Source organism: Microtus oregoni, unplaced genomic scaffold (assembly GCF_018167655.1).
Source record: "Microtus oregoni isolate MIOR12 unplaced genomic scaffold, Mior012 000008F_ref0000371, whole genome shotgun sequence".
NCBI classification, from domain to species: Eukaryota; Metazoa; Chordata; class Mammalia; order Rodentia; family Cricetidae; genus Microtus; species Microtus oregoni.
In genome coordinates, this window is record NW_024543067.1 from 41,818,054 (window position 1) to 41,890,142 (window position 72,089).

Here is a 72,089-nt window from a genome sequence, read left to right on the forward strand (position 1 = left end):
GAGTCCATCAAATTGATCAGATTCACTAGGCCCCTCCCTTAACATATATAAGCTATAAGGCAGTGTTTCTCAACCTGTGGGTGGTGATCACATTGGGGGTTGAATGACCCTTTATGGAGGTCATCTAAGACCATCAGAAAACACAGATACTTACATTACAATTCATAACAGTAACAAAATTGCAGTTAAAAAGAAGCTACAAAAATAATTTTATCTTTGGGGGTCACCACAACATAAGGAACTGTGTTAAAGGATCTCAGCATCAGGAAGGTTGAGAACCATTGCTCTAAAGGCGCTGAGAGACACTCTCAGACAACTGGAGTTGCCTGGAAAAAAAAACAGAAAACAGGGCTGCCTAGGAAAAGCAGAGATCAGCCAAGCTTTCTGGAAGAGGCTCAGACCAACTAAGTCATGTGACAAGAACACTCCCCAACCTATCAAGCTGCCTGCAGGCTGTGCAGTGTGCTCCAGGTCTCCAGTTTCATGAGCTGTCACCCATGATGGCTTCCTGGTGACACAGCTGTCTTTGAGTCATTTCTAATCCTGTCAGTAATCACTCACCCATATCCCGGTAAAAAAAAAACCTCAGTACAACTTACGAGTTCACCAAATTGGTCCCTAGTGGTTTCTGGTCTTCAGTCTGTCATTAGTTTCCTACCTGGGGTGAGTAGACAAGGTCATGTCTCCCCAGGAATAGTGTCACACAACAGCTGGCAGAAGGATAGCCAACAATGCTGAAGCCTTGAAGCTCAAGATACTTACGTCATGGGTCAGGTCAAGCGCATCTGGTTGTACATCAGAGCAATCTACCTCAAACTGGCTTCAGCCAAGCAGTCATCTGAAACCAATCTCTGAGCCAGCCAGAACGTGGGTCTCTTATGGGTTTATCACATCTTCTCTTGCTTGTTTTGTCATCTTATTCTTTCTACAGACAGGCTTGTACTGCTTTTTATTGTGTGGGGCCCCAAATGGCTGCTTCATGTCCCAGGATCGTTATATACCTGTTCCAGGAGCCACTTAATATGAGACCAATACCTTACTTACAATCCCAGGTCTAAGGAAGGAGAATTTGATTATCTTCATATAGACTATTTGGCTGAGGAGATCATTGTCATACGATAGAAAGGCAGCTTCTAGTGGAATATTGAAGGCTGAAGCTCTGCCCTTGCAGTAAACCACATCAAATCGAATATGTCCCTGCAAACTGCTCTGCCCGTTACAGTAACCCCCTTTGTTGTGGCATCACTGTGGCTATGATGATGGGGATGACTCAGACATCAAGATATGGTTATGTTTTCCTAGCAACAGTATGAGGCATTCAGCCTAAACCACCATTTGAAATGCTGACATATATGCCAAATATCTTAGCTCAGGAGACAGAGTTAGAAACCAGATACATTTCAGGAGCATGATGGGACATACAAAAAAAACAAAAAAAAAAAAAAAAAGAAAGAAAAGACAGTCCAAAAAATTAAACTTAGTTGAAGGCGGGTTATATTTGTTTTCATCTTGCAAAAATATTAATGAAGAAAGGAAATTCACAATCTGTTACACCTTTCCAACATGCTCTTTGCTTCTTTCCCAGTAAGAAGATACCTAGGATTCTTCTCTCAGGACTCTTTACAATGCCTGCTGGGCCTCCCTGCTCCATTTCCTGTCCTATCTCCTTAGGTCCTACAGCCTTTCGCTATGCAGAGTAACTTCCCCACTGGGTATACATTGCCCTGTTTGCTCCCCCCAGCCAGATCCTGTTTCTCAAGCTTTGTTTTTGGTGTATCACAAACATCTTGCATCTTCTCCAGTCTTGTGGCTTGAGTCTGAAATTTCCCCGACGTGTTCCTGTGTTTGAACACCTGGTCCTAGCTGGTAGCACTCTTTTGGGAGGCTATGGATCCTTTGGGGCTTGGAGCCCAGGTAGCAGATGTAGGCCAGTAGGGATGGGCTTTTGAGGGTTACAGTCCAGTTCCATTTCAAATCTCGCTCTCTTTTTTTCTGATCCAACTAGGGAAGCCACACTTCAGGCTTCCACCACCATTAACCAAGCCGCTCCATGCTTTCCCCACTATGATGGACTGAAACAGAGCCAGAACGAGCCCTCCTCCCTTACATCGCCAAAGGCTAACATTTGCCACAGTTAGGAGAAGAATAAAAAACACACCTAGTTAAGATTAAACTTTGGGGTGCGGGGGTTGGGAAGAATGAAATTGTGAGCAAGTGGCAGTAAAATCATCTTTAGCTGGTCAGGGATAGAAGAGAGCAGAAAACAAAACAATCGGCCCCCTCACACAGAGGTGAGCAAGACCAACTCCTGCACCCACGTCCTCCCTGTTTGTAAAGAAGCCACGTGGCAGCAGAGATGGAAGGCCAGGTCTGCTTCGCAGCACTGCGAGGGGCATCAGGGAAAGTCACACAACTGTGTGAGCCGCATCAAGAGGAGTAAGGAAATCGGGGCAGTTTTCTTCAGGGCAGGGAGACAGAAGGCAGGAAAAGAAACCAGTCTAGTCTTCACAGACTGGACTGTGCATTCCCAAACACCGAAGGACCAACACTCTCCCTAGGGAAAAACTGCCTGTGTGGGGAAGGCAGCTGTGGTAGTGACTCTTGTAGGGTGGGGGAAGGTATTGTTTGCATCCTTGAGGGATTAAGTCCATTCTGCAGGCTTCCCAGGACTCAGCTACAGGATGCCCAGCTGCATGTGGATGCTAGCACTTATTACCCCGCCAGAGGATGTTAACTGTACTCACCTCCACATTCCTTCATCCCTCCTCTCTGCGATGGCCAGCTGACCAGCAAGATCATTTCTGGAATCCTGTCTTGTGACTGAAAGGTCCATGAAGTCAGTACAAGATACCCCAAGGCCAAGTTCCCGGGGCCTACAAGAACCCTTCAGTGACCAAAGCTTTTTGAGCAGCAGATGCCCATCACATGACTAAAGCACACACTGTTGTTTTTGATTTGCAGCTGAGAAAAAAAGTAGCTGAAAGATTAAACAAGTTTCTTATCAGTGTTTCCCAACTGGCAAGCGCAGTAAACAGCACCAGATCATCCCCCGACTGACCATATGAACCATGCTGTGAATCACTGTATTCTACTATGGCCCTTTGCTGAGCCTTCCATCAAATTAGACACTGCTTGGTTACTCCCACAAGACTTGTGCCGCCAATGCCCTAGCATTGGTATCATGCAGGCAGGACACCAAGGCAGATGTAAGGGTTTGCAGCTGGGCTGCCTGGTATGGAACGCTCCTGAGATGCTTCCATCTGTGGTCACTGGGAGTTCTGGATAGAATATATTTCTAGGTACTAGGAGCTGACACTTGGGAATGGAGGTGGGCTAGAAGTGGGTGCTGAGCTGGTTCTCAGAAGGGGGGAAAGCAGGCACTAGAGGCACTCTAGGTGAGGCACTAGAACCTGCTTAGTCTCCTGGAAATGGGGATAGAGCTGGGGGAGAGGCCACAGCGGGTGGCTGTGGAGCTGGGGCTGAGACTGGGACACTGGATTTGAAGGAGAAAGAGAGTACAGATCTGAAGATCGCCTACCTGTCTCCCTGGCCTCCTTGCTTCTCTGGCTTGCAGGTTCCAGGGAAGGCTTGCTGGACTTGGAGGTTGGGATGATGGGATGAGTGTGGGGGAATGTTGGAGAAGGTCTGCCTGATTCACTGGAGGTGGGGGCAGCGAGGCTGTGGAGGCTGCAGTGGGTGTTCTGCGCAGATCTAGGGTTGAGACTGGGGTTGGGTTTGGAAGAGAGAAAGGCGAGGGATCTTCATTTAGCCAACCTGCTTCTTTAACAGAAATGGCCTGCAGGTTCTTACGGAAGGCCAGCAGGAGCTGGGGTCTGAGATGAAGGAATGGATAGGGAGGAACTTGGTCCCCTTCTCAAAATTTTATCACCCATATCCAAACCTATGTCTTCTGGACCTCTCAGTGGTGTGTTGAAAATTTAATGCACTCCGCACCCTATCCCATTGTTATTTTCCATCTCAGAAACACAGAGGAGGCAAGAGAGCCAAGAGGTCCCTGTTTGTTTCCCAAGAAACTAAGGTAGAATTTGGAAGACCTTGAAGTAACTTGCCAAGGAAGCCCAACCCTATCCTCTTTGAAGGGTTCCTGCACTGTTGCTCAGGAGATCAACCCAGATTGTAGACCTGCTGCCCCTCCTGCTGTCTGTAGAGAGCCCTTTCCTGAGGTGAGCTGTGGAACATTCTGGAAGAATAAGTGGGGTCGGATGAGTGAAGAAAGAGGGATAGAGCAACCTGCGTGCTAAGTCAGACTGTCAAAAAGCTGTTCTTCATCCATATGTTTACTTATGAAGTCTTTGGATTCTCAGATTTTCATTTCAGTCACTTGGCAGCTTATACTTCAGGGTTGGAATAGAGGCTTGTTTAGCCTCCCGGCCTATAAATAAAGTCAAAGCTCCATTCCCTGCTGATGCATTGACTGGGACATCATCCAGGTACCAGGGTGGAAATGTTATTAGATACTCCATAAATATTTGCTGAGTCTTGAATAAATTCATTTCCTGCAACCTACTCAGAGATGGTGAATTAACAGAGGGAAATGAAAAAAAAAAAAGCTTTCCCAGGAATTTGAATTGCTTATGTTATAGACATAGACATACCAATCAGCATGAGCTCAGAACTGAATGAAAAACCCATCCATTAACCTAAATAAAATTTAACAAGTTGCATAACTCTTATTGCTGTCCTTGTGCTAGATATTTAGAGATGTAAAAATAATTTATCAAATTATAAGTTAGACCTCTTAAGTGACAGGCAGAAGACACAAAATTCATCCTTGATGAGCGTACCTGAAGCTCACCGAGTGGATCTCGGGGAGACAGCTCAGAGGGCAAAGCGCCTGCTGCACAAAACACGGGGCTGTGAGTTCAAATCCTTGGCATCCACCTGAAACAGGCACGGTGGCTTGTTCCTGCCAGCCCAGTGCTGGGGGGATGGAGACAGAAGTGTTCCTGAGTGCTCTGGTGAGCTCATCTTGACAAATAGGTGAGCTCCAGGTTCAGTAGGAGACCCAACCTTAAAAGTGAGATGGGAAATAACAGTGAGACAAAGCCGACATTGAACTCTGGCTCCACGTGCGTCTGTGCACATGTATGCACACGAGCTCAGAGAGCAAGGTTGGATATGGGAACTGAAAATGGCTTATGAAAGTCAGAGAAAGTCACATGGAAATTCAGAGAGAAAAAACTTTATTTGATTCATTCATTCATTTTGTTAAAGAAATATTTCTGGGTGAGGCTGGGGAGGTAGTTTAGTGGGTAGCCGTACTTGCCCTGGGACTCAACACCAGCACCACATGAAGCTGGCTATGGTGGTGCATGCCTGTAACCTTAACATTGCGGAGATAGATGTAGGAAGATCAATAAATTAAAGTCCATCCTCTGCAGCATAGCAAGTTTGAGATCAGCCTATGATATCTATATCATCTATATCTATACATTCATATCTATCTATATCTATATATTTATAGATATATATTTTTTGAGAAGTTCCCCAGCTAAGCATAGTATATATACTTGTATGCACAGGATATTGGGTCTTTTCTCCAGGGATCTCATCATTGGTGAGAGCACTATGGTACTGGTTGATACTGCAATGTATAAAGTGCAGTGAGCAATGGCAAGTTCAGGGAGCACAACTCAGTCAGATAGACCCGGGGGAGTCCCCTCCAACAGTGGCTCTGAAAAGACATCTTGGAGAATGAAGTGGACCAAGACAATGAAAGCCAGTTACAAGTGCGAGGAATGACACAGCAGGGCACACACTTCAGGAAAATAAAAGTTCATTTGTTGGGCATATTTCCAGTGAGGAAGAATTCAGACTTGGGGACAGGAGGTCAGGAGGCAGGTGGGGTCCTTTGCCTTAGAGCAGAGTCTGTTTGCTACAACTACCTTGAGGAATAGCCAGGTAAAGAGAAACTGAAGTGTGGAGATATGGTGAGAGCATGGTATTATTCCTCTCAACACTGAGCCTCCTTGGTTGCTGTCATGGTACTATGAATTTAGCAACTGTAGCAACATTTTGCTTGTCACAATTCTGGAAACTAGACAGTCCAAGATGAAGGCATGATTGGTTCTAACACACTGGTTTCCAGGTGTCCTGTGTGCTGTGGATAGTGCTCTTGTACACTGTAAAGGTTTGTTACTTGTATTAGTTTAATAAACCGCTGATTGACTAGTAGCCAGACAGGAAGTTTAGGTGAGACGACCAGACTAGAATTCTGGAAAGAAGGAAGGCAGAGAGTCAATCGCCAGCAAGATGCAGAGGAAGCAAGATGAGAATGCTGCACAGATAAAAGGTACCAAGCCATGTGGCTAAACATAGACAAGAATTATGGGTTAATTTAAGTTGTAAGTGCTAGTTAATAATAAGCCTGAGATAAAAGGCTAAACAGTTTATAATTATTATAAGCCTCTGTGTGTTATCACACGGGCTGAATCACTGTGGGACCAGGTGGACAGAAACTTCTGTCAACACTGGTAGCTATACCCATGGGTGTGTTTTTGTGTAGATTCCTTGGGCTAGAACTTCTGAATGGACAATATTATGGTGACAGGCCGCTGGCCTTTCAGGATTGTTGGTAGAAAGGACTGTTCAGGGCTCAGATCTCCCCTGTTTTCCACAGTTTTCCAGGCCTAGGTGACCCACATCCTCTGGAACCCAGAGGTTCTGGCAGGTGGCACAGAAGTAGGGCTCTTCTTTCTTAGAGTCAACTCGGTCCTGTTGTTGCTTCAGAGTGTCTGTGTGAAGACCATAGATAGACTCTTGCTGAGACTGCACGGCTAGCCTTGACTTCCCTTCCTCCCACAATCTTGAGATTGCCCCCCATCTCCCACAATAAATCACATGCACCAAATCCCTGCCCAAGGCTTCCTAGAGCCTCTTGGGACTTGTGACATACTAATATTATGATGAGCTCTTGATTCAGGTGTCTTCTCTAGCACTGTTGTCCCACTGGGGGCTCCCTGCCTTGCCTCTAGATCCCTGGCATGGGAATGGGACTGAAATTCTTGCTGGAACAGTTCATTTATGTAGTACTATAGCCCTCACCTGACCTCCTAGGCTGGTGTTTTTACCTTACCTACAGCCTGCCCTAGGTTCCCAAGTGGTAGGTTCTGTAATCTCTGGAGCTCAGGATGAGCTCTACATGCAGAAACATTTCAGAAACTAAATTTTCTTGAGAGAAGAAACAATTTTATCCAGAATCATTAAATGAAGCAGACAGCTAGTGGCCAAATGGCTTTTCTGGGAGCCACCAAACAGCAAGGGGTAGTTAGAAGGCCTCAGAGGGAATCAGATGACAGTTACCAGATGCCTCTCTGTGCCAATACCATACACCCTACAAACTCTTCGTGGATTCTTAAAACTTTCCTTAGGTGAATTGTTAACTTCATTTTAGTGTGAAGATGTCATTTAAAATCAGAAAACTTCAGTTACATAATCAGTATAAAGTAAAAGAAAAGAGCCAAATTTTGATCCCCTCTCTTAGCAATTCTAAAGACTGTTCTCTTTTCAACATCAACTGGCTTTAAAGACTCCCTCTGGAACCAGATATAAAGAATTGGACTAGCAGTGATCTTAGCAGCTGGGTGGAGGAGGATGAGGATGGCTGCTGGGTGGATGAGGATGGCTGCTGGATGGAGGTGGATGAGGATGGATGCTGGGTGGAGGAGGAGGAGGATGGAGGTGGATGAGGATGGCTGCTGGGTGAAGGTGGATGAGGATGGATGCTAGGTGGAGGAGGATGAGGATGGCTGCTGGATGGAGGAGGATGAGGATGGCTGCTGGATGGAGGAGGATGAGGATGGCTGCTGGATGGAGGAGGATGAGGATGGATGCTGGGTGGAGGAGGATGAGGATGGATGCTGGGTGGAGGTGGATGAAGATGGCTGCTGGATGGAAGAGGATGAGGATGGCTGCTGGGTGGAGGTGGATGAAGAGCTTGAAGGAACTGAGCTGCCGAGGTGGGGCAGCTGTAGTGATTATCTCACCATGGAGATATCAATCTAGAGGCTTTATTTATCAATTGATTTTGCTTCTAGACAAGCAAGAGCCCTAGTCCTGAGCTGTGTGACTACAGTGTGGCTCCATCTCTCATCAGCCAAAGAGCAGAGTGGTTCCACTGAGGACTCCTCCACGTCTGAAAGTCCCTTATTCTCAAACAGCAAAAGGGCTGGCATTTCCCATCCCCTTCCTTCCTTCTCTGTGTAAATCCTGGACTGGTGACCAGTGATCCAAGTTCCTTAGCCCAGCCACGGTGACAAAAAACCTGACTTTCTCAGCTCTGAAAAGAGCTGACAGGCTGTTCCCTGGGCTCCCCTCGGCAGGAGCCTTGACAAGAGCTGGGAGAGGGAGACCTTGGCTCGAAAGCTTCTCAAGTTGCTGCACAAAGGCCCTCTTTTCTTTCCCAGGCACGGTGACAAATGCTGCTGCTCCCTCTGGCTGGAAGGGCCAAGGGGAGGGGGCAAGATTCCCATGCCTGAACTCTGAAAAGAATGGCAAGCAAAGACAATAATGTGCACGGCTTTTGGCTACGCTTCTTGACTTGCAGCCAGGTAGCCAAGAGGTCCGAAATTACATCATTATCGTCCATCTGAGTAATTTCTCCGCTTGGTCTTCTTGGAAGAATAGTTACCTCAGCAACAGATTGTTATCAGTTCTTCAACAATTTGTGCCAACGAGCAATTTCCTTTATGCTGAAAACCAGTGGCTTAAGAGCTGGGTCTGGCTGCCCTCACCCTCCCAGGTCTGTGAGTGGATTGCACCATATTTAGGGATGGAATTGGATTTGGCAGCCAGCTTTAATAAGAATGAAGGGTCAGGGCAGTGGTGCTGGGATTCCCAATGCCACCTATTCCCACAGTGGACCAGTCTGAGCTTCTGGAATGACTGTCTTTGCTACTGAAAGCTGCCCAGACTCAGTCAGAAGGAGAAGCTGGTGGGAGACATGTCCTGCTGAAGCAGCCAGGGCTTGTTCCTACTGTACTCTCATTCCTTCTCTTGTTTCCACTTCTGGATGACAGTCCTTGTCTCCTGGGCTTCAGATAAACTTGACAAAGATAGAAGGTCCAAGAGGCATGTAGAAATCCAAGGTGATTTACATCAAAATACAGATTCCTCTGGACTCATGATGGGGTCACCAGATGACAAGCTGGGAGCTGCCTCTCAGCACAGCACCAAGAGTATATAACTACAGATTGCTAACTGGGGAAAATGAAAATTCAAAACCTGAAGTTCAGGCTGGGGAGATGGCTCAGTGGGTAAAGTACTTGCTGTGTGAGCAAGAGACACTGAATTGGGCTCCGTGGCACACATATAAAAATGGGGCATGGTTGTGTGTGTCTGAAATGATGGGCAAGGCAGTGGGAGAGGGAAGGACAGAGAGGAGCAGATCCTAGGGCTTTGCTGGCCAGCCAGTTTAACCCAATCAAAGAGCTCCAGCTTCAGTGAGAGACCCTGTCTCAAAAAATAAGGTGAAGTCATTGAGGAAGACATCTTCATGTTAACTTCTGGCCCTATACATACCCTCAAGGGTGACTAAACTCTCTGTCTCTGTCTCTGTCTCTCCCTCTTTCTCTCGTGTACATGTACACACACACACACACACACACACACACACACACACACACACACACCCCGGAAGCACAGTGTCCAGCTGCTCCTTGTTTTGACACTACTACCAAGTGGAGAAAGTATTCAGTGTGGCCATCATAAGTTGGAGGCATCTGTGGTCAGCAGGAAGAGTCCCCTAGTTCTAATGTGGAGCGGCAGAGAGTGGAAGGAGAGATAATCTGAAAACCTGAAGGTTCACTAAGATTTAGGTGTCTTGCCCAAAGCCACTCAGCCAGTAAGCATGAGGCTGGGATTTGAGCCCCTGTGTGTGTGTTACCACCCTCAGGTAGGGGTTGGGAGTGACCTGAGGGAGATCTAGTTTGAATTTAGCATGTGCCCAAGACCTAAGGGCAAATCTGTACCTACAGCAACCATTTCTGTGCCTCTGATCACACAGAGACTGCAAATGGTTCTGAAGGAATGAGGGTGGTGTTTGGAAGTCTCAGGCCCTGGCACTGAACTACACAGCTGCTTTGTTTTCTGAGCCTGGACTTCAGAAAATGCTGGGCCACTACCTTTCCTGATGAGGCCTAGATGCTTCTTGCAAATAACAGGCAGGCCTCTTAGAGTGGCTTCCTTGTTATCTATCAAGTTACATGCAGCACTTGTGGTCCAGGAAGAGAGAGAAGGGCCAGGATTATTGGAGGCGAAAGCTGTGACAAACACTCAAGGGAACAATTTAAAAGGATGAACAATTTTTAGGGATTTTTATTTTGTTATTAGTATATTTGAAAATGTCATACATGAGTCCTTATTGATACGATCTCCACCCTCATTTCCCCAATCTCTTCCAATGCCTATGTCCCCCCAACTCCTTTTTAAATTTTTTGAGCATTTCTTTTTAAATTGTTATTTAGTTACAATCTGTCTGTCTGTCTGTCTGTCTATCTGCCCTGCTGAGTCTATTTAGCATTGTTCTCATGTATATTTGTTTAGGTATGACCATTTGAGATTGGATAACTGTGCTGATCAGTTTTATGTCAACTTGACATAAGTTAGAGTCATCAGAGAGAAGGGAGCCTTAGTGGAGAAGACACCTCCATAAGATAAGGCTGCAGGCAAGCCTGTAGGGCATTTTTTTAGTAATTATTTTTGTGTCGAGGGAATAATTTGCTTACTAGGTGGGCTGGTTAGTTTCATTGTCAACCAGACACAAGCCAGAGTCATTTGGGGAGAGGGTACCTTAGCTGAAAGTATGTCTCCATCAGATTGAGCGGGGCAAGTCTGTGGGGCACTTCAGTTTTGGCCTTTATGGCTGACATAGGAAGCTCAGTCCTGTGAGTGGCGCCTCTCCTGGACAGGTAGTCCAGGTAGTTAGAAGAAAGTAGCTGAATGTAAGCCTGAGGACCATGCCTGTAAGTAGCACTCCTCTGGGGCTCTTCAGTTTCTGCCTCCTGGCTCCTGCTCTGGCTTCCCTCAATAGGGAGCTGTGACATCAATGTGTAAGCCAAATAAACCTTTTCCTCCTCTGTTTGCTTTTGGTCAGTAATAGAAAGAAAATGAAGGCACCGAGATACGTTTGTGACCTCCTCCCACCACTTTGGTTAAAAGTAAGGGCAGAAGGCAGGATATCACCCAGGGCAATGCAGAAGAGGTCCAGTAGCCGCCCATAGGGCCAGGATAGGTGGACAGAGGGTCAGGGGGAGGACAGGGCAGCCATATTTGGAAAGAGCCTAGAAAAAAGGACTTAAAGTAATCTGCCCCCAGAAAACTCTTAAGTTACAGGAGCCTCATACCTTCTACAACTGCTCAGAAATTTTGTAGACAGTCATCTTGTTGAGCTGGGCCTGACTGCAGAACATACAGAAAGAGATGATCCCTTGTCTGTTTCCGTGGATTGAGAAGCACGTTCAGCGTGGATGAAATCAGGATCCTGAAGCCCAATGGGGCCTTGAAGATGGGAGTCACAGAAGAGCCTGGACACAGTAACCATCCCACAGGATCATGTGATAGGTTGTAACCGTCTACACTGGACAGAGAGGAACTCTGTAGATGAGAGCTATGTGGTGCTGGTGTTGGCTTCAATGGTCGAATCCACCTTCACTGGAGTTGTCTCGACAAAGTCAAAGCTGCTATGGTGGGAATGATCTGTGCCATTGTCAAGGGCTATAGTTGGGGCCTTTTTGATTATTTTTTGATAGGTTATAATTGAACATTGAATAACATATCTCTGTCTATAAGAAGCCAAGTTACTCTTGAAATATCAGTGTATATCCCCTTAAGCAAGCAGTTTATATTTTGCTGAAGTTCACATGTTCTGTTAAAAAATTTACTATTAGTGTGTGTCAGGATGTGCAGGTATGTAGACGTCAGAGGACAACTCTATGTAATCACTAATTTATTTCCTTCTCTATATGGCTCCATCTAACAATTAAACTCAGATGTTCATGGCAAGGGCCAGCCTAGGCTACAGGTTTTAAAAGGAAGATTTGTGAACTGTTTATATTTTGGCAAATCTTTTTTTTTATTTTAAGAAGAGGAGGAGAAAAATATCTCAGATGATTGCCTGTTGTGGCTGGAGATGAGGGACCAAGAGATGGGTATCTCCAAAATGACCTTGGACAAGTGGTGCCCTGATACAGATGTGGTGGGTGTTTCTTGGTATTGATCATCTTCATGGCCTCATCAGAGACATGACAAAGTGAGTGGGAAGTCGAGGTCTGTGAGGAAGCACAATGTCACTGAGGTGGACAGAGTACGAAGGACTCTACAGAGCTAAACTGTCCACCTCTCAATTCTTTGCTGCCTCAGAGAGTCAAACTTTCAAAGCTCTTTTGTTTAAGTGATGGAGGTGTCACTTGGAGACTGATCTATTCCTCCACTGCTTAATGCTTTCTTTGGAAATAATTGCATATCTGCAGGGATGCGGCAAAAATAGCAGAAAGAGCTTAATACAGTTTCCACCCAGCTTCCCAGTGGTAGCCACTTGGACAGCACCACTACAGTTAAAAAAAACCAGCAAATTAACATGAAACAAAATGTATCTTAATCTTGACTGTTTTCCTCCTAGTCATATTGTTCATTTAAAATGCCTTAATTGCGATTGATTGTGGCGTGTTCTCTATCGAGTATAACTGTCCTTAATCTTTATCTTGCAGGTCTTGATGCTTATAAAAAGCATTGCTAAATTATTCTACAGAGTTTCTCTTAATTGAAGTCTGCCTGAAGTCTTCTAATGCTTAGACGGCTACTTGTTTCTGTCTAAAACATTCCTCAGGCGCAGCGAATCATGGCTATGGGCTACCACTTTATCTTGGCTCTGAGGGGTCATTTTTTTTGTTGTTGTTTATTTTTTTTTAGTTGTTGAAAAAAAAATTTCTGCCTCCTCCCCGTTTCCCATTTCCCTCCCCCTCCTCCCACCCATTGTCCCCTCCCCCCACTCGCCTCCCTCTCTCCCCCTCCCCCCCATTCCATTTCCCCTCCCTCTCTAGAATGAAAAGCAGTCCAGATTCCCTGCCCTGCGGGAAGTCCAAGGTCCTCCCACTTCTATCCAGGACCAGGAAGGTGAGCATCCAAACAGGCTAGGCTCCCACAAAGCCAGTTCATGTATTAGGATCGAAACCTAGTGCCATTGTCTTTGGTTTCTCATCAACCTTCATTGTCCGCCATGTTCAGAAAGTCCGGTTTCATCCCATGCTTATTCAGTCCCAGTCCCGCTGGCCTTGGTGAGCTCCCAATAGATCAGTTCCACTGTCACAGTGGGTGGGTGCACCCCTCGTGGTCCTGACTTCCTTGCTCATGTTCTCTCTTCTTCTGCTCCTCATTTGGATCTTAAGAGCTCAGTCCGGTGCTCCAATTTGGGTCTCTGTCTCTATCTCGATCCATCTCCTGATGAAGGTTCTAAGGTGATATGCAAGATATTCATCAGTATGGCTATAGGATAGGGTCATTTCAGGTTCCCTCTCCTCAGTTGCTCAAGGTACTAGCTGGGGACATCTCCCTAGACACCTGCGAGCCCCTCTAGAGTCAAGTCTCTTGCCAACCCTAAGATGGCTCCCTTAATTAGGATATATATTTCTCTGCTCCCGTATCCACCCTTCCTTTATCTCAACCATCCCATTCCCCCAAACTCCCCCCATCCTCCCCTTCTCATGTTTCTCACCCCATTTCCCCTTAGCTCCATGCCACTTCACCCCCAAGTTCCCAGTTTTTGCCCTGCAATCTTGTCTACTTCCCATATCCAGGCGGATAACTATATGTTTTTTCTTTGGGTTCACCTTCTTATTTAGCTTCTCTAGGATCAGAAATTATATGCTCAATGTCCTTTATTTATGGCTAGAAACCAATTTTGAGTGAGTACATCCCATGTTCATCTTTTCGGGTCTGGGATACCTCACTCAGGGTAGTGTTTTCTATTCCCATCCATTTGCATGCAAAATTCGAGAAGTCATTGTTTTTTACCGCTGAGTAGTACTCTAATATGTATACATTCCACACTTTCTTCATCCTTTCTTCCATTGAAGGGCATCTAGGTTGTTTCCATGTTCTGGCTATTACAAATAATGCTGCTATGAACATAGTTGAAAAATGCTTTTGTCATATGATAGGACATCTCTTGGGTATATTCCCAAGAGTGGTATTACTGGGTCTTGGGGTAGGTTGATCCCAAATTTCCTGAGAAATCGCCACATTGATTTCCAAAGTGGTTGCACAAGTTTGCAATCTGAGGGGTCATTTTATACTTGGTATTTTCCCCATTATAACTGACAAAGATCTTGGTGCAGTGAGTAACTGCAAGGTCACTGCAACTACTAACTTACTGGTTTGGGGTTCATAAGTGGATGTTCCCATGTTTACTGTTACTATGGTGTTTGCTTCATAGAGATTTACGCTTCCCTCGTTCTTTATCAACTATAATGCTAGTTCTTTACTTCTTTCATTTACTTCTACCTCATGGGAGTGAATCAGGAAAAAGGTGAACAAGAGGAAGAGGAGATCGGCTATAATGATTCTTTCAAGAAGTAATGTTGTCAACAGGTGCCAAACACTTGGGGTGTAGTTAGATGGAGACTCAAGAGTCAGGAAGCTTGTCTGAGCACCAGAAACACTAGTTCACCTCATGTGCTTACTAATTGCCCCATGGGAAGGGATGCATGCGAAGGAAAGTCTTGAGAAAGTGAGAGGCTATAGGCTACAGAATGCACAGAGAACACAGACAGCAAGAGGAAGCCAGGAGGAAGTGTGGATTTGGATGCAGGAAGATGGGATTGTTTGAAGATAGCAAAAGGAAGGCCCTGGTTGATGACTTCCTTCTCTTTTGTGAGACAGAAGATGAAGTTGTCAACTGAGGTGAGGAGAAGCAGGACTTGACAAGCCTCAGGAGATGGCAGGGGAGTTGGTGCTAGGAAACAGGGATGAAGTGAGAAGCTAGGGTGAGTTTAGCATCACCCAGCCTGTTAGAAGAGCAGGCTGTTGAGAGATCCTGTGTGGAGAAATACCAGAGTCAGTGCAAACAGAGGGGAGGGGCAGGAAGGTCAGTTACAGGAGGACCTCGCAATACAGGTGGGGCTAACCCACATGAGGAAGAAGGGGATCACTGCTGGAGAAGAGCATTTTTCAGCCAGTGGAGCAGCAGCTGCAAGGGGGTGATGGAGAAAGGGGCATGTGGAGAAAGGTTGGCTCTGCTAGCTGGATGGAGGACAGATGGGGCGAAGCTCTCCACAGAGGGAGCAGAATCACTCTGCAGAGATCAGGGAGGCAGGAGATGGAAAAAAGTGCCCAGTATTCAGTGAAATGATTGATATTTGGATGTCTCTAAAAAGAGCTCCTTCTGTGATTGAGCGTCCTTTGGGTTTATACCCAACAGCGGTATTGCTGGATCTTGAGGAAGGTTGTTTCCTAATTTTCTGAGAAATCGCCACACTAACATCCAAAGGGGCTGTACCAGTTTGCACTCCCACTAGCAATGCAGGAGTGTTCCCTTTACCCCAGAACCTCTCCAGCATAAGTTGTCATCAGTGTTTTTGATCTTGGCCATTCTTACAGGTGTGAGATGGAATCTCAAAGATGTTTTGATTTGCATTTCTCTGATGACTAAGGATGTTGAACATTTCCTTAAGTGTCGTTCATCCATTCTAAATTCCTCTGTTGAGAGTTCTCTGTTTAAGTCTGTACACCATTTTTTTTATTGGATTATTTGTTCTTTTGATGACCAATTTCTTAAGTTCTTTGTATATTTTGGAGATCAGTCCTCTGTCCAATGTGGGGTTGGTGAAGATCTTTTCCCATTCTGTAGGCTGTCATTTTGTCTTATTGACTGTGTCCTTTGCTTTACAGAAGCTTCTCAGTGTCAGGAGATCCCATTTTTTAATTGTTTCTCTCAGTGTCTGTACTACTGGGGTTATATTTGGGAAGTGGCCTTCTGTGCCCATGCATTCAAGTATACTTCCAACTTTCTCTTCTATGAGGTTCAGTGTGTTTGGTTTTCTGTTGAGGTCTTTGATCCATTTGGACTTGAGTTTTGTGCATGGCAATAGATAATGATTTATTTTCATTCTTCTACATGTTGATATCCAGTTATGCCAGCACCATTTGTTAAATATGTTTTCTTTTTTTACATCTCATAGTTTTTGCTTCTTTGCCAAAAATCAGGTGTTTGTAGGTCTGTGGGTTAATATTCGGTTCCATTGGTCTTGTCTCTTTTTATGCCAATACCCAGCTGTTTTTAGTACTGTAGCTCTGTAGTAGAGTTTGAAATCAGGGATTGGGATGTCTCCAGTAGTTCCTCTATTGTAAAGACTGTTTGGCCTATCCTGGGCTTTTTCTTTTTCATATGAAGCTGAGAAGCCTGGGGATCATGGGAGAGGGTAGAAGATGAGGGGGAGGAAGGAACGGAAACAGAAAAATACATAGCTCAATAAAAACAATAAGAAAGAGCTCCTTCTAGACTCCCCCCACACAGAGTCAGTGGGGTCCAGGGCAGACTGTAGCTGAACCACTGTGTATTAACCAAGTACCCAGGAAAGGCTTGAGAGTCTAAGCTGTGAGGGAACACTAGGAACACTGAGAAGGGCTTTGCCATGGTGACTATAACGTTATCATCCATGTGAACCTTGGCATCCAAAGGCCCATCTGCTCTGACTCTGAGCTCTTTCTTGAAGTCACTTTAAAGTCAGTTTCCAGTTCACCCAGAGCCATACAGAATACACTGTTTTGGTTTAATCAGGGCTGGAACTGTTTAATTTAGAGAAGCACACATGCCAAGTTTCTTCAGAATAAAAGACCCCATTAAGTTTTCACTGACGGTACCCTCCCCAAACACCAAGTCATGGTTAATCCCATTTTTAATTTTCATGTAACCACAGATAGTCCCAGTTACTGAGGACATACAGAGAAAATATGGAGTCCACTTTGGCTACTTTATTGGGTTTGGCTTTGGAAAGTTGTGTTCCTATATTAATTTTGTATGCTGATGATTATATTAAATTTTCAGCTTGAAACAGAAAATAACATCTATTACCCCCTTGGGCTAACTCAATTTAACTTCTTCATGAGTGGAAGAAACAGCTCAATATCTTGCCACAGTTCTTTGAAGGGACTTGTGCCCTTACACTCCCTACACTCAATTTTATTACATTTATTTTTTTTCTGTTCCAAAAGATAGTATGTGAAAAATGTCCAGCCAATGTTTGGCACATAGAGTGTCCTTCAGGACCAATAAATGCTCCAAAAGTCCAAGAAATTTTGAAACATAAATAGCTCGTTGTATAATTAAGTTAGCTAATAGTCCCCCACTATTCAGAGAACAAATTAATAAAGTATGACTATTTTATAAGACTACAGATTTGTTGATCTGTATAAAAGTTACATGTTGCACAACAGGAATTCTTTCTACAAACTTCTGAAAACTGTGCCCAAGTCCTTTCCTTGAGATCTTCTGTCATATTATTCTCACACTCTCACATCGTCAGTTCCCTTGCCTCTGCTGGAAGAACACAGAGCCACTCTGTAAGCCAGTGGGGAGTCCAGAGAAACATGGGAGGAGGAGGGACTAAGTGCAGGGTGTGGGTGTGGGGCTGGGGAGCATGGTGCTTGGTGGGCAGATGAGGAGTTGTCTGCTAGAATTAACAGCCAGGAGAGACCATTGGCTGAGGATGAAGATACACAGCTGACGGAGGAAGGTCATTGGCTAATTAATAAAGAAACTGCTTGGCCTGATAGGTTAGAACATAGGTGGGTGGAGTAAACAGAACAGAATGCTGGGAGGAAGAGGAAGTGAGCTCAGACACCACACCACTACTCTCCAGGGCAGATGCAATGAAGCTCCGACTCAAGATGGACGTAGGCTAGAATCTCCCTGGTAAGTCACTACCTCGTGGTGCTACACACATTAATAGAAATGGGCCAAGCAGTGTTTATATGAATACAGTTTGTGTGTTGTTATTTGGGGGCATAAACTAGCCAGGCGGCTGGGAGCTGGGTGGCAGGAACGCAGCCCGCAGCTCCTTTCTACACACAGCAAAGGTTAGAGAGATGAGAACAAGTTTAGTGGAGGGAGTCAGAGTCACACACATTTTCGGAATCTAGAAGATATTCCTCAGAAATAACATGATGTTTCAAATATTGGGATGGTAAAACAAAACCTCCAAGGTTATTGCCGTGGCACTGAGACAGTACTCAGACACTCCCCCTTTGCTAATTTGACTTTTACTTACATATGTTTGCATTTTGAGGTAATATTTGTCAATATAACTATCTCTGAGATTTTTTTCTTGAGTATTTCCCTTTATCATGTCTCATGCCAAAATCTCTGCGTGGACTTTATAGCGTGACTGAGGTTTCACAGTCCACACAAGTGACGATGCCTGAACACAGGTGCCTGTGCACATCATCTCACTCCCTCTTGGATCATTCCCCAGGACTTGGTCCCTAGGAGGAACGCCTCTGTGCGACACATCTTCCTGTTGAGTTTCCAATGGAATTATGAAGGCACATGCCAATGCCTGAGCCCTAGAGCCTGGGGTAGAGGCAGAGGTTCTAGGGCAGGAGGCAGGAGTCACTATCTTCAAGACATGACTATACTGAGCCTGTAGCTCCAGACATAGTAGAAATCCCTGGAAGAGTTCCACAGGGCAGGAAGAGAAGCAAGATGGCAGGCATAAGACGCCAGCAGGCAAGCTGCTATTGTTTAAATGCCAGTACTGTCTTCCTGAAGCTGGACCTAGAAAACACTAGCATTGTCTGGGGAGAGCTCATGCTCCTAAGATAGAAGCAAGATCCTGTCTATCTCCTGCTATTAAGGGATCCTGAACACAGAAAGCAAACACAATGTAGGTACTCCAGCCTGAAACAGGAAGGACAGTTGGTGTCTTTGAGTCCATCAGTGGATTTAACAGAGATATGCAGAAAAATTGCACAAGCACTGAACATAAACAGACTTTGTTTTATGTTATTATTCTCTTAACCATTTTGAATAGTATTTATATAGGGTTTATCATTGTATTTGGTATTAAATGTACTCTAGAGGTGATTCAAGATACACACAAAGATATACATAGGTTATAGGAGAATACTATACTCTTACATAAAGAATGTGAGCATTCATTGACAGACCTGGGTATTGTTGACTTTTTGCTTCCAATCCCCTGCATATTATTTGGAATACAAAAGACTCTGTATCCAGGTACAGGGAAGAATTCTCAAAGGTGACTGTGATGTGGATGCTGGAGCTGAAGAGGGTGGGAGAGTTCAGATCTGGGTAAAAAAGGCCTGCAGAAAGTGCTTCCAGTTCAGGACAAGGAAGGGCCAGAGCAACTTGTCAGCTCAGCAGAGCCAAGAAGTGAGACTGTTGGCATGGGACCTTTGGGGCTGAGCACATGGTCTCTAGGGTTTTGACAGTGAAGTTTTTCCATTTTCCTGTTCTGCTTTTCTCTCTTCTTAAGACACTTCAAAGCTCTAGTAGTGCCGGGCGGTGGTGGCACACGCCTTTAGTCCCAGCACTCGGGAGGCAGAGGCAGGCGGATCTCTGTGAGTTTGAGACCAGCCTGGTCTACAAGAGCTAGTGCCAGGACAGGCTCCAAAGCTACAGAGAAACCCTGTCTCGAAAACCTAAAAAAAAAAAAAAAAAAAAAAAAAAAAAAAGCTCTAGTAGTATGATGGCACCCAACTGTCTTGTGCTAGTCGTGTTTAAATAAATAAAGGAAGGGTCCTGGGCCTATAGTTTGAGGAAAAACTGACCTGGAGGAGCAAGCCTGGCCCAGAAAAGCCTGAAACATTAGCTTATAAGGTCAGAGAGGCAGATATGCTCAGAGCAGACAGGGAGAGGGCTGTTGGCAGATCCAACCCCAGATATTACCCTTCTCTCTGCTAAAGCACCTTTAAGAATGAACTAAGGCATGAGACAAGCACCTGTAACCCGGCGCTTGGAAGGCTGGGGAAGAAGAATGGAGAGTTAGAGGTGAGATGAGGCTAATGTAAGACTGTTTCAAAAACCAAAAACAACAGCCAAACCTCCACAAAAACAAAGAATTGAGTGAAGACACTAGACACCGGCCCTATAGACAACTTGGGCAACACGCCCTCCATCCTCCTCTCAATCCATCTACTGAATGTGCTCTTGCAGTTCCCTCCTGGCTGCAAAAACTCAAGAGTCTATGCTGATTTTGCAAGAATAAATAGCAGTGGCGTAAATAAGCCTGTTGCTCAGATTTTCAGATCTGGAGATTTTGCCACATAACTGTTCCACTGCCAAGAATCCGTACCCCAGAGCCCTTCCTCTCATCACTGAAGATTTTCAAGAAGATAATTTATAGCCTAGTGCTGGCTGCCAGATTGACAGCCTTACAAACAAGAGGTGAAATCCAATCTAGATGGAACCATGCCCACTGTCTATTTTTAGGGGAAAGATTATTCGTGCATATGGGCATCTTGGAATAGATCATTGCTAGGGGTGGGGTGGTTGGGTAGAGATTTCAAACAGCCTTGACCTTACGTTTCCTATTCTCAGTGAGGGCTGGAAGGGGAGTAGGAATATCCGGGGTTTGGGATGCAATACAGGGTATCCCTCAAACCACTAGATATTTTTCAGAGTAATAAAAAGAGTTTTTCTTCTAAAAATAGCCCTCTTAGATGCCCGAACTTAATTATAGTCATAGGGCATGAACCAAGGTACCAAGCCCAGAATTGGGTCTCAGCAAATATTACCCTGTACAACCCTGCTCCAGCTCCACACGGCAGAATTGGCCGCCTGTGCTTGACAGATGAGCACACTGAGGAGCTGAGAATAAATTCAAATTGTCTATCTCCCACTTCACTTCAGCTGCTTCTAGCCCCAGGTACCCATGTCTGGGAGCTGCAAGGCCCAGCTGCATTTGTTCACCCACGCTACATAGTCACAGTACTGGGCAGGGGTGGAAATTATGTTCAAGTTCCTAAGATGAATCAAGCCCACAGCTGGCTTTGGGAAGTGTCACAGACACAGAGAAGGGGTGGTGGCTGCTTTAGGCAAGGCACAAGGAATGTCAAAACCATATTCTTTCAGTCTTGACCCTTAACACCGTCCTGGACATCTCAGAATTTCTCAGTTAATTTCCTTGTGTCCCCAGAGTTTTGCTCTCTGCTTTGAAGGTCTCTCTCTCTCTCTTTCTACCCTTCCTTCACAGCTCAGCTTAGATTCCACCTCATATCAAGTTGCCTACTGTGGCGGTTTGGGTGAAAATGGCTCCCATAGGCCCCAAGGGAGTGGTACTATAAGGAGGTGTGGTCTTGTTGGAGTAGGTGTGGCTTTTTTGGAGGAAGTAGGTCACTTAGGGTGGGCTTTGAGGTCTCAGATGCTCAAGTCAGGCCCAGTGTCTCATGGTCTTCCTGCTGCCTGCTGGCATGGATATAGAACTCTCAGTTACCTCTCCTGCATCATGTCTGCCTGTGTGCTTCCCTGTTTCCTGTCATGACGATAATAGTAATGGACTAAACCTCTTCACTGTAAGTCAGCCCCAATTAAATGTTTCCTTATGAGAGTTGCCATGGTCATGGTGTCTCTTCATAGCAATAGAAATCCTAAGACCCTTACTCAGGCTGAGCAGCCTCTGAGCTTCTCTTAGAGTTCACCATGGCCATGATTGTACATTAGCTATGTGTTTACAGCTCATGTTGGTTTCCCCATTATACAATAAGTGCTGTAAAGACAGTGACCACATCTCTTTCACTCAAAATTGAGCTCGCTGAGTTTCATCCAAGCATATGGCAGTGCGTTATGTATTTGAATGAGAGCAGGAACAAGCAAATGCTCTCGTGACGTTCATAGCTGTTAGTTTCTCGTGCCTTTACACGGTTCTGTCATCTAACCGTGCTTTCCTCGTTGACAGGTTAATCTTATCTCTTAAAAACATTTACAGTTCCTTTTGTGTCTCATTGGATTTGGAGATGCCCCCATCCCTGGACCCCTCCCTGGCATAGCAGGACAGAGCGCATGTGGTTTTCTGGTCTGTGTTTGACTGCGTGTGTACTCATTGTGCATGCAGTTCAGCATGTGCTCTGAGCGTTGCGCAACCTGCATTTTGTCAGCTGGAGTCTGGGAATGTCATGGCTCTCATGTCCAGTCCCCTTGGCAAAACTATAGGTGATGGCATGTTCTTTCTCTGGGAGGCACATACTGTCTGCTTTTCCCTTCCTTCCCTTTTCCTTCTCTTCTGTCTCTCTCTTTCCTCTCTGCTGCTTCCTTTCCTTCTCACTTCCCTGACACTTTCCACTTCTCTCTCCTCTTTCTTCCCCTCTTGTGTCGTTGACCACTATTGATGTGATGAGCCCTTTAATTCAATAATTTGATTCTACAAAGATGGTTGCAGTTTAATTCTGTAATTTCTATTGCATGTTTTATTAACTTATGTAACAGTTGAAGTGCTATCATGGAAGATGCATTTATTCACTTATAATTTGGTCACTCAGTAGACAAAGGTAAACGCCACTGTCTTGCATTTATTTGCCACCATTCTTGATATTGGACCAGTTCTGAAGCTTACATGATAACACCTACTTTGAAAATACCATAAACTCACATATTTAAGCATATCTGGTGGGTTTCACTCATTTTAACAATTGTTTTGGTTTGGTTTTTCTAGACAGGCTTTCTCTGTGTAGCTTTGATGCAGTAATTGTTATTGTTGAAGTTCAAACTTTTCTTCTCTAAACAGGGGAAGTTCTTCAAGTGGGATTCTAAGTACTTTTGGACTTGACAGGTCTTGTGCTACCTCCTTACTGTTTATATGGTGGGGTCGCAGGCTTTCACTATACATTTCTGACCTGGACCTGCAGCTGGATATTTCCTTAATATTTTCTTGTCCTTAGTGAAAGCTGGGCATAGTGGTGAATGCTTCAGTCCTAGGACTCAGGAGGCTGAGGCAGAAGGATGCACATTTGAGGGGAGGGCACGTAATGACACCCTGTTCCAAAGAATAAAATCTCAGCCTAGATGACAGAGGCAGTCTTCTCTACCCAAGGTTCATTATTCCCATGTCTCCTAAGTGAAGAGTTAGAAAACTATACTGGTTTTAGAGTTGACACACTTTACATGTTCACATTGTATTTTCTAATATATATTCAGGGTTGCAGGGATTTTTTCTGAATCACCTCCATTTCATATGTGTATGTCCTTTCGTCTATGTCAATGACTCTAGGACTCAGGAGACGATGGAATCAGCTGTCCACCTGCACACATTGACTTCACCCCACATCACCACTCACAAACGCCTCAGAGGAGCAATCATTCCACCACCAATGCATATGTCTATTGAGACTAGTTAAAAGCTCTGTGGCAGGAGTCTCTCTTAGTCAAGGTCCTCTCTAGGAACAGACCAACAGAACGGAAATACATTAAAAGGGATTTATAGCCCAACATACATGACATGGGCTGGATAGTCTGACAACGGCTGTCTGCCCATTGGAGAAACCAGGTAGCTCTCTGGTCCACAAGGCTGGATGCCTCAGCAGTTTCGGCCTGGAGCTGAAGGATCCCTGAGAGGCACTGATTTCTGAGGAAGATGTCTGATGTCAGCTAAGGACAGCAGCAGCAGCAGCATTCACTAACAGGGGGCAGGCAAGCAGAAAGCAAAAGGTTTTCCCTTGGACCTTCTAGGTTAAAACTAGAAGATGTTCCCACTCTCCCCTCCATCTGCATTCAGTGGGAATTCTGCCTACATGAATTAACCTAATCTAGGCCATTTCTCACAGCTGTGCCCAGAGGTTAGCCTAATCTAGGCAGTTCTACACAGCTGTGCCCGGAGTCTTGCTACCCCCATAAGTGATTCTAGAGTTTGACAAAGTGACAATATTAACCATTACTGTATTTTCTGTTGTTATTACAGAATGCCCCAAGGTGGGCAATTTATAAAGAAGGGAAGTGGTGTTTTTTTTTTTGTTTTTTTTTTTAAAAGAGTTGTATGATCGAGTCAAAGAGCATGGCATTGGCACTGAGTGGGAGCTTTGTGGTTGCCTCGTGACGTGGTAGGGGCATCACACAGTGAAACAGAGCAAGTGACAATCAACTAACATCACTGTAGGAAACACGTTATCTTGACCTCACACCAACCTAATTGCCTTCTGAATGAAGTCCCTATTCCCAAATAACACTGCCATGTGCATTTTAAGATTGCCCTTCTGTCTTGGTTACTCTTCTCATTTTCTGATTGAAATGTACAACAGAATGCCACTTCAGGAGAAAAAGGTTTATTTTGACCCTAAAATTATAGCAGGGATTGCATGGCACACGAGATATGAAACAGTCATTGCATCCAAAGCCAGGAAACAGAGCCATGAATGCTGGTGTAGTTTACTTTATCCTTTTTACTCGGTGTGAAACTCCAGCCTGTGAGATGGTGCTGCCCACACTTAGGGTGGGTCTCCCCCCTCACTATTAATCACAAGTCTATCCCTTCTCTACTAAACACCCAAGCATTTCATTTTTAAGTCATATCCTTCCACCCTTCTTCCCATAGGCTCAAGGTCATCTCATGATGTGAAATATATCCAATCCAACTTCAAAATTTCCCACAATCTTTAACAATGCTTTTTCAAACTTAAAGTTCAGAATCTCTTCCAAGACTCAGATCATCTCTTAACTGGAAGCTTCATACTATCAAAAAGCCAGTCATGGGTGTCCAGCACACTGTGGCAGAGTAAATATTCCCATTCCAACAGGGGCAAAACTGGGCAAAGCAAGGAAAGATGAGATCAAAGTAAGACCAATACCCAGTCATGCAAACACAAAAGTAATAGAATCATCTGGGCTTCAAAGAGCTTGCATATTCTCAACCTGAGCTCATACTCTGCTGCCTGTAGCCTCTCAGGCCAACTTCCCTCTTGGCACTCAGCTGTCCTCTGCCTGTGTCCTGTGGTTCTGGCATCTCCAAGATCCTTCAGTCTCCACTGCTACTCGGATTTCACCTTTACAGCTGCCTTCAGAGGCTTCTCAGGGGGTGGCATGGACGGACTCTGATACTGCCACACATTTTCCGGCCACTGTAGCTCTCTGGAATCATGGGGCGAGACTCCATGACATCCTCATTCTTGTCCTGAAGAGCTAAGTCTATCTGGAGAAGAAGTGAGAGTAAGAACAGGGCCCCAGATATTGGGGGTCTTTCCAGTTTGTTCTCTTACCCTCTTCCAAACTGTTGACTTCTTGTTGATATAAACCTAAGCTCTATTTTTCAGAGGCATGTAGTGTGGAAAGAGGATCCCCTCAGATGAGTTTACTGGGTTGGTCACCTTTCTGGTCCCATTCTTCCTGGGCCCAACAGATGAAAGCTACTCGTCCTTGCTTGTTAGAATCTAACCACCTTCAATAAAAACTGTATGTTTGCTGGAGACTGCAGGCAGGTCAATATTCAGAATAAAGAGAAATGAAAAAAAAATCAATTCTTTATGACAGAGCCAACTGCTGCTGCTGGCCTCTCTTCTGGAAAAGATGCAAGTGTCTGTCACTTAAAAAATCATAGCTAGTTTCTCTGGGTTCAAGCAGTTCTTGTTTTCAGGAGCATGAGAGACCTGGTTGCAACATAGCCTCACCCAAGAGAGAGATGGTTACAATACAGCCCTAGTTCAGGCCTGCTGGACTGATATGGCCTTAGTCCTCCAAGCTTAAACCCTCACATGAAACGGTAGATTGGTGGATCGTGGTGTCCAGCTGATGGGCCTGCGAACCTGGAATTCAGCTCCTTCAGGTTCTGGAGAAACCCTCTGCCTAACACTGATCGTGGACTGCAGGAGCTACTCATTGACAGAAGGGAAAAGGAGGAAGGGGAGAAGAAAGAGGAGAATGAATTTGAAGGCAGTGATGACCTCCAGCAACATCAAGCAGATCCAGCAAGAGTTGGAGCAGTGTGACATCCCAAAGGAGGTACGGGTTGGGTGTGTGACCACAGACTTTGCCATGCAGAATGTTCTGCTTCAGATGGGGCTGCACATGGTGGCAGAGAATGGCTGATCCTAGAGGCCCAGAGCTACATCTTACGCTGTCATGGCTGCTTCAAGACGATGTCGGACATGAATTGAGTGTTCTGTGGGCATCATGGGAACAAGACCTTGAGGAAAGTGTCAGTGACTATCAATGATGATGTCACCTTGCGTATGCATTTCTCCTGAAACCCCAGGTGCTGAACTCTCGAGGCCTCCGGTACCCACTGCCCACTCCCAAAGGGGGCAAATATGCCATCAACCCCTCTCTGACTGAGCATCAGTGCTTCCTCAGCTGTGACTGTCCCACAAGGCCAGGCAGAAGACCAACGTGTTTGCCCCTGACCACATAGCTGGGGTGTCTCCCTTTGCAGAAAATGACATCTCCAGCCATTCAGCCACCCTGCAGGTCCGGTACAGCACCTTAAGGCTGAGATGCTTAAATCCCGATGCTTCCAGAAAGATGTTTATAAAGAAAAAATGATATTGCAAGCCCTGCAGGCAAAACAGATTGCAGTTGGCTGCTGGGGATGCCTGGTGTACAATCTCCAGTGTCTGGTCTGCCAACCAGCTACATAGGACCCGGTTTCTCTGGACTTTCTGCGACTTTGTGCTGTGTGGGGTTGCAGTGCAACATGACTGCTCTGCTCGTGAGCATCCAGAGCCCAGACTCTGCCATGGGAAGGGAAACTTGAAGAAGGAAGGGTGCCCTGGAGCAAACCTTGAGCTCAAAGGAAGAAATATCCAAATGGTAATCTTTTTCCTAATAAACTTGATGGCCAGCTCAAAAATAAAACAAAAACACAGAAAACCCCCCAAAACCAAAAAAACAAAACAAACAAAACAATACTGGGTATAATTTTTAAAGCATCAAAGGATACACATCAGAATGTTTCCAGCAATTATCTCAGTGCTTTGGAAGGATATTTTAAAATTCTCTGTTATCAAATTTATAACCACGTAAGTAGAGTGTGATATTTCTCTTTCGGAGGGAAAAGTTAAGCAATATTTTTGTATTTAATCCTTCTTGAGGACAAAGAAGATTAGACGTGTTGAGGATTAATTAGGATTGCGATTCTGGAAAGGGCAGATTCTAACAGTCTAGAAACTAGGCTCCAGGGGTTCACACTGTGGCAGCAGTGCTTATGACCTTAAATCACAGAAGGTTGGAAGTTGTGTGGCTTTTGTCAGGTGATGTATGTGCTGGCTGAGAGAGAGTACGTGATCTTTAAGAACGAGACTGAGTGTGGTTTCAGCCTGAGTGATTTGGGGAAGGGCTATGTTAACAGGACGTTGGCAGAGACGGACAGTGTGCCAAGGTCACCCACCTGGAAAGGTGGGTTGGGAATGTCTGTGGTCCAGATTTAAAATGCAGCTATGAATTTATCTGAGGCCTCTGGACTCCGCCTTCAGTGCCCTGAACCAATGCTGTTGTTCCATGTTGGTTTTTTCCTTTGATGCTGTAAAGTCCTAGACTTATAAAAACTACTAACCTATTGCAAACTGTTAAGGATAATTAAGAAATGCAAGTTAGCCAGGTATGGTGGTGATCACCATTAATCCCACCACTTGGGAGGCAGAGGCAGGTGGATCTCTGAGAGTTTGAAGTCAGCCTGGTCTACAGAGCAAGTTCCAGTACAGCCAGGGCTACACAAAGAAATTGCCTCAACAACAACAACAACAAAAACCAACATAATAAATGATCAAATTCTTCAATGTGTTCAGAGCTACACTTTTAGTCATGTTGTATTTAGTTTCTTGTATATGCTTCAAAGTTAAGCCTAAAGCAAGTAACTAAATCAGGTATCCTTTATTAAGTACCTATTGATAGACGGTTCTCAAACTCTTCAGAATGCTGAATACGGCATTTAAAATTGCTGTGGAATAATCCTTTTGTACACTGTGAAGATGTTCGGCTCCCATTGGTTTAATAAAGAGTCAACTGGCCAATAGTTAGGCAGGAGAGTCAGAGTAAGAAAACACTGGGAAGGAGGACAGAGTTGCCAGGCAGATGTAGAGGAAGCAGGAGATGAACATGTCTTGCAGAAAAAAGGTACCGCCATGTGGTAGAGAGCTGATGAGAAATATGGGTTACTTTAAGTTGTACAAGCTAGTTAAATTTAAGTTGTACGAGCTAGTTAGTAACAAGCCTAAGCTACCGGCTAAGGATTTATAACCAGTCTCCGTGTGGTTATTTTGGGAGCCGGCAGTCCTGCGCTAACCTGGAGAGAAAATGCCAGGGTTGTAGAAGTATATTTCTACCTCTTTATTAAGAGATAAAATCCGTACTATACTATGAAAATATATTAGAGAAACCATCACAGCAAATGACATCTTTCTTATACGACATGTTTCAATGAACTAACAGGTACTCTATACTGGTGGGTTGTGTGGAATACTGAAGAATTAACATCACAGAAAAGTGTGTGTGTGCGTGTGTGTGTGTGTAAAAATCTAATGGGGCTTAAAGGGAATTAATTTTTTAAATATCTGTACTATCCTTTAAGAAACTTACGCAGTATCTAATAGTCAATGTCATTTATCTGTTATAATCTGTGATCAATCTAACATAATACACAGTTGAAGTGGTTATATATTGCCATAGATTCAGTTTGGCAAAACTTTGCTCCATTTAGAGATTAAAAATTTATTTATATTTCAGTTATTATATTTTCTATGACAAAATGATTTAAGCCAAAGTGACATAATTATTTTTACCTCAAATGTAAATTTTAGAGAGTACCTTTTATTTTTTCTTTGAAATTTCATACATGTATACAATGTATCTTGATCATATCCACCCCCAGTTTCCCATAGGAACTGGCAACATGACCTCCTACATTCATTTCTTCTCCTTTTGCCATTGTGAGCCAGAGTCTAGCTAGGGCTGCTTGCTGGGATGTTACCCGACCTCATACAGGTCTTGTGCATATAACCCACAGATGCAGGAATGCAGTGTCCACGTCCTGTACATAAGACAGCATTTCACAGCACCCTTCCCTCACCCTCCTTACTCCATCCTAACCTGTCTCCTTTGATGTCCTATTTGGGTCTGAGCATTGCAGAGACAATATTCTCAGTTCTCTGGTTAGCTGCCCACTGCAGAAAGAACTTTTTCTCCCCAAGGGTGAGAGAGGCGCTCATCTATGAGTATAACAGAATTTTAGAAGACAGTTTGATGCCATATCCATTTAGCAAAACAACTGTAGTATGTTCCCTCTCGGGCCTATGACCTCTCAGGCTGTGGACCTTTGATCAGGTTAACAGCACTGGGCATGCATTCACTATGGAGCGAGTCTCAGGTTCAACCAGAAAGTGGTTGGCTTGGTTATGTCCATGACCTTAAAGTCAAAATGCAGGTTTTAATCATTACTATAAATTAGACAGGCTTTAAGACTTGTTATACTTTTGTTTAATTGCCAATTAGGTTTGAGTCTCAAACTTCTCTGGAGAGGATTATTATTATTATTACTATTATTATTATTTATTTTCTCATGAATTACATCCAGACCACAGTTTCCTCTCACTTCTTTCTTCCCTCAGTTTTTCCCCACACATTCCTTTGTCCCCAGATCCACTCCTCCTCCATTTCCCTTCAGTTAAGGGATAGCTGCGATAAGTATAGGCATATCCCTCATAGTAAAGCAATAGGAGGAAAAGGTCCCAAAAGCGGGCAAAAGAGTCAGAGTCAGCCTTTGATCCCACTGCTAGTGGTCCCACAAGAAAAACAAACCACAACCACACATACAAAAGACGACAGGACCTAGCTCAGAACCATTCAGGCTCCCTGATTATCGGTTTCCTCTCTGTGAGCCCCTTTGAGCCCAGGTTAGTTGATTCTGTGGGCTTGTTTCCTGGGGTGTCCTTGAACCCTCTGGTTCCTATAGAGAAGTTATTCTAACCTGCAGATGAAAGACTGATGTTCATACAGCTGCTATCAAATCCCACCTTCTCATCTCCTCACTTTTGCCATTTGCCTGCCTTTCCCTTCAGAACTGATTTTTAGGCCTTCTGCTAGGCTTGGATCAGCCACCTTTTCTAAATAACAGCACCTAATCTATCCACATGTTTCTCCTCCTCCAGATCAGCAAAATAACTCCGTGGGTGAAGGAGCCTGCTGTGCCAGTCTAACACCTGAGTTCAATCCCTGGAGCCACTGACAGGTGAAAGGAGCAAACAGATTCTCAAGGTTGTCCTCTGATCTCCACAGGTGTGCTGCAGTATGCATGCTTCCCAACTGCACACCCACACACATACATCCCTCCCCCCCACCCCCCCCACTCCCAAAATAGATAAAATTCCTTTTTGTTTTTAATATGAACCACTTCGCAAATTCTTGCAATGGTCAGCCTAACAGAACAGTCACTTCCGGAGAAAATATTTCAAAGGACTGAAGTCAAATACTTGTTGAAAACCTAAGTCAAATACAAGTTGCCTGGCCTTCAGAGAGAGGAGCAGATGTAGGACAGCCACAGTACTGAGTCCTGAACCAGTGAGCTGAGGAGGCACAGCATTCAAGGACAAGTCCTTAGGTGACAGCTCCATCCGCGCCAACCAGAGACAAGTAATGTTCCCACTGACCCAGGACCAGGACCTGAGTCAAAACACAGGACCAGTCAGGTCATGCGGTGTATTGGTTTTCATGATGGATAAGGCTAGGCTGTCATCATGCTTGAAATTTTATAAACTGAAGGTTCAGTTTCCCCCTCTGGTAACTGGTTACCTTTGTTGATGGAGAAAAATGATACATTGGCTCAGGCGCCATTCCCCAGCTGCCCTGAGCCTGTGATTTCATCACCTCTTGACATGTCCCAATCCATAAGAACCTGTCCTCAGACCTGTCTCCAATGCCCTGATTCTTTTGAGTACCTTTGGTCTTAAGACTTGGAAAAACACCTTAGCTAAAAAGAAAAAAAAAAAAACCCTAAACCAAAATAAATAAATAAGAAGAAGCTCAAAGCAATTAAAGCTTGAATTTTTCATGACTCATATGTCTATAAATGTAAATGACTACCAGGCACTATGAAATATTAATCAAGCCAGTAATCCAGGATTCCATGTGATGCCAAATTGCTCCCTGCCGTCAGGGAAAAAGCCACCAGGCAGCAAGTTCTGTAAACAAACAACAGCTTTGAGATGTCCCACTGTGGAGTGAGAGCATGTGAGGGCCACTTCTCATGGGGACCAGACAGTGACATGGAACCCCATGAAGTTTACCAACCTGACATAGGGATGCCTCACCAGGGCCAAACTCAGGGAACATGGGTTCTGCGTCAGAGAGAAGGTCCTGCAGGTCTTAAAATGTTTCTGTCAGTTCCCATTTCCTCCCAAATCCTCAGTGCTTCTCTCTGCCCAGTGTGCCCTTTGCTCTTACTCAAGTCCTTTACGTTTTTGCTATGGACCTTTTTTATTTTTTGGCTTCTGTTAAAAAAACAAAACCAAACCCAAATGTCCCATTCTCTGAGCTTCCATCTGTCAGCTGGGCTGTTTTATGGTATTTGTAGGGGAAATAAACCTCCAAAGCCATAACAAAAGCTTCCCCTTAGATGCTGCTTCCATGCCGACTCTCTCTAGAGCAAGTTCTTAGCTGAGGCTTAAGTGATTGGGGCCCACAGGATGTTTGGGATCTCTTCTAAGTGGTGGGCAGGAGTTCTGTTGATACAGGGTGAGAAGAGAGGGGCTGTGGATGTTGCTAAATCCCTCACAACATGCCGGACAGCCCTCCACAATGGGGAATTATGCAGACTGTGTCAACAGGCTGACACCCAGAAGCCTGGTGGGGTGGGAGGTGGAGGACCATCTCTCTTGTTCTTACTGACTTTTGCCTTGACCCCAGGTTTATAAAAAGAACAAGGATATATAAATCCCACACCTTACTCTCAGTGTATTAAATGTGGCCTTGGGAAAGAACAGTGGCCAACAGAAGTCCGCTGAAGGAGGCTCCAAGCCCCTGACTCAACTCATTGATGAAGCAAGCCTGATCTCCTCCTCTGAGGCGCTGTTCACCTTTGGAAAAGTTGCAACAGCCCTGCATGACTTCTGCACAGAATTGCGAAGTGTTGTGGCACCAGCATGCCTCTCATTCTTCCCACTTCAGGGGAGGCCCCGGGGAATGCAGCCCATCCACCCCACTGCTGCTGAGCTTTGCAGGGGAGTGAGAGGGTGAGAGAGACCCTGTTGCTCCCCACCTCCAACCTTGGCTCAAGTGAGGGGTACAGATGACCTCCTCTTCAGAGTTCTCACTTCTCATGTTTCTTCCCTCTAGTGTATCATCCCATGCTACAGTTTGCATATGCAGAGACCTATATAGGGGGAAGGCCAAGAAATCAAGCATGTATAAATAGGATTCTCATAGTGTTTGGGCTGGAGTTGTCCGGTTTCATGATATTTCCACATTCTCTCCTAAAGTTGTCATTCCACTTGGAGTTAACACAAATGAAGATACAGGTCCAGTTGTGGTTATAAAGAGAATTCTATTTAAACACATTGTTTTAAAGAACTTAGTGGTTTTGTTTTAAAGAGCGTAGTGATCCCTCCCTGGTGTTGCATTTTGGGTAGATGTTCTGGAGCTGGCAGAGTAGCTCAAACACGTACAGAACTCTAGCTCCTTTGTGCTACCATGTTCAACATACAGCTTCTACCCCACTGTCAGTAATGTCTGCCCTCTTACCCAACATCATACCCACGTTCCATAGCAGAAAGAACAAAGGAACATGCAGAGCCCTTCTCTCAGCTGTAGGTGACACCCCGGCAGGCTACCACCTACTGCTTTCTTTCAGAAGTCCTTGGTTGACAGTTGTCACCCCTCTTTGTGGAGCCTCAAAAGATGGCAGCTAGGGCGATACGGAGTTTGGGGAGGGGCTGCATGTTGGCTGACATTGAAGAGCTTCCTCACGGAACTCTTGCTACTAAGGACTTGCTGAAAGTCAGATTGATGGAGAAAGGTCATTGGCTAATAAAGGCACTGCCCTGGCCCATTTTATTGGTTAGAGGATAGGTGGGAGGAGTAGACAGAATAGAACGCTGGGAGGAAGAGGAAGTGAGGTCAGACGCGACAGCTCTCCTCTCAGGAGAAGACGGCTGAGAGAGACGCCATGCCCCGCTCCCGGGATGAAGCTCCGACCCAGGATGGACTAGGCTAGAATCTCCCCGGTAAGCGCACCTTGGGGTGCTACACACAGATGATTAGAAATGGGCTAAATTAATATGTGAGAATTAGCCTAGAAGAGAATGGGCCAAGCGGTGTTTAAATGAATACAGTTTGTGTGTTGTTATTTCGGGCATAAGCTAGCCGAGCGGGCGGCTGGGGTGTTGGGGACGAAGCCCCACCGCCCTTATTACTACATCAGATTCTCTGTTGGGAGAATTTATTGAAGCCCCATGACAGACTCAAATGATTTGTGTGGTGTTCGTACATGTTTGTGTTGGTGCACGTGCGTATGTGGATGTGTGTGTGTGTGTGTGTGTGTGTGTGTGTGTGTGTGTGCGCGTGAGCGCACGCACATGTACCTAGAGGCCAGAAGTTGTCACCAAGTGTCTTCCTGCGTTGTCCTCCACCTTATTTTCTGAGATGGGCTCTCACCCAATCTGAAGCGGATCCATTCAGCTAAACTGTCTGGCAAATGAACTCCAGGGTGTCCTGTTTCTGCCTCCCACCTGGGGCTGATTACATACATGCCACTAAGCTTGTCCTGGGTCAAACTCAGGTCCTTGTGCTGCACAGATGGCACCCATGGAGCCGTCTTCCCAGCTCTCTAAACACAAATACTTCCAGGGCACATTTATATGTGGGGAAGCTGCGACACAGAATTTGCTGAAGCAGTTCCTTAGCCTAAGGCTTTGTTAGGTTGCTGGGGAGTTGGGAGAAGGTGAACAGGACAGGGGGTGTCAAGCTCGGACACTGCTTTGAACTCCACCCCAGCTGCAGCCTCGATCCATGTTTCAACGTGTCCCCAGGGCAAAGGAGGTATGCATTACAGCTCTGTCCTGTCGGGTGTCATCTGCCTTAGAAGGACTCAATTCCTAAGCCCTCCCTGCATGCTGCACCTTCTGCTCATCCCCCACACGTCAGGAGAGGCCCAGAACTGCTATATGGACTGGGAGCTGCAGTTGGCCATACAACCTGTGAGGAGGGCGAGGGCATCTTGACTCAGCACCGGTGTCCACTTCACCACACTAGCTTAAGGAGATCCAAGGAACAAGGCCACTCAGCAATCCTGCCTCTTCTCCCTACATCCACGCCAATTACAAAGGCCACACTTAGACATTGTGCCCTGGGGTGGGATTGGGGGGCTTCATTTAATTAATTAATCTGATTGAGCAGTTCTATATGGAACTGATTAGTTTCTGACCATGAACGAGGCACACAAATGCTCACGAGACACAAGAGCCACTGCTCAAAGAGTTCCCAGGATGGTAGGCAGAAAGTAATCAGAAGCTCGAGCTAGGATACTCAACCTAACAGAGGGTTGCTGCAATCAGGAACGTTAGAGGCAAGAGGACAGAACAGCAGAAGGAAAAAGGGGCATTCTGTTCTGGGCTTTAGAGGATGAATAAGAGCCCTCTGCAGCACAGAAGAGCCGAGCCTGTGCCTAGAAGTTACAGAACAAGAAGGAATTAATGAATAGATCCAATGTTAAATCATTTTTAGTGGGTGTCTCAGGGTTTCTATTACTGTTACAAAACACCTTGACCAAAAGCAACCCATGGAGAGAAGGGTTTGTTTCAGCTTATGACTCAGAGACCACACTATATCCTGGAGTGGGTAGGAACTCAAGGCAAGACTTTGGGGGCTGGAAACAGAAGCAGAAGCCATGGAGGAGCACCTGGTACCATCTTGCTTCACATGGCTTGCTCAGCCTGCTTTCTCATAGCACCCAGGACCACTACCACTGATCATGGTGAGCTGGGCCCTCCCACATCTATCATCAATCAAGAAAATGTACTGCAGGCCAATCTGGTGAGGGTAATTTTTCAACTGAGGTTCCCCATCCATAACTGACTCTAGCTTGTATCAAGTTGACATAATACTAGTCAAACAGGGGGAGAGAATATCATCTCAAACTTATACTTAAAGGCAAGTCTTTGTCTAACACATAATCCTCACCTTCCACCCTTTCACCACCCACAAAATCCTAACTCGCTTCTCTAAGCAGGAGCTTCGAGAATGGTTCTCTCTGTGTGCCAGGCAAAAGGACAGGCACAGACGCATCCTGTTGGCCTACTAGGACATCCCTTTCTCTTCCTCCACTAGCTAGGTCTGGCCAGCCTGTGTCCTGGCTATATTACATTACGTTTTGGGAAGTTTCGTCCTTTTCACCAGAAAGCAGAAGATTGAGGGTCATTTGTTGTGGTGAGAAAATGTCTTGAAGGCCTGAATCATCTGATAGCCCTTAGGATACTAGATAGACATCCCTCTCCTGGATCAGAGACACACAGGCTTGACTGGGTCACTGTTGCTAAGTGTCCTGCCTCATTTGAACAGCGGTTCTCACCCTTCCTAATGCTGCAGCCCTTTAACACAGCTCCTCATGTTGTAGTGACACCAACCATAAAATTATTTTGTTGCTATTTCATAACTGTGTTTTTGATACTGTTAGGAATAACAATGTAACTATCTAATATTCAGAATATCTGATATGCTGACCCTCTAAAAGGGTCTTTGATCCCCCCAAAGGTTGAGAATCACTGAGTTAGAGTGAAGCACCAACAACCTTTGACTTGAAATTCTCTCACCACGTTCCCAAGATTGTCCAGCTTTTTAAGGAATTACAGTGCGTCCACGTTTGCTTACACAGAGGAACAGCACCGTGAAAAAGACCACTCACGTCTGAAGTGTGGCAGTCATGCTAAGGGCATGTCAGCCTCACGCTGGTTCAGTTCAGTTCTTGTTATTGGATTCCATTTGCTGAGCTTTCAGCTTTTACAGGATTTTTGTTTTCAACTTGATTTGCAAACACAGCTTCAGGTCCCAGTGCCGCCGCCACCGCCACCACCACATACCCAGCGCAGCCCACCCCAACAACAGGGCATAATTTAGAGACATGAAGACAGAGATAGAGGAGTAGGCAGGAGGGGAGGATGAGGAGGAAATGCCCTCCTCACACTGCTGCTGCTTTCTGTCTTCCTGTCTTCAGTTCTGAAGTGGTGGCAGAGGCTAGAGTCAGGGCTGCCTGTGCCAGGTGCATGTTCCATGGACAGGCAGCCTGTCCTGTGTGCTCCTCATAGCTCTTCCGAGAGCAGTCTCTGCTTATGGTCGGTGAGTGGTCTTGGAGGTCAGCAGTATGTGTCAGATACCATACTCAGTGGTCCCTTCCCTCTTGTGTACCAGGATGTAGATCCCACCCCTGGTGCCCTCACTTCAGAGGAAGACACTCCCACCCACCCTACCCACTCAGGAAGGGGTCCTTATGGAGGGGACAAGAAGTCTTTCCCTTGTGGGAATTTTCTATGAAGTCAAGACTGAGGACTCTAAGATCTGCTACATGTGGGGCACAGGTTCTCTTCACTGGGAAAGACGGATGCCATCCCCCGAAGGGTGAAGACACGGGACAGGGTCTCTTTTCTTGGAGCTAGTGATTGCTACCCTATTCCCATCTGGAGGCTGGCTAGCCAGGCTGTGGTCCCAGCTGCTGCACCTCACCCATGCTCACCCATTTCCAGGTGTACTGAGAGAGAGCTTCAGGGATTTAGGGGTCACTATGAAGATACACAGAGATGTAAGTTATTCTTAAGGACTTTTTTTTTTTTTAAAGCTTAAGATGCATTTGAATACAGAGGGGAGTAGGTGTGGGCAGTGGGCAGGTAAGGCTACTGGGGCAGGGATCTTCTTAACTTCTCCTTAAAGATCAATGTCTACTTGATGGGTGTTTCTAGGACACGGGACCTGGAATCCAGGTATGCTGAATTCTCTGGCTGGCTACCTCACAGCTGTGTGCTTGGGAAGGGGTGCACTTCTGGTCTACTCCTAGGGAGGGGTTGGAGGAGGAAGTCCTGGCTGGTTTTAGTTCCCTGCTGTGAGGCTATGGGACTTACAGAGTAGGGCTGAGTCCTGAGGGGGATATTCTCAACTCACGATGTCTGAGAATGTTGAGGTTGGTGTCTAGTGGCCTAGGTCACGGTGTTTTCCACAGGCACCAGGTGAGCTTGGACCTGATAGCTTATCTAAGACCCAATTTCTTCATCTGAGTAAAGGACAGAGTGGTGACATGTGCTTCGCTGAGCAAAGCATGTGATAGAGCTGGTGGAACCTGCATTGCACACCGTGCAAGAAATACCTGTGGCGATGGGGCCTGAACTGACATCCCACAGATGCTGGACCAGCTGACCACAGCCTTGGTAGCCTAGCAATAGAAACTGATTGCTGAAGAGTTCTTGAGGCTTGATATTTGATCAAGGATCAGGTTTGGTGCCTCCTGTCAAGGGAAGTCTGTTCCTGCCTCTTATTAGTTTTTGGTCATTGCTGGTGACACTCCTGGGATCATGAACATATTACTTCAGTGTCTGTTTCTGTCTTTGTGTGGTCTTGCCCTGGTATCTCTGTGTCTTACATCTCTCTTCTTTTATAACATTAGCTATTAGGTTTAAATCCAGAATGATCCCATCCCCAGAGTGTTAGCCTACTTAATTTATACAGGCTCTTTCCATGGAAATTTCTTTCACAGGTATGACTTTTGAACTTGAACAGATCTTTCTGGGGAGCTCAGTTCAACACACAAGGCTAGATCAAAGTTTCCAACGTTGAAAAGCAGAATAGTACATCACACACCTACCAAGATATGATAGTGGGCTGTTTAAGAGCCCTCCAGGGCTCCCCTGTAGGAGGGGACTTATAACAGGGGCCACCCACAATGATGCTCTGTAGAGTTCCAGATAGGAATGCTATCTGGGTATAGTGGCATACACCTTTAATTTCTGCATGTGGGAGGAGCTGAGGCAGGAGGATCTTGATTCTGAGGCTTCCTTGGGCTGCATGGCAAGACACTGTCTCAGCAACAACAAGCAGATGTTCTAGTTTGCATTCGATGCTTGTGATAAACACCACAGCCAAAAGTAATCTGGGGCAGAAGGGTTTTAGTACATCTTACACGTCCAGGTTACCATCAATCACTGAGGGAAGCCAGAGCAGGAACATAGGCAGGAGCTGTCTCAGGAACCATGGAGGAAAGCTGCTAAGTGCTTGCTCCTTTCTGCTCATGCTCAGTCAGCTTTCTTGTGCAACTAATAACCACCTTCCTAGAGGATGGCAGTCCCACCATGGCCTGGACCCTCGCATATCAATTAGCAATCAAAAATCCACCTGCAATCTTGCCTTCAGGCCAGTCTGATGGAGGTAATTCCTCAATTGAGCCACCCACCCCCCCCCTTAAAACTCATCTGTGTCAGGTTGATAGCTGAAGCTAAGAGGGAGAGTAGATAGGGGCTTTTAGAACCAGGTAGATCTCACTGTTAGTTCTGAGACTCTGGGAAGCTCGTCATTGCCATAGTAAAGCTGTTTCTTCATTCCTAAGCCCAATCTGAAATGTCCTGAAAGAATAAAGACACGTATATGGTGTCTAAATCCACAACCCTTTTTCTTTTGTCGGGTCATATGAATTCAGGTGGAGCCTGAGTCTTTTCTGGACTCAGGAACCAAAGGTGTATCAGTGTCAGCCACAGCTCAATGGAAGAGGACAGAGTCCGTGGGACCAGACCTTTAATAAGAAACGCACGCCATTAACAGCCTCCTCCCACATTCCCATCCTTCTCCAGAGAGGGCCTCGAGACTTTCTCCTTGCAAATGAAGGGAGACCAACGGTGTTAGACCTCAAAAGTGCCCAGGAGAGTTCCAAAGCTGCAGCTGTGTCTCCCCGAACCCCACGAGGAACCACACACAGTGCATACAGTACAGCTTGCCTTTTGGCCCTGACGTGGAAGACATGGTTGACTGTCTAGCTTGTCATGACAGATCTTCATCACAGCTGAGCTCAGAATCACCGACTGCCGAGCTGCTTAAGAAGTGTCTGGCTGGCTGTACGTAAGTTACTAGCCATTGTGTTCCTCACGTTTGCTTTGTTTTTTCAGACCCATGAAGCCCTCTGTCAGCCGGTCCAGGATCCCAGCATGGAAATTGCCCACTCTCACACACAAAGCATCCTCATTTCTCAGGTGGCAGTGCTGTTCTTCAGGGATGCGAGGGCCGCATGGTGCCGGATGCTAGTACCACGCGGTGTGCTTCTAGCTTACAGCTTGTGTCTGTTCAAATGTCTTGTCACGAGATGTTAAAGAATTCAGAGGGAGCACTTTGCTTTTTTTTAGTGTAGCATCATCAACAACTGCAAGGATTTTGCCGATACAAGTAAATATTGTTTTGTTAGAGTGTAACACAGCTTTCACAGTCTCATGTGTTTGAATCTGGTTTTGCAGCTGGCTATGTATTGGGGAAGCTGTAGAACCATTGTGACTCTTGATTGGCTAGCAGGAGGGAGTCATTGGAAGTGGATATTGAGGATTATGCCAATCTCAGACTGCCTCCTGAGCCCTCTTGTTAAAGTATGAACAAACCATGCCATAAATGCCTGCTGCCAGGGAAGACTCTCAGTGCAATAATATTTTCCATAATACGATAAATTCATGTACTATGAAGATGCAAACCAAAATAAATATTTCTTTATTTTTGTAAAAAAAAAGAATTCAGAGAGATAATGATTTTGTCATTTGTCATCTGTGAGCCTTGGTAAATGACTTTCAACTCACCAGCATCTGAACAAACGCAGCTCCCTCTGTGCCCAGAGGTAGGGAAGCCAGCAGCTGCCCACGCACCACGCATTGCTTTGCTGGCACCTGATCTCTGGGTTCTCATAAGTCACCATTCCCTGGGGCCGGAGGAGGCAGATTTCCTCCATCCAGACTCCTGGCTCGCCTTCCTTCTGGTTCCTGAAGTTAGTGTCCCACAAGCTAGGCAGGTGCCTGCTGTCCTTCCTGTCCTTCCGTCTTCACTACAGCAGTAAGTGGAAGTAAAAACTGCAGTCAGCCGGGTTTGGCTAGTTACTGTTTCAGAGACACATATCCCCAATGTTTGTTCCCAGTTTGCACTAACCCCTTTTTGCAGACAAGGAAAATGAGGTTCCGGCATTCCGAGAAGTCAATGGGACTGACTGCAGGGAAGGAAGCAGACGATTAGGGGGGGCTGGATGCTGGATGTGTTAACATAGTGATATGTGGACCCCAGACAAGGTTCAACAGAATGAGTGTAGCATGAAAATGTGGCCTTCAGGGACCCGATGCTGCCAAAGCAATAGGGCACAAGCCTGCTGTCTGTCTTGACCTCTAAGGAGACTGTTGTTTGAGGCTAGGTAAGGTTAGGTAAGGTTAGGGAGTCTGTCAGTCTAGAACATTCTAGAATTGGGGAGTTCCAACTAGCACAGGAGGCCCTGATCAAGGCACAGCTGCCCATGTCACTGTTACTGCTTGGCCACAATGCACCTCCTCTGCTCCTCTCCCCAATCCTGAGCAAAGCAACACAGAGCTGAAAAATGGAAGTACCCAGAGCCACCTAAAAACTGTTTCCTGTGAGAGAATGAAATGGACCATTGCAATAGAGGCAGGAGCAATAGAGAGGGGACAGCAGGGTACAAAGGACAGAAATGGGCAAATGGCAAAAGAGGGGGATCTAATTAGGGAGGGGGAAAGGAGGCAGACAGAAGCATGCAGGAGGAGGGTAAATAACACTAGGGGCATCTGAAACAGCCATAAGGAATCATATTACTACCTACCTAAACATACCTGTTTATACTTGACATACAAATACGCATAGTTTAAAAAGAAAATTTCCCATCTAGGCTGACACAAAGAGTCATAGACTAACTAATAAAACCCCAACACCATACATGAGAAGCCCTCTTTTCATTTGTTGGTAAGAATTATCCAAGATACTCCCAAAACATTACAGGCTATTGCTATTGCCCTTGGTTGGCTCCCAGAGGTGGAAGGAAAGTCTCTATTACTGAAGACATCATGCACTTTGGACACAAGACCCAGAGGGCTCCAGATGACTCTGACCTGAAAGTCTTCTCCCTGAGGAAGTCACTGTGCAAGCTTCTAAACAAGGGAAGCAACCAATAGTCCTACCCAGCTACAACACCTATGAACCACGACAACCATCAACATGGCCCAACAATCCTACCTGTCTTAGTGGTATGCATGCCATAGCGGTAACCAACATCGTTGTAATTGGACTGAAGACCTGCTCATCAAGAGGGAAACCATGCCTAATACTGGAAACCTAGGCAACTACCCAGGGCTATTGCAGCCATGGATATTGGAAGAGAACACACGACTTCCACTTTATCAAAGCAGCGTACTCCATAACTACATTCCACACATTTGTCCTTAGACTCACAGATAAGTGTAGTCCTCACCCCTCATCAAAGACACTTCTCTTTGCGACAGATGGAGGCCATTGCAGAAAACCACAGCCAATAAACTGCAGAGTTGTGGAGTCCAGTTCCAAAGGATACATCTACAATACAACTTCTGCTCAGGGAAAATGTGGAACAGTTTGGAAGAGGTCCAAGGATAGGGAAGTTTGCTGTGAGATTGTGTCTCCTAGGAGTGGTAGAAGCTACACCCATAAAATATTACCAGCATGGCTGCCTAAACATGGGCTGAACAACTGATGAGTCCCCAGCCCTATAGAAAGAAGCACAAGTAAGGAATGCTGAAAACAAGAGGAATAGTCTTCCCCAGGGAAGATCACACCAATTGGTTACCTAGTATCAATCCGTCAGCCCTAAAAACATTTACAGAAAAAGTAACATTTTACAGATGAAGCAGGTTATGCTTATGGATTAAGAACACACACACACACACACACACACACACACACACACACACACACACTAATAAGCAAAGAGAAAGAGGTCATGAATTTGAAAAGAGAGCAAACAGGGTACATGAGAGGGTCTGGAGGGAGGAAAGGCAAGGGGAGGAACGATGTCATTATAATCTCAAACATCCTCTAAAAACCCTGTTCTCTGGGAGTCTGATCACCTTCTAGAGTGGCTGCAGCTCCCATACACCTCCTTTTCCCCTCTTCCTATGGTTCACCAAGATTGCCACCTTGCTCTCCTGATTGGAGGTTCATTATGTGGTTTGGCAGGAGTGGGGATTAGCACCAAACCTGGCTGCACACTATTCTGCCAAGTTCCTGCATCTTTCTTCACCTCCCAGGGACTCAGACTGTGGATCTTACTCTTGAATCATTTATTTCCCTTCTTATACTGTCTTCTTTGGTATTCACGGGAGAGCAGAAGTGTATGGACAGTCCGGAGGTGGATTCTACACAAGCCCTGGTCTCTCTCAGCCTCACTGTCACAGGAGTCCCGTGCTGGAAGCCAGGTGACCACCCTAGGCTCTTCAGCGCATGAATTTGTCTTGCTTCAGACTGGACAGTGGTGTTCCGGAGCCTTCTCTCAAAGCAATCAATGGAAGGGAAAACACACAAAGGGGATGAAGGGAGCAGAGTCTGTCTCACTTTCCCAGAGTGTTTTGGAGCAACCTAATGGCAGTGGAAATTTTTAGGGAGGAAGCATCAATAAATATAATTAATATTAATTATTATTGAGTCATGGGAATATCATAATGCCTTGGTGATTATTCTCCCCAGGGCAACTGAAATGCCTTTTGATGGAAATGTATTTTCATTTTGTTCTCAAATCCTGAGTCAATAACTAAGCCAGGGAAAGGAAACACACAGTGGAATTGCTGGGAACAGAACCACCCCTGCTGCCATGAGCAAGGACAGAAGCCCCCTCCCAAGGTCATTTGGGATCAGGGCTGACTGGTAACAATTGTTGAAGCTCAAGGAGATTATGCCATCATTTGATATAAATTAACATTTTAGTTTCCCAGTGGGCTAAGCTTTTCAGAACAAAAGATCCCCAGTTCTGTCGCAGTTGCTGCTACTTTGGACTAATTTGTCTTTCCTCAGAGGACAGCCACAGTGGCCCTTTCTTCATTCCAGTGACGGGATGTGAGCCAGACATCTGGAAGGTAGTGGTCTGCCCACACCATGCAGACTTCCACACTCATCGCCCACCTTCTAGCTGGTGTCATCCATGTGGCCCAGCACTGCTACTGAGGTGAATCAATAGGGCTGGGCACAGGAAGAGACTGGAGTGATCAGGCAAAGGGAAGAGATCCCTGTAGACACAGGATGAGGGTGTAGAGGCCAAAACCACAAGAAGTGTGGTTTCTGTGAGCAGCCTATCTCTGGTCTGCAGTTAAAGATTGTAGACAGGAAGCCCTGGGACAACTTGTCCTTCTTGATGATGTCTGTCTTATTGTTTCTGTTGCTGTGATGAAACACAACGACCAAAGGCAGCTTGAGGAGGAAAGGGCTTATTTCACCTTACAACTCTAAGGCTGCACTCCATCACTGAGGGAAGTCATGACAGGTACTCAAGGCAAGAACCTAGCGGCAAGAACTGAAGCAGAAACCCTGGAGAAATGACGAATACTGGCTGGTTCCCCATGGAGTACTCAGCCTGTTTTCTTCTACACCCTCAGACCACCTACCCAGGGTTGGCACCACCCACAATGGGCTGGACCACAGAAATCATTAATCAGAAATGGGCCCCACAGGCTTGAGTACAGGTCAATCTTATTGAAGGGCATTTTGTTAATTGCGGAACCTTCTCAGGTAATTCTAGGTTATGTCAAGTTGACAAACAACAACGTTAAAACCAAACAGAAAAACAACCAGGACAACTCCCTTCTGTTGGACATTGTGAGCTATTCCTTTAAACTGTGTAAATATATGTTGCTGTGATTGGCCAGTAGCTGGACAGGAGAAGATTAGGCAGAAGAGCCCAACTGAGAAGGAAGAATGGCGGGGTCAGAGGAGATGAGAGCAAAGGCAGAGAGAAGATGGACATGCAGTACCGAGAAAAGGTACCGAGCCTCATGGCAAAGTGTAGATAATAAACATGGCTTAATTTAAAATGCAAGGGTTAGCTCTTGGTCTGAGCATTTGTCGTTAACATAAGCCTCTGTGTATTTACTTGAGAGCTGCTGGTGAAACAGAAACTTCCACCTACAGACAGTTCTATGTTGTACCCGTGTGCCCTGGGGAGAGCACTACAAACCATTCCTCATACACCCACAGTCGAAACGGAGAGAGAAGCCACAGGCAGAGTCAGGGCCACTTGGCCCATGCGCTCCTATATACAGCATAGTAGTTCCCTCCCTGGTCTTATCAGCCCTTGCTCCTGTCACCCACTACTCTTCAGTCAATCCATTCCCCCGGTGGGTGGCAGGGAGTCCCATTGGACATGTCTTTCTCTGAATTCAAGATGTATACACATCAAATCAAATGCAAGCCCTAAGTCTGGGGCTATAAGCATAACAAGATTATACATTCCTAAACTCCAAGGTGTGGCCAAAGTCATTGGCCACTTAAAATGCAAAGACCTAGACATCAGCCAAAGAGTTGGGTGTGCTCTGTGAAGCCTTAACATTGCTCTGTCTCTGCCACGTCCTTCTGTGTACCATTGGCTGTGGTGGCAGAGCAGTGCTCTGTGGGAGGACTGTTCAGTTTAGTGCCTGACCTCAGGTGTGTGTGGGGGGGGAGTTGGTTGTTGTCCCCTCCCATTGCTACTGCACCCTGCAACATGCCATCATGTGTGCATCTAAACCCTGTAGCCTGACCACCTTCCTACCCTGTCCTGCATATCAGACATCTGCCATGGGATAGTTAGTCTGACATGGAGTCCAGCCTCCTCAAACTTCCACAATGCCATGTTTTCCTTGAACCTGAATGTTCTTGGTCCTCGATCAACATACATAATCCTCATGTTCTCTTGTGTTGTGAGATCTCCAGGCTCCCCTCTGTGGAGTCCTAGCATCCCTTAGACAGCAGTCCCTTAGTCACCAGGAGATACTTTAACTCATCTGTATCCACAGCACTGTGCATTGCCTGACACGCAGAACATTGCAAAGAACGAGAAGAGAATGACTGATGAATGGGGGGGCACCTTCCCTCACTTCTTCTGTGCCTGCTCTGAGGATGACTTATCTAGGGAGGCTTAACCAGTGTCTCTAAGTCTTGACTAGCTTCACCCTCTGTATTGTGTGCTTTTGTTTGTTCATGTGAGGTCCTACTATGCACCCAGGCTTGGCCCTCAGCTCACTATCCTCCTCCCTCAGCCTCCCAAGGTCTAGGTTTATAGGCACGTACCACTCGGGTACTTTTAAAGGAACAGATGTCTGAAGCCCACTCTGGCAGCAGCTCCTGGATGACGGCTGTGCTTTATTTTAATAAGACAGTTTGCTTATGGATTGACCTAAGCTCGTTATCAGTGTGACTGTAGTTTCTGTTTTATGCGGTGGTGTGTAATCTATTACTAACACTGATTTCCATGTTCAAATAATCCCCGATGAAGCATTCAAGCTGTCCCCTTTGACACGATTAGATTGCCAGTCTCTGAGTCATCTCTTGCTTTCCTGTAAATGAGACAGTGTGGTCACAGTATGGCTTGTTGATCCATGACAAAGTACAGCCAGCAACGCCAACATGCACCTGTATTTGGAAGCCAGCAGTCAGCTAGCTGCTGGAAATGACTCCCTAGTCATCCCCTGCTCCACCGTGCAAAGAGAGGAGGGAGCCTAGGCAGGGGCTGGCTACAAGGAGATCAGAATTTCAGAGTTTCCCAGGAAGTCTTTAGAGATGGCTCACTGCAGGATTCTGGTCCGCAGGTGACTAACAACTGGACAGGGAGAAGGGGACACACAGCTTGATGCTCTGTAGTTAAACATATTCCCAAGAGCACATGTCAATATTACCTGTAATGGGGGGAGGGGTGGTGGTCAGTTACTTGTAATTGGGGCGAGGGGCAATGGCAGTCACAAAGTCAGAGTCTGCTCCAAGGAATCAGCCATTGGGAGTTCTCTGGGAGAGAATCTTGTGCCTCCCAGCAGGGAACAGCTCACGGTGTTGTGTGGACGGAGACTGGTGATATCACAGATACCTTGTGCTCAACGAGTTCCCTTTTCTCAAAGCACTCAAAGGCTTTGTTTGCTTTGCTTTGTTTTTGAGGCAGGGCTTCAGGTAGCTGTCCTCAAACTCAGTATTCGCTAAGATGACCTTAAACTCCCAATCTTGCCTTCACCTCACAAATGCTGGTGTCCACAAACATCACCTTCACGTCTTGCTTTCCAAGTGCTTTCACAGTTGTTTTGGAAAGATTTTTTTTTTTTTTAAACATTGAAATAATTTACAATGTGAGCCACAGGTGGGAACATGTGTTTTTAAATGACACAACTGTTTAGCATACCTTCTATGGAACTTTTCTATAAAGGTAAAGCTATCGTAAATTAAAAAAAAAATGAAGACTGTTGGTAAAACCTGTGCCCAGACAGGTCCTAGGCCCCAAGGGAATCTACTACTGTTATTATTCTACATGGATATAGTATTAAACCATTCCTAATGACTTATCATTACAGTTTCATCACCGAAGCTTCTATTTGATGAAGATGGTGATGAACACGGGAACCCACAGCTGACTAAGCTGCAGAGAATAAGAGACTGGAACACATCCATACCACACCCCTCCTCCCTAGGCTCAAAGATCACTGCAGGAGAGGGGGTGGAGATAATGTACCAGACAGAGATGGTGTGTAACCACAAGAAGCTGAGTCTTCCTGACACAGCAGGCCAGCTGCATGCATGAACCCCAGAGAGTTTCAACGGCGTGTACGAGACCTGTGTAATCCCAAACCAGGCCAAATCCCAGCCTAGAGGAGGGATTTAGGCATGGAATCCTACCCCTAGCCATGAACTATTAACAATTGTTAGCTTTTAGGAGAGGTAGAGTGTTTTCTCTGGTAAGTCAACCATACTCCTGTGGAAGGCCACATGTTCAGAAATATTTAGGCAGCACAAATTGGTCTTGAGAGTTAAAAAGCAGGGCCAGGGGGACCACAAAGTAGGATGAGTATGGAAGGAGGTAGATCTTTGAAGAGTTGGAGGTGAATTTAATCAAGCATGATCTGTGAATGCTCTAAAAACCAATTCAAATTAGAAAAATGTAAAAACTGATCATTGTAATGCAGTGGGAGAGAATTTAGTGCCCTCTGCTACACAGAGGGTCACAGCACAAGGCCAGCAGCCTGTGAACCCTGCTCTGGGTGGCAGCAGGGAGTCTGTAATGAAGGACTAGATATGGAAGGTGATCCTGGATTGTGTGGAGGGGCCTGAACTGCTCATGACAATCCTATGAGAGAAAGAGGATGAGGGTCAGCATTCCAGGTGATGATGGGAAAGGGAAGAAGGAAGGAGGAAGGTAGGAGGGAGGGAGGGAGGGAGGGAGAGAGAAAGAGAGAGAGAGAGAGAGAGAGCGAGAGAGAGAGAGAGAGAGAGAGAGAGAGAGAGAGAGAGAGGTGCTTTATTCTTTCTTTGAAAATCATGGAAGGGGCCACAAGCCAAGGAATACAGTGGTGAGATAGATTCCCCCAGAATCTACTAAAGGAATGTAGCCCTGCTGACATTCTTATTTTAAACACCCATTTTACATTTCTTAGTTTTCAACTGCAGATCTACAAGGTAAGAAATGACTTACCAAGGTAAGAAATGATCAAATATGTGGATATTTGTTACAGCAGAAATAGTAAAGAAACGCAAACATTACTTAAAAAATTCCCCACCTTTTTGTTTGATTACTTTCTGTATCCAGTTCCCTTTTATACATCCCATTTCACAAGCTGTTCATGTTCAGACACAGCTACAACCGCAATATCCTCTTCTTCTCTGTCCACCTTTTCCTTATCCTTGCCATATCCTCTTTCTGAATCTGTGTGGGCGTGATATATGTTCATGTGATGCATGCGTGCCTCTGTGTTTGGGAGTGCAGGTGTGCACTGCCGAGTGCAGGTGGAGCTGAACTTTTTCATAGTTTATCAGCGGAAGGTGACCTTGGACGGTTGGAGACAAGAGGCACACAAAGTCACACCAGGCAACAGAGCTCACCTGAGAGGTTTATGGGAGAGGGTGCAGAGGTAGCCTTTGAGCAGGGCAGAAGGAAAGAGAGAGGGAGGGATGAGAAGGGCCTGCCTTTTCTAAGGGGATATAGCGCATTTGCACAGGGAATGCCCTGCTCAGTGACTGCAGCAGCCATAGTGCACATCTTGGCTGCTGCTGCTGCTGCTGTGTCCTGCTAGACCCCTGAGAGCGGCCAGTGTAAACGCCTGAATGCTAACACTCATCATCTTCCACTCTGTTTGAGACTGGATCTCTTCTTGTTTATCGCTGAATACACTAGGCTAGCTTGCCCACCAGTTTCTGGCTTTCTCCTATCTCTCCTTAGGAGCTCCAGGATTACAGCTATACCAGCTTTACACTGGTGTTGGAGATCTGCCCATGCAGCAAGTACTTTACCTACTGAGCCATTTCCCCCAGCACAGATTTTTCCTCTGTCTAGGACTTCCGATTAAGCAGAGCATCTCTTCTTTTGTTGTTGTTGTAGTTGCTTTTGTTTTGTATTCTGAAACAAATACAGACTCCCTGTGTAGCCTAGGTTCACCTAGAGTTTTTGGTTTGTGAGCCCTCTGCTCCAGTCCCCTGAGTCGTAGGACTATAGTACATGTTATCTACCAAGCTTACCCTGGAGTTTAGAGTATGTGTTCACATAAGCTGGAAGCCTTGCCAAATGCAGGCTGTCTAAGGCTTCCCTGGGCAGATGGAGTGTGGAACCCCATTCTAAAAGCTGTCCAACTTCCTGCAGGAAGTTTTGCAGAAATGAAGCTACTGATACTCCACACTTGACCTTGAAAATGACTCATAGTTCAAAACCCACTGCTCCCTGTTCACAAATGACCAATCAGAAGCTGTCTCTGCACACAGACCCAGGATGCTCAACTATGCACTGGCTGCAGGGCAACGTCTGGGTGAAGCTGACAGGGAGGTATTCATTGTTCATGTCATCTTCATCTTTCTTATCTATAAATGATCTGATTTCCCACTTATCCATGGCCTATAGAGTTCAGAGCAGGAGAGGGGATGGGCTTTCGATAAGTAAAATCTGAGGAGCCTGATTATCAATTCTCATTGAATTAAGCTGAGGTGGCCAATTCCACAATTCAGAATAAACTATGGAGCCCTCAAAGAATCCCTGACTTGTACCAAGGACAAATTGTGTCCCTACATTCTCCCAGGCACTAAGAACTGGGAACTCTAGCCAGATGGAGCAGTGAAAATTGTTTATTTGCTTCCCAGTGACAGAATCTTCTCTCTGTTACGCCTAAATTCCAGATCCCGAAAACATCACCACAAGACTGTATCTGATGCAAAAGCAAAGAGTTAACTCGGGTCCCTCTGTCGGTCCAGAGTGGCAGTAGCAATGTGCAGAAACAGTGCAGCAGAGACTCTGAGTGGTGAAAAGAGGGGGTTGATTTAGGGGAAGAGTCTTGCAAGCCTCTGGGCTTGTGATTGGTTGCTCCCTAGTGGGGTGAGGAGATTTCCAGACTTCCAGACTTGGGGTTGGCTGCCACCTATGATGTAAGGGGATTTCCAGGCTGGAGAGGAAGTCCCAACTGTCAGTAACTGTCTGAGGGGCAGTCCAAGCCTCTAGGGGGCTCAGTGGTTGGTTTGTTTTCCTTGCTCAGGGATTGGCTAGTTTGGTGTCAGGGGCAGAGATGACTCTGATTCTGGGGCCAAACTGTGTTTCTGTCTTTGGTTCTTTTTACTTTTTTGACTCTAATTTTGGGACCCAGGCAAATATCTTAGGTAGCCTTAGCTGGCCTAGAACTCACTATATAGTCCAGACTAACCTCAAATTCAGAGATTCTCTTGTCTTCCCTTCTTAAGTGCTGAGATTAATTGGCATGAGCCACCATGCCTGGATTAATCAGGGTGGTTTTTTTAAAATTTTTTTTATCACAGTAACAGAAAAAGAAACCAAACAAGAAAGCATGGATCACAGGGTGTGGGTTTTATCCTAGCACTCAGGAGGCAGAGAAAAGCAGATTTCTGAGTTTGAAGCTACCCTGTTTCAGAAAGAAGAAAAGGAAGAAGAAGAAGAAGAAGAAGAAGAAGAAGAAGAAGAAGAAGAAAGAAGAAGAAGGAAGAAGAAGAAGAAGAAGAAGAAGAAGAAGAAGAAGAAGAAGAAGAAGAAGCATGGATCAAGCTGTGCTGTTTGAAGCACTTGAGCTGACTCTGCAACTGTCCAGTATCTGCCTCTCCTTACTCTCATACAGACCATCCAGCATCCAGCCTGGCCTATAGATTGACCTGGAACCCATTTGTTATTAAGAAATCTTTAATTACTGGGGTAAGAGAAAACAGGAGTTCCCTGAGGAGGAAATGTGGGAGATTTTAATGAGGTCAGATCTTCTAAGAGGAACCAATCTTCCCGTTTTAAATTATTCTGGAGGCATTAGTATATTCTAGGCTGGATGAAGAAGTAGGGATGAATTGAACAGACTCACCAAATGAGTCTAATTACATATTATGTCTGGCCAAAGATGAGTCTAGGGGAGCTGGGTAAGGTATGGTAGTAGTCCCAATTAGTTAACTAGACCCAAAGCTATCCCATCTGCCTGGAGGCTCAGCAACTGCAAACCAGATGGGCCACATTCTCTCTGTCCTTTGATCTTGGCATGTCTCCAAACCTATCCTTATAACCCAGAGTACCCAAGAAAGAAGCTGGCTCAGGTAAGGGCTCTGGCCATTTTCCTCTGACTATGGCAGAGGTGGTCCAGCAAGAGAGTCCCCATGCCTAGTTACCATGGTACAATGACATCCAGAAACAATGCAAGAGAGCTGTTCTTCTGAGTGGGCAGTCTAGTGTCCTGGGGCGAGAATGAGACATTATTTACCCTCTGAGAACTCTGGGCCTATGAAAATATAAGGGCAAACTCTTTCATAACTAACATCTAACTCAAGGCCTAGGAGAGTCCTAGGGCAGTACCTTTAAGCTTTTGTTGTCAGTCTGCATATCTTTGCCTGCCTTTCCTCATACAGGCCAAAGGCCATGGTGTAAAAACCAAGGTAGGTGGAAGAAGATCCTCTGCTGGGCTCCAGGCATCCACTTCCAGCTGTTTCTCTGTCCCAGCACTCTCTACCGTACATTGTAAATTCCCTGATGAACTTCCGGTCCCTGACCAGTGCTCAGTTGATAGGAGAAACTTGGGGGGCTTATGAGTTGGCTCATAGAAATAACTGAGAAGCCCCCAGTTTTCTGGGCCAGCAGAAAGAGTCTGAACCCAGAAGAGGGAGCTCTTCCCCTCAACCATCTATGGCCAACTCTTATCCCGGAGCACACTGGAGACACCTTATACATAAGTGGTCTTCTGACTCACATCCCAGCCCCTTGTGCCTGATCAGTCCTCTCTCCGTCCTCTGTTGTGCCTGCTTCTGTGACTATCAGGCAACAAGGAACCTAGGGAACAGAGAGACTTGACCTCAGCCTGTTGCTCCATGACTCTCCCAGGCGCCTTCCACATTCAACATTACATTAAGGTCATGCACAGGCAAGTCAAGGGGCCACAAACCCTATAACCCCAGGGTATTCTTGGTATTGTTTGCACACCAGACTCAAAAGCAACAAATATGGGTGCCCATCCAAGTTCCTGGTGATACCAAAAATGGAATCTTCATTGGGGGATGACAAGCATGTGGGGTCTTTAGAAAGATGATGGGGTTTTAAAGAGGGCTGAGGGGTGTGTGCAAAGATGAGGTCCCATGGGCCCCTCCCTGAAGTACACTCAGTTCAAGCTGTCCCTCACAGTTCTTCCCTCGGGCTGCATGCTTACTCCCTCCCCGAGTGTCACTCCACCCTGACCAGACACTGTCCTCTACCTTGTCTCTAACCCTATCCTCCCTTTCACATCAGTATCTTTGTACCCTTCCTCTTCTGTTGGAGACATGAGCAGAGCCCTTGTCACAGGCCAAGTGAAGCACTTCCAGACCTCTCATTGTCTGCTTGTAACTACCAGGAGCTAGGCTCTGGGGAGCCTTTTTGGAAAAACAAGCCCGCAAATTTACCAGCATGTAATGCGGTACAGTGCGAGTATTTATTCTTCTGCACTTATGCCAAGCATAGCTCCTCCATACCCCCGAGATCTCGGAAGAGCTGGGTGCACACCCTCAAAAGTCTTGTGTAAAGCAAGAATGCGAGCAAGTATAAATATATGTGGTTCTGTAGAGGTGTGTAAATGGGCATGCCCGTGGCAATATGCATGCCTGCAAAGTTGAGTGTGCACGCCTGTGAGCGTTCATATATATGAAGATGTATGATTGTGTATGTTTACAAAGGTGTGGCAGTGTATATTTCTGAGTGTGCATGTCTGTAAACATATGTAGGTATATATGTCTGCAAAGGTGTGTGAGTTTATAGGTCTGTGAGTGAGCATCTGGGGGTATATTGTATGAGAATGAGTGTCTACATGTGGCTGTTGAGCATTGCACATGAGTGGATGTGTATTTGTGTGTACGAGCACTATCAATGCAGATGTGTGTGTGTCTGCATATGTGGGTTACACCAAGCACTTTTATAGAAGGGATAGGTATGTCTCAGGGTTTCTGTTGCTATGAAAAGACACTATGACCACAGCAGCTCTTATAAAGGAAAACAGTTAATTGTGGTCTTAATTGTGTCTTGCTAACAGTTCAGAGGTTTAGTCCATTATCAGCATGTGGGACATGATAGGCAGTGTGCATGCAGACATGGCACTGGTGAGGGAGCTGAGAGTCCTACATCTTGTAGGCAACAGGAAGTGAACTGCCTCACTGGGCATGACTTGAGCATATATGAGGCATCAAAGCTGCCTCCACAGTGCCAGACTTCCTTTAGCAAGACCACACCTATTCCAGCAAGGCCACACCTCCCATTAGCGCCACTCCCTTTGGGGGCCATTTTCTTTCAAACCACCACAGAGTGGAAGAAGTAATGTGATGATGTCAGGACTTCACTGAAATCCAGGATTAGAGTGGACATGGCTGGCCATCTGACCATCTCCGTGGCAAACGCAAGGAGTGCTACTGGGCTGACTTGACACCCGACAGTGGCTACACCCTCCCCATCCCACACCCTCCCACCCCAGTTCATCCCATCCTATCTCATCTGCTCTTTCTCACAGCACAGCAGGCAGGCAATTTCATTCCTATTCTTTAGATTCAGAAATCAAGCCCTGGTCAAACACTCCTGGCAGCCTGCCAAGAGCAAATGCTTGTTAGCAGTGCCTTTTACGTCCACCTGTTTCTACTTGCCCAGAATTCACTCTGAGGACCAATGAGAGAATCCACATGGACAACACCAGGATGAAGTCCACCCCATGCAGTTACTGCTCGGCTCCCCCGACACTCTGTCCTTCCCTCCTTTCTCACCTCTGCCTTGATTTTCACTGAAGCCAGGGGGAAAACTATCTATGTAACCATTGGCCCCCAGCTTATAAGTGGGGTCAGTTCTTCACCTGCTGCTCCGTTTGCTCTTGAAGTCTTGACCAAACAGGTTACAAGCAGCTTTTAAGGGTGACCTCACACATTAAGCAAGGGAGCTAAAGGCAAATCCATGTCAGCACCCCTCTAGGTCACCCTGCCACAAATATGTTTATCTCTTTACAGAAATTCACAGAGCACCATTTTAATGGATTTATTTAAATAGTGCCCATGAAGTTTTTAAAATTCTGACCTTAGGTAAAGTAGTGCTTTATTGAACTAATTTTAATGTGTTGGCCATCTGACTGCCGCTAAGACACAACTACTTATTTTTTTTCTTGGTAAAATGTAAAACAGCTGTCAAGTCAGCTCCTCGGGTGATAATAAGCATCCAATTATTACTAAAAGTGGTCCAGGGGAGCAGCCAGTCTTCTGAGAGTCACTCGTGGAGCTCTGTGTGCGATGCAGCTTGGTTCAAGGAGAGAAACAAATAAAACACATGTGATTGCTTGTTGCTTATCTGCTTAGGGAGCTGGCCACTGTTGTCACTGCCCCTTTTTGGAAGAGAAGGCTGAACCCATCGCCAGCAGCTTGTGTCTGGGTTGTCCTGTTCTCCTTCTCAACATAGGGTGGGATGGTACTTTCCTGACCCTTTGATGTTACTGTCATGTCCTCATGGAGGTAATTTCTTCATTTGTTCCTGATGAAAAGCAGTATGTATCTCATAATCTGCTGGGAGAATCTAATGTAGTAATGTATATAATGCAATTATGTCCATAATGCTACAGTGCTGTGGGATATTTGTACACTGTGTGAAGGTGTATTGCTGTGGTTGGTGTAATAACAAACTGATTGGCCAATAGCTAGGCAAGAGGTATATGCGGGACTTTCAGGCAGAGAGAGGAAGCAGGAGGAGGAATCTAGATGGGTGCAAGGGAGATGAAGAAGCACAGAGAAGGCAGGATGGGCGGTACTTGACAGAAAGCAGATGAATAGATGGGTTAATTTAAGTTATAAGAGCTAGTTAAAAACAAACCTAAGCTAAGACTAAGCTTTCATAATACATCTCCATGTCGTTATTTGTGAGCTGGTCATCCAAAGAAAAATCCAACGACGCTACAGGGCACAGTGTGCCCCAGATACCCGCCATTAGCTGTCCTTATCTTCATGGTAACGGTCACAGGCTCAGGCTCCTGAGCCTCCTCAGCAGCTCTTGTTACATGTAAGTCCTGGTCAGATTCTCAGTTATGCATTTCACACTTCTCTCTCTCCCTGGTGCTGCTCTCATGGCTCAAGCAAACTGTGAAACCAGGCCACCCAATTAGCTCCTGGACTATGCAGAAGGATATAAGGTGATAGAACAGGAGTCAATATTGCGACAGGATGAGAGGTGCATTTATTCAAGTCACACGGTCCAGGAGTGCCCAATCAGGGCAGTGCCTGCCTTTACTGACCTGAGTTAACCCTACAAGCTCCACCCAGCAGAGGGAGTGCCCAGCCATTGGAGACCAAGTGAATGGTAACCCTGTAGATAGAATTTGCCATTGTACTTATTGTTGGAGAAAGCTCCAAGCCATTCACAGTGCTGGATGAAATCACGTGAGGAAGAAGGCCCACCCACCTCTCTCACTGAATGCAACAGTATACACTGGACAGGACACATGGAGTAGTGAAGGACAAGAGAAGGGGCAATAGGTTAGATTGGGGGAAAAAAGACCAAAAGTTGAGCACCACTAAATCCAAGTAGAATCTCGTTTTCTCCACTTTAGTATCACCGGCCTGGACTTAACCAGAATCTATGAGCACACCAAGAGTAACAAAACTAAAAACAAAACAAAACAAAAAACCAGAAAGACAAAACAACAAAACCTTCATCTTCTGGATCAAGGAAAGAATTCCTGGGACCATACAAAGTGAGGGGAGGTCTTGGTTTGTAAATCCTTTTTCAAGCGTTTCCACGCTAACCTTCAGGCAATCTCACAGTGATATTAGCAACAACAATGGTGACAATAGCTCCTAGAGCTCTCGGACTAGAAAAGCCATAGTCTCAAAAGAATGGTGTCTCCCTACCAACTATTACTTATCATTACTTGATCTCCGTTTTAGTCCATTTTCCATTATTGTAATAAAACACCTGAGACATGTATCATGATTTGAATAGGAATGGCCCCGATAGACTCATGTGTTTGAATGCTTGGCCCATAGGGACTGGCACTATTAGGAAGTGTGGCCTTGTTAGAGTAGGTATAGTCTTGTTGAATGGAGTGTGTCACTGTGTGGGTGAGTTTTGAGGTCTCATATATGCTCAAGATACTCCCAGTGTGGAACAGTTTACTTCCTGTTGCCTGTGGATCAAGATGTAGAACTCTCAGCTTCTTCTCCAGCACCGTGTCTGCCTGCATGATGAAGGGCTTCCTGCCATGATGTTAATGGACTAAACCTCTGAAACTGTAAGCAAGCCACAATGAAGTCTTTTTCTTTATAAAAATTACCACGATCATAGTGTCTCATCACAGCAATAGAAGTCCTAACTAAGACAACAGCCTAACCTTATTTTAAAAAATTTACCTATTTATTTGTGTGGATTGGTGTATGTGCCTGTATGCCCAAGCATGTGGGGGTCAGACCTGAGTGATGGATGTCAACCTTAGTTGTTTCTCACCTTCTGTCTTGAGATGGGGGCTCTCTCTGATTGGCTAGGCTGGTTTATTGGCTAGCTGGTCACTGATCTAGGGAGCCATCTGTTTCTGCCCTCCCTCCCAGCACTGGGACTATTAACCATACTAGCTTACTTGGTATTTATGTAGGGATCCAAACTCAATTCCTCATGTTGGCACTTCACAGAGGGAGCCAGTTCCCCAACCTGTTTGTTTTAAAGAGATCATTAAGTTTATCGTTTAGGATATGAACATCCAAACAGCAGGCATAACTCTTGTGAGGGCCATCCTTGACTCTGATGTTTCATGTGGCACATGCAAGAGGCAAGAAGCACGCGTGGCTGTCTGTCTAGTCTCTTGCCTCTTCTTGTAAAAGGCACTAGGATTCAAGCTGTATCTTGATGATCTTACCTAATCTTAATCTGACAGAGTCTGGGAGGATCTTCCCCCTTAATACCTTGCAATGGGGATTAACCCCAAGTTTTATCTATTCACAGTAGCCCCATACTCAGTGTCCTGGTGGACATGCAGCAGAATAAGAACCTAAAGACTTAGGTTTTATTTCATTTTCCTATGCACACTTATAATTTATTCATCTCATGCTTGTCTCTTTGCATTCCTTTCTCCCAAAAAAGATCTATTTTTTTAAAAAAAATAACAAATATTGGCTACTTTAGTTACCACTGGTACTTCCTGGGAAATTGCTGTATTAACAACTGACTCAAGTTCTGAAGAGGTCCTCTGAGCACACGTGACAGCCAAGCTGTTATTGTCACACCAGATTCACACAGCAATACCAACTCCATAGGAACTGCACTGATACCAGAACTACAGTGGACTGAAGATGAACCAGAACGTGTGGTTAGAGATGGGCCAGACCGAGTACATGCTGAAAGAAAGTAAACAAGCTACAGATTTGATTTCCCTCTCAGACTTAGCTAAGACATAAATTGTCATCTGTAATAGTGAAAATGTCCAGGATACAACCTAAATCAGCTTGACAAGGAGTATCAGTGAAAGGCCAAACAACAAACACCAAGTACAAGTTGACACAGAAATCAAAGCCCACCTAGTCAACACTTTAATTCAATTATGGTGATTTTCAGTTCCAAAAAAATCATTTATCTAGCTCTTTTTTCTATCATCTGTTTCTTTAAGGAAGTATCCAATTTTTCTATTTATTTTAAGAAAATTTGTCCTTATGTCTTGGAACATGGTTATGAAATCTAACTTAGCTTCTTCATCCAGCAGTTTTCCCCTAGGGCTTTTTCCTTCATAACCAGCTTTTTTTTTTTTTTAAGGAAAAATGGCAATTTATGGAAGAAGGAGGTGTAGAAGTCAAGAAGGGAGAGCCTAGGTCATTACTCCATGTCAACACTTTGGTGCAGGCACAGGACATAGAGGTGAGTGATCCCCGAGGGACACAGACCTTAGATGAGGAAGAACAGGACCTGCTAAAGGAAGGGAAGTGTGAGGGGAGAATGCTGTGAACCCAAAGCGACTCCGTGTGGGACCATTTCCCGGGAAGCAACAAATAAGACGAGGCTTGGGGGCTGGGGTGATGGTTAAGAGCTCACACTGTTCTTCCAGAGAAACTGAGTTTGTTCCCAGCACCTACATCAGGCTGCTCAGAGCTGCCTGAAACGTGAGCTTTGGGGGCATCTGACACTCTTTCTGGCCTCCAGGAAAGATGAAGAGAAACCTTTGGTCTTGTAAAACAATCCCCACTTCCCAAATCAATAACATCCAAGCAGGTTACTGACAGGGACCTTGGCACCAACCGTATGCATTGGCCAAGACGGATGTTGTTCTGAAGAGCAGTGTAACAAAGTAACAACTCCTATTTGCGTGACCTCGGTAGTAGTTCTGTCCCTGTGTGCTAAAGTGTTCCCTGTGTTTGGATCTGATGAAAGTCCAGATCTTGTCAGGGCGCTGGAATGTTTTGTATCAGGCCTGCCCCATTGCAAGTCATTCCATTGGGTGGCCAGATAGTGATCACTGACAGATACCTGGACAGTGTCAACAGAAGCTACCTTCTGGGCTTTACACCTGGCGGTGGTATCTACATTCAGACATTCACATAAACCCCATTTAGCAGCAAAGACACCCACATCTCTGAATATCCTGTGCTATGCCGCAGCCCAACCTGAGGAGGCTGTGCCTGCTGTCCAGGTAAGCCAGCCTCCCAGAGGCCTCCGCACCGCATTCCTCTCGCCATATTGTGCCCCTCGCTGCTGGACTGGAGACATCTAGCTCCTCTGCAAGGAGAGGCCACATGGGGGAGAATCAGAGCAGCACAGCCCATTCAGCTCCCAGGCCCAGCACTGGGAGGCCTCTGGAACCTTCACCCAGACCAGCTACAGCAGATGGGCCCATAGGAGGAGTCCAGTAGAGACCCAAGGGCAGAGAAGCTATTCAGCAGTGCCCAGGCACCCAAAGAGAGGTCAGAGGTCAGAAGTCAATGCATATCACTATCACGGTGACCCCTCACAGCAGGCTCATCACACAGTCTGTGGCCTGAGTTTATTTCCCAGCAAGAAGAGAGTAGCACAACTCCCAAGGCAGCCCTGTTCACACACAGGAACACCCATCCCCTTTCTCTCCAGGTAGTGGTTTCCTTCGGGAATGTTTTTGTTTGATTTTCGGTTAGGCCACAAGATGATTTTCAAGCACTCAGGGACTTCCCCTTGCAAAGTTGCAGAGGATGGTTGGTGACAGGCGCATCTGTCAGAATAATGTGTCAACTCTGAGACGAGAACCACGGCTTTGCTCACCACTGTGTGTTTTGTGTTTTCTACAGGACAAAGACATGGAACAGAATACAGAGAGGACATGAGGGGGAGTGGAGAAACAGGCAGTTTAGACTCTGAAGTTTCCAGGCCAGGCAGTCTCTCCCCTCTGTTCCTGGGCAGCTCCTTACAGCTGAACATGTACCTTGAGGCAATACTCCTGAGGGCCCTGAAGCAGCTAGGCATCCTGTCAACCAGATTTGACCCTGGCTGTTTCTAGACTTCTCAGCTCCACTATGTTCAGCCCTCTCCGCCAGGTGGGTCAGGTGTGCAGCCCCGTGTGGGCTTCCTGCTCAACTGTCTGTGTCCAGCACATTTATTTCTATGTCAGAACTGCCATTTCTAACATCTCAGGCTCAACTTATTTTTAGATCCTTCTGCTCCATACAGTTACTCTGTGGACCTTCCCACAGGCTTTCTTCTCTTCACCATGGCCTCACCACCCACATCTAGGCTTCCCATTTCAACTCTGCATGTATTTTTAGTGTCTCCTCTTTAGCTGATGTGAAACGGTTGTCCTTAGAGGAAGGTGAAGACCTTCCCAGTGGCCCCTACAGTGTAGACAGAGATAAAGCCTGGGGTCATAACAGACTGGCAAGCTCTCCTGTTTCTATCCCCTAGAGGGGAATATTCGGGGGGCTATTCCGGAGCCCCCCACTGAGTGAGTGTGGACGACATAGAGCTTCCACTGTGCTCAGTCTGGGTAGGTTTATATCTAGATTCAGATGCAAGCTAAGCTATGCTACTGGATTTCTGTTCCTACTCTTGGTTCTCCTTGGGTTCTGAGTTCCTGTGTTGTTTCTTTGGAATTGAGGTGGCAATGTCAGGCATGCTTAAACTCTGTTGGAGTTTACAGCCATCTTACCTGTACCTGGTAGAACCAACTGCGTGGGGGTCTCCCAAGATGACAGGGGAGCCCTCCAGCTCTAATCTCATGGAGTCAGAGTACACAGGTGCCAACACTCTATCCTGCTGTTGGACCCATGTAGGTCCCACATCGCTTGCTCTGTGTGAGCCATTCGTTTAGTCTGCTTAGCTTCTTTGTGACCAGGGCACGGTTCTGTCTGAGGCTCTAGTTCTTCCTCTTGGCCACATTCACCTCTGGATGCTTAAAGATTCCCTCTAGAAAGCAGCCTTTGATGGCAGAAGACAGAAGCTTCCAGAGCAATTTCCCGTCCTCCTTACACACAGCAGTATGATTGCTGGACCATGAGATAAGGGCCCATTTAGTTCTGTAAGAAACTTCAGAGTGCATTCCAAAGTAGATTTCTCCACGTTTCCACCAAAGAGTGAACAAAGACTCCTACTGCTCCCCCATCCAAGCCCAAGATGGGATGTTGCCAGCACTTCAGATTTTAGCTATTCTAACAGCTGTACAACGCATGTCATTGTAGTTTCAATTCCGCTGCTGGGATTTGCCAGAACCTTTCCACATGCCATTTCATCATGTGCAGTTCTCATATGCTTTTCAAAGTTTGATTCTTTGGTTTTGTATAGCTGTGATTTTAAGGGTTCTTTGTATATTTGGATAACACCCATGTATCTGAAATGCCTTTTGTAAATTGTTCCTCTCACTCTTTAGCCTGTCTTTTCATCCTCTTGATAATGTCTTTGTAGGGCCTGTTTCTTGATTGGAACTGCATTGACTCTAATAATCAATCTGTATTGATACTAAATTGCTAGAAGTCTTCTAGGTCTCTTGAATAACGGGCTGAGAGACAGCCAAGAGTTAGCGTGTTGGGCTAAGAGGGATGGTGGAGTCACATCATGCATGACAATGCCGTCTCTTCATTTACTCTTCTTGCAGGGCTGAGTCAAAGGGAGCCAAGGGCTGTCATCAGACTGTCCTGTTTGTGAGGCTGTCAACACCATCTCTGCAGTTGTGTTTGCTGGGGCCCGTGACTCTGGATAACAAAGGAGGTGGTTATAATAGACCGCCTTCCTGGACAGTCAGTCTGTTGGTCCTTTCTTCTCTGAAGGGCCAAGAGAACCTATTTTATTGCAGGAAACTGAGGCTTCATAACAGAATTGTAGATACCCCGGAGACTGTGTGTACTCCTCCCTAGCACTGGGCAATCCACTAGCCAGGCAATGACAGAAGACACTCAGACCAACAGCCTTTTGTGAGTTTTGTTAACCTCAGCCCTCCACCAGCCACTGTGCTCTCCCCAGGGCCCATGGGGCTGGGTTCTACCTGCCTTCTATCAAGGGAGGCTTCTGCAAATGTTCTTAACTCAAAATTTCCAAGGATAAAATTAGATCAGAGATCTGATATTGCCTGGCAGCGGCTTCAAGAGTGGGTGGCTATGGGCCATTAATGGCACAGAGAAGTTAAAATAACACTAATAAAATTGGTGATGGGTGTGGGAAGCAGAAGCCTTCTTGCTGATTATCTCAATATCTGGTTATGTCTTTTATAATTGCTTCAGGCCACACAGTTATATCTATATTTAAACTAAAGTTTCACTTTTCTCACCTGAATAAATCCTGACCCTCTCCCATGGCTCTTGACAAACAGCAGGCAGCTGTGTGGCTCAGCTCCTACTCCCCTCTTTGGCACCCACTTGAATGTTCGAGGAACAGGGAGCCCCTCATGCCTTCTGCTTCCTCTCTGCTCTGGCTTCTCTGGGGCACTCCGGGGATGTGATCTGGAGCTTCCCCATCTCTAGACAGCAAACCCGTTCTTGACAGCCACTGAGCATGTCATCTTGTCATCCTAGAGTGTGGCCCAGGACACAATCATCCAGTCAGAAGGTGAGTTAGAGCAGTAAGTGAGACTATCAGGCGCATTTACACATGTCCTTCTGTATGACCCCAGCTTCCAGTGGTGGAGGCCTACGAGCCTAGGCTCTGGCAGCTAGCTTTTTGCACTTTCCACCACTAAGAAAGGCTGGGGGGTTCTTCTGCTCCTCAGTTTGCTCATCGGTGAGATGCTGTCAGTGATGTCATCTTCCCAGAGCAGTTTTTAGGTGTGTTCGTTGATGCCCGTTTTCATCAAATTAATTAAAAACAAGACATTGAAAGGAAACCCTAGGGTTTAGTTTGGGCTCTGTCACTAACTGTTATGACCTTAGAGACCGCTGAGCGCATCTGTGAGTCAGGTTATGTCTTAACAAGAGGTCTAAGTGAGCTGATCTCTAGAGTGAGCTTTAGGCTTTTTGTTCTTTATTTTGTTTTGCAGTAGATGGATTTTGTGCCAGGGTTAAATCTAAGACCTCAAGGTACGTAATAGGCAATTTCTCTATCACTGAGCTATGTCCTCGTTCTTGGGGAGTGTGTGTGTGTGTGTGTGTGTGTGTGTGTGTGATACACGGTCTTGCTATATAGCTTAGACTAGCTTTGAACTCACTGTCCTCCTACCTCATGCTCCCAAGACCTGAGACTAATGGTACCTACTGCCACACTGTACTAGGATCTTTTGTTTGTTTGCTGGATTTTGCCTCTGTGTTTTTTAGTAGTAAGGAACAAACCAAGAGCCTGAAGCAGGCTGAGTGAGCATCCCATAGACAGAATGATTCTCTAGACCTAAAGGCTAAGATTTATTATTATTATTACTATTTTACAGACTTTATTGTAAAATTCTGTCAAATAAATAAAAGCACCACACACCAAAATTGACAAGACTCAAGATCTACACAAATCAAATGAACTATTCAGTTAGAATAGGCCTTCAGAGAGAAGCTATGGAGCTTCATCTTCTGTTTTATTATTAAACTTGAAATGTCTCTTGCTTGGAGATTTCAGTCTGTGGGTTTTCACTAGAGACTTTTCTCATAACTGTGACCAAACACCTGACCAAAGAAAGAAAAAAAAAACAGAGATAGGGAGAGAGAGAGAAATTTAATGGAGGAAGGGTTTATTTTGGTTCACAGTTGGGAGGATCACAGTCTATCATGGTTGCGAGGGCATAACATGAGACCAGTTTGGTTTGTGGTACAGACCAAGAAGCAGAGAACAGAGAATACTATCAGGCTTATCAACCTCCCCCCTTTAATTTCCTTAGGGCCCTAGTCCATGGTATGGTACTGCCCATGTTCAGAGTAGGTCTTCTTTCTCCAGCTGATCCTCTGAACTGCTGATATGCCTGGAAGTGTATCTCAGTAATGCCTGGGATGTTTGTGTCCTCCAGTTGTGTTGACAGATGGAAACCAACAACCACAGGGTTTAAAATAAAGCATCTAGAGTATGGAACATCAGCTTTTCAAGGGTGGAGTTTAGAGGTTGAGTAGAGGCAGAGGCCTCAGGTTCCCTGTTTTGTTGAGATCTGCTAGAGAGCATCCATGCTAACACATTCACGCGTGTCTTTTCTCTGCCCATGTGAACCTGGGAACAGGCAGAGTAAGGCAGAGTGCTAGGATCAAAGGGAGGAGGGGTGCAAAACATCAAAGGTAGAGAAAAATGTGAAAATTAGGCTTTTATCTTAGGGCCAAGGCACTTTCAGCATCGCCACACGGTAGAATTGGAAGCAGGTACTAGGACCTGCTGTTCTCTATCTGTCACAGATGTGGAAACGACAACTCAGAAAGCAGAAGTGATGTGCCCAAGTCTCCCAACTGAGCCCTGTGATTCACAGAAAACTGCTTTTTTGGTTGGCCATGACTACACGTACGGAATCTTTTGTGTGTATTTTGGCCCTAATAAATGTCAGGGCTGGTTTTCTCTTCGTGGGTGCTGAGTCTCATGCAGTTTTAATAGAGGATCGCGTTTCTATTTTCTGGTGCTGTTGGTTGCCATGAGCACAAACTTTCATTTTTAATGCAGCACAATTCACAGTCATGCTTGGTTCAGAAAGTGAGAAAACCTTCTCTGGGTTTCTGTAAGCCAAAACTCTAAGTCACAAACTAAAAGAGGATAGGAAACAAACATTTCTAAAACCTAAATGAGAGGTGGGTTTGATTTTTTATTTCCTCAAAAGCAAAAGCCACCAGATTAACTACTGTTATCATCAGTTTCTGCACTTGGTTCTGAATGTTTCCCATACCCTTGATTTCTGCCTCCTCACAACACTGAGCTCTTCCAAAGCAATTAAGGGCCCGAGTGCACATCGGGGAGATAGCAAAGCGGGAAGAAGAGAAGCCCAAAGGCAGCTGTTAGGAGAATGCGCTTCATGCTTTCTCCTGCGGGAGCACTGAGCAGCAAACCCTGCTCTGCCCTCTGTTCTCAGCTCCCATGCTGGTGATTCAGATGGAAGTCTCTTCTCGGGAGAGGACTCAGCCCTTCAGTGAGCTGATACGGGCATGAGCACCATCTGTGCTCTGCCCACAGGGATCCCAGCTACAAGCAAGGAAAGAAGCCAAGGGTAGCGCTTTCCAGGGCCCCCTAGTTCCTCTTGGAACATCTGGGGGAGCCCACATTTATAAATGGTAACCACATACCACAAGTCATAGAGAATGAGGTTATGGTTGTTATTCCCACTTAAGAGATGAGGAACCTGGGGTAGAATGCTTCATTTTCGGGAGGTTGGCTGATGTGCTAAGTCTATTGAAAGGGTGAAACCAGGGAAAGATTCTAGACTATCTGATTAAAGTCCATTCTTTCATACACTCCCCAGGCTGCTTCAAAAATGACACATTCCAGGCTTTTCACCTGGAACAAGATTGGCAAAGGGAGAAAGAACAAACAGAACACTAGGAATGGGAGGGAGGAAGTCAACGTGTCCATGGTGGACAGCTGTTTGCCACTTCCTATAAAGTTACACATCCATCTGTGGTTCAGTCCAGCTGTTCTACTTCCGGTCACTCACCTGAGAGAAATCCACACAAGTAGCTGACAAAGCACACATAGGGAAAGACCTTGGGCTCACAGCACTGTTTACACCCAAGTCCTGAAAACCACCCATATGTCCATCAACAAGGAATGGACAAGTTCATCATGGGAGAACCATACCATGGTGTGTGGCACACCCGCGAGGACTAACAAGCTACCCATTCAGTAAGGATGAGTCTCACAGTATTGAGAGTGTAGGCAGGATGTATACTGTGCCTGTCTATGCCTACAATCCCTAAAATCTCTCAAAGAGTTACGCAAGAGGCAGCCACCATGAGATCAGGAGTAAAAGTACCTTGCAATTTTTAAATGTGAGAAGAACTCAGCAAATGCCAGAAAGAAGTATGAGATGGCACAAAACCTGGGGTGATGAAGATACGATAGGGATAAAGAGGGAGAGTTATTGGGCCTCTGAGAATGATTCATGAAAACAATACGCAGCTTCAGAACAGAATGTAGATCTAAATACCCAGAAACCTCTCCCTTTGTAAGATTTGTAACAAAAATGATCATTAATGGAGTGTAATAGCTCTGAGGGGGGACTGGCCGCCGAGACAGGCCTGTATTGGCACAGTGACAGGATTCATATAGCATTCAATTTATACCGCAAAAGCTTCAGTGATTAGAAGGACCAAAGGCGGTATAAAATCCTAGAAGGGGAGCGGGAGGGAGGAAGGAAGGAGAGCAGAGAAAAATGTATAACTCAATAAAAATGTTAAAAAATTTTATAAAGAAAATATAAAATCCCTCAGGCATCAAAGGGCCAATTTTACAGCAATCACCCACAAAGGACCCCATGGCCCTCTCCTCCTCCATGCAGTATAAGTAGTCTTCATTTTCCACGGCAAACATTTCTAGATATGTCGCAAAGATCTCGCTAGGAAGGAAGCTCCCGCTTGAAAGCCATTATCCACTTGAAATGTGTAAGTTTCATTCCACAACAGATCATCCTGTCAGGTGCTCATGTTGTTGAACTTCTGGGATCTAGAAAGTATATTGTTGTTGTTAAGTCTCTATTGTTCTATTTTACCCATAAAGATTTGGGAGCCAGATGCTGGGGTAAAAACCTGATAGCTCAGAGAGGCATAGAAAGCACCCACTTGACCTTTCTCCTCCACCAATGTCTCAGAAAAGAGCTCTTTTCCTTATGCCATCTCAAACAAAACTCCTCAAATTCAGAGTCCCTCCCTTCTACCTCCTGTGTGTCTCTCTATCCATTCTCCTGACACCCTCTTACTCTCTATGGGTTTTTTTTTTTTAACTTGCTACCCAGTTGCTTGCTCCATCTCTTGACCTATGGTTAACTTTATTTAATCCTGTCTACAATATCCAAGCACAAAGCCCTTGAATTAAAGGTGTGTGCTAGGGCTGAGACACACCACAACTAGAAATAGGTTTTTCCAGTAAATAACACAATCTCAGGGTTCACAGTGTGATCACATATCTTGCAACAGTATATTTCAATCAGTCACTGTTAAGAATGTTGGGGGACCTATTTTCATTCTTCTACAGGTTAACATCCAGTTATGAGCATTTGATGTTAAAATGTAGATTCACACTCAAATAAAGGCAACTCACTGTGTTAAGCAAGTAAATTAGCAAACAGAACTCAAAGTCCATTCACACTGTTGAAACTTAGAGGGTCCTCGGGGTGTGTCTAGAAGCTAGCAAAAGCAGGTTGCCAGGAATGCTAGTGGAATTGTATCCATTGGATGGGCCCTCTAGAGTGTTGGGAAGAGCTGGAAAGCGAGCAGGGAACCTTGCAGCCAGAATGAAGCCAGCTGTGCACAGACCTCGGCACTAGCTGTTCTCTTTCATCCCAGAGTTCCATGCTCCCCTAGGGCCAGGATCTGCTGACCAAGGCTTAGGCCTTACTCCTGGAGGCAGATTCTGTGGTTTCTGGAAATCTCCATGGGGAAGACAACAGCTCATAGAAACTCCAGGTTTGGGCTTACTGTAGGATCCTCTTGGGTGCTGCTTCCTATGGTTTACTGGCTTGGTAATGGCCCTGCCTTTATGCTAGGGCTCTCAATAGCAGGCATCTCAGGTATCTTGGCCACGTCTTTTTATGTCACTTTTGAATACCATCCAGGACACTGCATCTCCACTGCAGTCTTAGTGAGTCCACGTGAACATTTCCAGTGGCAGTAGGCTTGACAGTTTTCCCAGAGTTCCTTCAGCCAAGAGACCCTGGCTCCCTCAAAGGTGTAAACTTTATTGTTACGTCATTGTGACATGAACAGCAGAGATTTGGTAGGAGCTTAGCCTTGATGGAAGGGACACTCTGAAGAGCCACAATCTCCTCAGCCCTCTGACATGGAGAGCTTAATGCCCAGGAGACATGTTTTTGGAGAACGCTATCCTGGATAGGGCAAGGTGAGGACTGACTATCAGTGTGGCTCACAGTTTCATGACAGGAAAAAGGCTGGACAGTGTGTGGGCCAGTGATAGCGGCCAGCCCAAACCCTGCCGTCTCAGAACCCTGTAAACGATGAGAGATTACTGAGTACCTTAAAAACATTTCCTAAGCAATAACTATCAACATTAAAAGCCCAAACCAGGAACTAGATAGATAGCTCATCAGTTAAAAACACATACTACTCATGTACAGGACTTGAGTTCAGTTCCCAGCACCTACCTCAGCTCCAGGGAGATTTGATGCCAATGACCTCAGTGGGCTCTTGGGCTCACAAACACGTACCACCACACCCTCAAGTTTTTAAATAAATCTTTTAAAAAGAAATACACACACACACACACACACACACAAACAAGTGTGTTTTTGAAGCATTTATTTTGTAATTTATTTGACTATATAAGTAAATTAATTTATTTCTCAACTGGAAGAAACAATCTGAATGACAGTAGTGGCATTGTTTCATGTTTCCATATGTCATATGTCTCCATATCACCTGATATTTAGAAAGACATGAGTCACATGGAAAATGACACTACAGACCTAATGGAAACAAGAAAGATGATCTAATATTATTGAAAAAGAATTTGTACTTTGTGGATTTCAAAGGCCCCAGGAGAACCCAGGACAATTTGTGGATACCTGGTTTAGTGCTTAAGAAAATATATTTTGGTGTTGGACTGAATATCCAGGTTTGATTTCCTATTTCCATTGTCTTTAAAGCAGTGCACACACTGAATGTCATCCTTGCAGAAGGTACTTACTGTTTTCTCTGACTTTGTCCTAATACAACATTGGACTGATCAACATTGCTTGACTGATATTCAAGTAATTTAAGCAGAAGATTTGAGCTTCCCTCGGGGGAATTCAGAGCAGTCGATAATGAATACTGCAGGCCAGTGCTACATCTCTTTCTTGTTCCACTTTGGCAAGCAATTTGTATGGAAGAGATCCTGCTAAAACACGGAATTTTTGCTATCCAGATGCTGACTTCCTGCTCAAAAGACAAGTGACTCCATAATTTTGAGACTTAGGCCCATTTCTCTCTTGCCTTATTTTGTCTCTTCTCTAAAATGAGGTTTATAAGACAATCTCTTCCTTGTGGATTTGTAAAGGGAATTAGCTAAGACATAGATGGATACACTTGGCCCATTCCCTGGTTCATGGTCAACACCTGGCATGTTACCCGAAAATAATTAATTCTCAGTTAATCATGGGATGTTCATATAGTATGGTGAGATTCAGCATCAAGAATGACCAAGCTACATATTCACATATTCGGAAAGGTCAGTTTTTACAGTGTGAAAAACAAATACAGGAAAAGGAAAGAACAGGGTAGTATAGCCAAACGAATGTCAAAAATGTCATAAGGAATCATACTATTAATTCTCTACCTAAAAATACCTATAGTATAGGTAAATTGGTATATAAATATGCATATGTAATTTAAATGAAACCTTCCCATCTGGGCTAACAATGCTTCCTCCAAGAGCCAAAGACCATCTAACTAAAGTCTCAACACACAAGACATGAGAAGCCTTCGTTTGAGTTGTTGGTCAGTGTTGTCTAAGAGACTCCTCAAACATTATAGGCAACTGCTTGCTATTGTTCTGATTGCCCACTAGAAGTAGAAGGTAAGTCTCTATTGTTGAAGACAATGTGCACTTCAGACAGGGCCCAGAGGCCCCTGATATGGATTGACTTTAAAGCCTCCTCTCTAGAGACTAGTCTTCACGGTACCAGAAGGTGCCGTGGAAGCTTCCAAAGAAGGGAAAACAGCCAACAATACTACCCAGTCTGACACCTATGAACCACATAGTTCGATAGCTCTAAGGGTGCTGTAGAGGTATGCACACCCTGGCGGTAATCAACAGTTCTCTAATTGCACTTAAGACCTACTCAACATGAAAGAAATCATTCTAGTACTGGAAACTCAACCAATTACCCAGGGCTAGTGAAATCATGGATCTTGGAGGAGACCCTACAACCACCACTTCACTAAACAGAGAAATCCAGAATTATTTTATTAACATCTGTTCTTATACCCATAACATAGTTCTCACTCCCTCATCAAGAAAATTCTCTTGACCACAGACAGAGGGCATTACATAAAACCACAATAAATCAAAATGCAGAGTTGTTGAGTCCAGTGCCAACTAATACATCTAAACACAGCTCCTGTACCTAAGGTTCATTGCAGGGCTCATTGCACAAGGGGAGGCAGAAAGAGCACAAGAGGGAGAGGATCGGGGATGTTTGCTGTGAGATTTTTGTCAGAAGCTACACTCATCAAGTCTCACCAGCATGGTCACGTAAACATGTGATGAGCAAGGACAAAGACAATAGACTCGCTAATGTGGATAGGGAAAACCACAAGGCCTCAACCTACACAAAGGACTACAGGTAACTAAGGGAGGCTGAATGTGGGAGAAGCAGCCTTTCCCATGGAAGAGAACATCAATTGGTTATCGAACACCAAATGGTCAACCCTGAAAATATACATACAAACACCAGTATACAGGCTGAACAGGTTATAGTTGTACATTTAAGGAAAAACACAACACATATATGTGTCTTAGTAAAGATTTCTGTTTCTGTGAAGAGACACCATGACCAAAGCAACTCTTAATAAATGAAAACATTTAATTGGGTTGGCTTACAGTTTCAGAGGTTTAATCCTTTATCATCGTGGTGAGACACGGTAGTGTGCTGGCAGACATGGAGTCTTACATCTTGATCCTGAGGCAACAGGAAGTGAACTGAGACACTGGGCATAGTTTAAGCAAAGGAGACCTCAAAGCCTGCCCCTACAGTGACACACTTCCTCCAACAAAGCCACACCTCCCAACAGTGCCACACCCTATGGGGGCCATTTTCTTTTAAAGCACTACAGTATGTAACAACAATTAACAAAAAATAGGCTATGAATTTGAAAAAGAACAGGGAGGAGTATACGGCAGGCTTGGAGGAAGGAAAGGGAAAGGGGAAATGATGCAATTATATTATAATCTCAAAAACTTTTAAAAATGCCTTAAGAAGCTATTAATTAAGAAGTACATATTGGGCGGCTGCAACGACAGCTTACTTGGCAAACTGCTTGCCTTCTGAGCACTAGGACCTGAGTTAGATCGCCCATTTGCTAGGAAAAGATAGTTGGGTAGGTCAGCGTGGGTTTGTGATCCTAGCCCTGGGGACCCAGGGACAGGTGAATCCCTAGGGCTCACTGGTCGGTCTGTCTGTCTTACTTGTTAAGGTCATGACTTATGAGAAGATCTGTATCAAAAAAAAGTAGGCTGAGTGAGAAACAAGCAAAAGCATGCACATACATGATCGTGCACATGCGTATGCACCTCAAACACATATACACACACGTATATATATACACTTCCACATACACATACATACACATGAATATACAGAGTACACATTGTACGCCTACTTATAAAGCTCTTAAAGCTTATCCATGCTGATGGAAAGCAGAATAGCCAGTACTCTTGTTGCTAAGATTGGACTTGAACTCTAGGGCTCAAACAGTCTTTTTCCTTCTAATTCCAGGTAGCTAGAACTACAAAATGCACCATTGCAACCAGTCACATATTTGCAAACAGAAGTTTTTCTGTCGATTCTGTCCTGCAGTCACTTCTAAATAATCACGCAGATACTTAATATTAATTACAAACTGTTTAACCTATTGCTTAGGCTTATTACTAACTCACTCCTACTTTTAAATTAACCCATTTCTATTCATCTATGCATTGCTACATAACTTGTAGCTTTTCCTGTGGCCTAGTACATCTTGCTGCTCCCGTGGTTCCTTGGCATCTTCCAGACTCCACCCTTCTTCCCTGTATTTGCTGTTTGACTTTCCTTCCTATCATTATTCTGCCTTGCTACAGGCTAAAGCAGTTTCTTTATTAACCACGAGGAATAAAACATTCACAGCATGCAGAAGTGTTATCCCACAGTATATACTGTTTCTAATCAAATGTTTTCCTTTTTCAAATTTACTTTTTAATTAACCAAATAATGTTTTTGTATATTTATGGAGTATCATGTGATATTGACCAAAGTTTTCTCTGTTTGTTTGCTTTAATTTTTCTTTTCTTTTCTTTCAGTGCTGGATTAAATCCCAACTACTCACTCATGCTAGACTTGTGCTTTTCCCTGAGCTATTAGCAGAAGGTTTGTGAATGGCAGTTGTGAGTGGTAACACAAGGGGTCATCGTGTAGAATTATCAAAAGGGGTATTTGGTGTTGATACAAAATAACTCCCTAGATGAGGCGCCTGGTGGGCATTTTAGACGAGAGTTTATTGAATTACATTTCTAGAATTGTCTCTAAGTTCCCAGGCTCTCTCAGCTGCAGCCCAGCAATAGTCAGAGTTCACACACCCTCTTAGGATTGTGTTGATGTCAGGCCAGTCAGTTTTATGGCTGAAATCCTTCCTTCATAGATAGCACAATAATTATAATATATTCCTTTTGACTGATTTCTGTTGTTCTTGGTGTGTGTGTGTGTGTGTGTGTGTGTGTGTGTGTGTGTGTGTTGTGTGTGTTAGGGACAAAACCCAGGGCCTCATGCATGTTAAGCACATACTCTATGCTTCTGCCACTAAACTACTTCTCCAGCCTCCAGTATGTCTTTTTTTCTCAGTCAAAATACCACGAATCTCCATAGAGTGGCCACTATCTGCTTTTCTGTTGGCCAAGTCACTGTTATCAACAAGGCCACAAGCAGGTACTGAACTCCACCTGTTCTGCAAACATTGCCAACTGGACACAAGGGGAAAGGTAGGCCGTGCTGGGCTGGGCTCAGGCAGGCACGTCTCAATGATATGGAAACAGCTATCCAAACAAATGGCCACAGTGCAGGGGAGTTCACACCCGGCAAGGCCATACGAGGCTGCCTCCTTCATAGGCAGGTTTCAGCTCAATGTCACTGACACATTTAATCACAGCTCCATCTGATATGCAGTCATCCCCTTATCTCAGTGTCATGTCACGTGGTACGTTTGACTTTTTTCCCACAATGTTTATTGTCAT

At 45.3% G+C, this 72,089-nt stretch overlaps 1 pseudogene; it reads left to right on the forward strand.

Annotated features, from left to right (window-relative positions):
* The first annotated feature begins 7,776 nt into the window (after positions 1–7,776).
* Positions 7,777–26,494, forward strand: LOC121451363 (annotated as a pseudogene).
* Positions 26,495–72,089: the final 45,595 nt, after the last annotated feature.